Here is a 72,044-nt window from a genome sequence, read left to right on the forward strand (position 1 = left end):
CTGTAATAGAGGGTGTCAGGAGCAATCTGGAGACACTGCTCCCTGGGAGGCCTCCCTCAGATACAAGTCCAATATGTCCCACTCAGGAAATGCACTGCTGTACACAGCCGGGAAGGAACTTGCTCTGTCTATTGTCCTTGTTCCAACATTCATTCTTATTCCCTTCGTTCTCTTTTGCATTCACTCTTTCAATCTTGTAATTTTCAAATATTTTTCAAATCTAAATCCTACCTTAACCTTTGTTCAGGAAAAGAGGTTTCAGTTTGATGTCACTGTCCCTGAGTAGATGAGGAGGGGGATGGGCAGGGGGGGGGGGTTGATGGATGTGCAGATAATTCAGGTTCATCAGGTTCAAAGCCTGGACAAATCCTAAGGTTCAATTACTGTTATCTACACATATTTCGACTATTTTTTCCACACTTCTTCAACTCATATTAAGCACACATTCAGTGTTTGAAATGGAATTTAAATCCATTAGATATACAGAGTTGTATGAGTGAAGACCAGGAAGTTTCAGTTGGGTTTTAGGGCTTTTTACAGCACCGCAACTGTGCTACTTACTGTGAAGAATGTTTACTCGTAAAAGCGGATTTGGGGCATTCATCAGTTTTAGTTCACCTGCCCTTCATTAGTTACTCATGTCCACTGTCTCTGATTCAAATTGTGGGATGATCTTTGAATCACATCTGGGAGCAATTTTGTCTGATATATACAGTACACCTTTCTTCAACTTGTAAAAATGAACCCCTTTGTTATTGAAAAATACCGTATTGTCATTCGAATTCACTGTGTCACAGAAACTCGTCAATTCTGAATAGTACATTTGAATCTTTTCAGTTAACTTTTCAGGGTCGGTTGACAATGAAAAGTCTTTTCAATCCAGTTCTACACGATGCTTTACTAAAATTATGACTGAAAGTTTATGTTTTTAAGGTTCTGATTTGATCAAGTTAAACATGGTGAATGGAATCCGTCACCATTACAACCAGCATCTACTCACTGATCACAATAACAGTCGTGCAAATGTAAACAGTAGGAATCACACAAAGGCCCAGAGTGGTGTACTGTAGATCAGTCTCCTCCGCAGCTCAGAGCTCCCCTGCACAGCACATATGGTACACGTACACACACTGTCTACGGTCTAGGAAACATTTCATTGTGGTAAATCGACCTATGGCCCACTAAGAGGATGATGGCAGGTATTAGCGAGGAGTAGAGTAATAACCTGGGTCGCCCAGGTCACTGGAACAACAGCACTCATAATGGAAAAAATGATATTTCATCGACGTGAATTAGGATGGACTTTGTATCATCCCAGCAGTCTCCGTGTGAGCGGGCCACACTCTCAATGCATTTGTGCACAGAAACAATGAAGACGGAGCCACAAGCAACACAACTCGATCCCGCTTTTTTCCGTTTATAATGATAGCAGCAGATCTTTGCTCCTACCATCCTTTCTCTCTCTGTCTCTCTAGATTTGTCTTGACCGAGACTGGCACCTGGACCGCAGGTGTGCAGGCCCTCCAGTTAAACTTCTCTTTCTCACGCTCTCTCATTTGAACTCAATTCAAGTCAATGAATATCTACGGTCATGACATTTAGAGCAAAAGAAAGAACATGTTGCACATAAAAACAGCGTACATGATATACTGTGTTCATGGTATTGTAGCTGACCCGAGGATGGACTCACTCCCTGTGTCTGCCTGTGGTTGACATCAGATCTCACCTCACCACATGTCTTACAGTTGACGTAAATCCCTTTGATCACCATTGCCAAACTTGAAAGATTCCCGCCTCTGACTACTTTATTGCCAAGATTCCTCCTCGTGCTTTTCCCTATACCTGGAGCATGTCCTCTGGCCAGAAACAAATGGATCGGCTTTTTTCCCCAGCAGGAGTGTTCAGGAACTGTAATAAAAGTCAAAGGCAGACTATTCTCTTTCTATAAAAACAGAACAAGGGAGCATGGAGGGCATTCCCAGGGCCACAGGGGCACTCAGTGGAGACCGAGTGTTAAATGATGCCTGTCCTGTGTCTGTCGTCTGTACAAGGTTTTAAGGGATTCCCATTGATTTCTGACCGGCGTCAAATAACCTGTGTCTGTCCGAGTATGTGTGCTGGAGTCAGGGTGAGGACATACCCAAAAAGTGAAGCTGAACTGGTGTAGTACTACATGTGACAAACATAATTTGTTCCTCCTTTCAGTTACTGTAGAACATTTAATTTAACTATGCTTGTCAATTGTTTCAACAAAAGTCTCACCTTTGAGCTCCAGCTGGCAGACACATTATTATATTCATGATGTGTTGCCATATCTTAGGTATCATTGCAGTTCACATAATCATTTGAACAAAACCAGACAAGTATAGTTAAGTTTAGTTGATGTTTATTGGTTCAGTTTTACATAAGTGAATCTTTCTTTCCTGGTACTCACCTTTCACCACCATGTGCTCCAGTAGCAAAAGGAGGAGGAGCTCAAACACTTCCTGTATCTATACCCTTGATGACATCAGTAGTGATGTCACTGGGGGAAACCATGTGTGAGGGGAGGCACAGTGGCTTTGGTGAGTGTTCTTTGCTATCTTTTGTGGATAGTGTGGTAAGCAAAGCTGTTAACTGTATGCTTGGTGACGAGTAGTATCACACATCATTCTGAATTCAGTGAAGACAGGTAACTTCCACTTGCCTGATTCCAGAAGAGGCGTGGTTATCAGGGGTGGTACAGTCTGGGTTGGCTCCTGCTGATAGAAGGGACTATTTAAGTAGTTGCTGTTTAGCTTTTAGGAAAAAAGTACATGAGTTGCTTTGAGTTGCTTTGAGTTGCTTTGAGTTGCTTTGAGTTGCTTTGAGTTGCTTTGAGTTGCTTTGAGTTGATTTGCTTTATTGTGAATTCAATTTTGGAACGTATGACCTGTGTAAATAAAGGTTAATTAACCCTCCTGTTGTTTCTTTTATGTTAATTCATTTTGTGCAAAAATGATTGCCCCATTAAAGCTGATTATCATACAATAATGATACATATTATCACCTAATATTGTGTTAGATTGTTTAACCCACTCAGTTTTTCTTGTGAATATAAAGCCTTTAGGCCTCACTATTCTTAGCTCATAACTTGTTTTTGAGTTTAAAAAGGAGCTACTCAGACAAAACATGTTGCCCTGTTTATCACAGACAACCTTGTGTTGAGGTTGAACAAAAACATTTAATTTGAAACCATTTCATAGTTTTAAATAAGACCTGTTCTAGCAGAAGTCTTTATAAAATGCTGTAGATGATTATGTCCAGTGCTGGTAAGATATTAAATCAAATTTCCCAAAAGAAAACTACATAACTTGGACACAATGGACGTTAGCCTAGTCCTAATTTCCCACTCACTTAACCGCAGCAATACTACTCACTCTGAAACATGTGTATTTTCATATAGAAAGAAATCAGTCGTGCATACGATAAGTTTAATGTATTGTTTACAAAAAATGATTTCTATGGGTTATGCTAAAGCGTGTGATGAAAAATTGTCGGCGCTGAATGTTTTGATCCTAAAGTAAAGTATGGTGCAACCAAATTTAGAAAATCACTAGTTTATAATTAGATCTAAAAGGCAATATGTGCATACACACATATTGGCCGAGATACACACCCATGCTCTTTGCAAAAACTGAAATAAAAATGTGGAAAAACCACGGCAAAATAAATGCTCCCACATTTTCCACAGTCCACATCTCAGCGTTGTGTGGCACGGTGATGAATTAAAGACGGGAGCAGTGGGTCCGTTTCCCCCTTTCATTAATAACTGCCTCTGTTATTATCAAAGCCACACTCATCTTTAGCAGGGAGGAGAGAGCGGAAGTCCTCCCTCGCTACCTCATAAAAAAACAGAGATGGTGGCGAAAGAGAAGTTTGACGGCCGCATCAGAAGAGTAAAATACAGGACGTATGAACTGTAATAGCAGTCAGCCAACAACTTTTGCTACACATGTCACTTTTTCCGACGCTAATACATATGATGAGGGGGGACATGCATCTGTTTGCACTTCCTTTATGGCAAAAGTTGCACAGTATAGACACCTTTTTAACTATATGTCACATATTTCTAGCATGTTTCCACGTGTTGCCTTGGTCCACGTATACACTTGGACTGCACTTTGTGTGTATGTGTGCGTGCTGTGGGGGTAATCGGAACTCGGGGCTAATAACAACCTTGATACTGTTCTCACAGAGGCTTCTGAAGTTGCCTCCACTTCATCAAGTCAGTGTGTGGTTGCCCAGCAACCGAGGGTCTGGTGTTCCCGAGCGGCGCTGTTTGTTCCCTTCCAATGATCCGCCAGAGAGAGGAAGAGATGGGCGGAGGTGAGGATGAGAGAAGGAAAGACACAAATTGGTAAATGGAAGACTTAGCCTCGAGGGGCCCTGAATCAATGCCTGAGCAAACAAGCTCTGTCTGTCTCTCCCAGCCGCCATGCTTCTCTCTGCTGGATAGGTCTTCTGCTTCACTGTCTCGCCTCGCTCTCGCTGACCCCTCTCTATGTCAAATGGTCTCGTTTCATTTTCTTACTATTCCACGACTCCGTCAACTAATAAACTCCATTTTTTACTGAAAACTGTCTTTCTTAACACCCTCCTAATTATGTCTGCTTTCTGTTACCCCCCACAGGATATTGCTTTTTTCATCCCCTCTTCCATTCCCACTTTCCTGACCCTGTACCATTAATAAAGATTGTGTATCTCCTTCGTAATCGACTGATGAAAACAGGCAATAACTTTGTATCTTGATTTGAAGTAAGGCAGATGGCTAGTAATTACTATTCTCCTTAAGGAACCGTCTTTTCATTAGCTGCCGTTTGTCATGACTTGGACCCAACTAATTTATCATGGCAATAAATTATCCTGCCTAATTTATACATACAATTTGATGTCATCTGTTTGTGACAAGTTTTCTTCTGCCAGAAATATAATATCAATGGTATTGGTGGCTTTTGTGTCAGTTTTCTGAAAATGAACTGCACTAAAGAAGGAGGTGACAGTTAAATGATGGCGCTTTATTCTGTAGTTTCAGGCATCAGTTCAGATCCCAGAAAGAAGTAACGGGGGAATGGCAGAATGAACAGAACTGGGAGATGAGGAGAAGGCCCACAGAGGAGGACGCATCCGGGTGGTGGAGGAGCTGAGAAGAATGGGGCTTGGAAAGACGATAGAAGTTAAAGAACTCAGAAGCCAGTGACAGTCGATGGTCATGTGAGCAAAGTGGCACGAGCAACCCAAACAGAACTGGAGTCGTCCTGCCTGAGGTGGCAAGCGTCGGTATTAGTACTTGTGGGTCAGTAAGCTGAGCAGGAAGAGCATGAGTCTGAATTTGCGAGTGACTATGTGGAAAAGGGTGCTCACACGCAAGTTTACTCACTTCATTTTGAGCAGTGACTTTGAGTCTGGGTGTTTTACTGGCTTGTGGGGACGTTTGAGCTCATCAACCTTCTGGTGTCAGAGCAAGTGAGCGGGCCAGCAACATGGTGAAAACTAAATCTACTCGCAGTGTTCATGAACGCTGCAAAATCTTTGTTGAATGTGATGCACAGTTAATGTCAATTCCAGCATTTTCAGCACAAACAATCTGATGGATCCACTTTAGGACCTGGCCAGTACAAGAGTGATATTGAAAGCTTTTTATCTTGTTGTGGAATTTATCATACTGCTCCTGTTGCCAAGAAAAGAGTAAAAACATCTTTAACAGATTGTGTTTGGGGTGTTTTTGTGCTACTTGACACCTACCTGCAGTGGCTTTATTTTTTTTCCAAGGTGTTTATACAGTGTTTTTGGCAGTCCAGGATTGCATGTATAATACTGCTACACAGAGGACATTTAGCCTCCGCTCTGTATACTGTAGAACCATCTTACATCTCCCTGAGCTGCTCTTCAGATCACGATAAAAAACAGAACATGCAATGAAATGACTTTATATGAGCAATATCTCTCATAACATGTGCAATGTGAGATGTAAAGTGAGGCTCTGTTGACTTTCACAAGCCGAACCGAAATAACTCTGGCTTGACCAAGTCATTACAAAGGCCAGACTATGACCGCAAACATCCAAACAGATTCTTATATGGAAAATGTGCGAATTTAGTCTTTGCGCTCATTTCCCAGGTCTGCGGAAGCTGCATGATATCAGCGCATGTCTCCACGACTTTGTGACACACTGGATTCGCAAGCTGTCATTTGGTGTAAATGTTATGAAAGTATCTTATCAAACCAAGAACTCAGTAACTCACAGTAAGTTAATGGATCCTGACAGATTTTGTTACGTAAAGGCTCAAACAAAATCAATTTGTTAAAGTTGTTCCCTGTAGAGTCAGGTTCAAAGCAAACACTGAATGCACACTGAAGCATGAGAGTGTACCTGGCCTTTCTGCCAAGTTCGGCTTACATCAGTGGTGAGACCTAACCAGCTAGGGGCCAGAATACACATGAATGTACTGAGCTCCATAAAGGACACAATGTACCCAGCACCGTCGCTTGTTCTTTTTCTCCTTTCCGTCCTTTCCCCATTCCTTAACCTAATTATATCTGTCCTTATCCTTCCTTCTCCTCCCTCGCACTGCAGCACTGGCGTTCTCACCACCACTAATGACACGGTGTGATCTCCACAGAGTCCCCAGCCAGCGAGCTGGGGTCACATATGTTATATATCATCTTCTGAACACTTCCATATGGAAGCATGCCACCCATGCCAAGACCTGACACAAACACGGTGCCTCGGCGGGGACAGGGAGAGAGAAACAAAGACGGACAGGCCGACAGAAATTGGTTAAGAGTATGACAGAAGAATAAATCATAAGAAAAGAGAAACATAAGAGAGAGAGAGAGAGAGAGAGAGAGAGAGAGGGAGAGAGAGAGAGAGAGAGAGAGAGAGGAACAGCTTATTAAAACCAAAACAGGCAGCGCGTGAGTATGCTGGAAAAAGAATGCATACCAGGTCGACTTTTTCCCTGTCTGGCTGTTGACTTAGGCAGACAGAAGCAGTCATAAACAGGAAAGCACCAAATGATGAAGCACCACGCGGCTGCTGGATGTCGCTGTCTCTCCTCCCTTCTTTGAGGAATCTTTTTTGTTGTTGTTGTTTTTCACCCCCCCCCCCAATCCAGGCCTCAACGAAATACGATATCAAGTAATTGTCCAACCCTCATAGCATGAAACGATTGCTCTGTTCCATCATCTTGTTGAGCCTAAATGATGCTTAATAACAATAGTGGATTTGTCACTATAATTAAACTGTATAAAAGTGCATAGATTTTTAATTTGTTGAATCAGCTGAAGCATGTTGATAAGTTTCTTAAAATTAGAGCTATCAATCAAGTTGTGCTATTACTCCTCATGAACGACCATAGACTGTTTATAAAAATGGACGTGGTCACCAGGTCCGGGAATATGAAACTATTGTGGAAGTGCCTGAAGTCTGTATTCTCTCGAATGGTTGCAAATGCAGTCTTCTTCAATACAGCATTATGTTCATTTTGTAAATTGTGGTCTACTTTAGAGTAAAATAGATGATAAGGCCGCGTGGATACTGCGTGATTGACAGCTGGGCCGTCCAATGCATGGATGCAGGTGGGCGCACAGCGAACGAGCGCTCATTCAAACCCACCCCCTGCCCCTACGCCTGGTTGCAAAAAAAAAAACATGGTGTTGGTTAAAATGCGAAACTCCAGCTTTCAAAATGGCGGTTCACAAACCAACAGGTGACGTCACAGTGGCTTATTGCCACTTGAGAATGACTAAAAACAAAATATTCATACTATTTCAGTTTTGTTGTTTTAATGTTAATGGGACAAGTGAAGACAGTCTCCCTCTAACAGAGCCTTACAGTTATCATTTGCTATATCCCCGATTTGGAGACAGACGAGACAGACAGAAGGAGACAAACAAATGGGTTGCCATGCAGATGATTTAGGGGGTTGTGAGAACGCCGCTCCGCCGCTAATCAGCCCATCACCCAGTCAGACTCACACCAGTGACGGAGGGGCAATGAGACCTCTTGCTGGGAGAGAGCCAAGCAAGGAAAGAAAGTGAGATGCATGCCGCACTGTAACACAAATATATTAGCAAACTTCACAAGTCGTGTTTGTGTGTGTGTGTGTGGTTACAGAATTAGTAATGTACACCTATGTGTAAAACGTGCAAACACGTGAGCAGATGCAAAAAAAAAAATGATGTTCAGAGCATGATGCGGAGCATACACACTTTATATAGCAACAGCCTGAGTTAGCTTCTCCTCCAGGGGTGACATATGGTGTGGAGTGCTATAGGGGGCATAACAGCCTGTTCATATGTGTGTGTGTGTGTGTGTGTGTGTGTGTGTGCGTGTACAGAAGGATTATCCTTTAGTACAGCCTGTTTAATACAGGACATACATTATAGATACACATGCACAGTATAAACTCATGAAAATAAAAAAAGTTTAAGCAGCAAAATAAAGGCATATACTGATTTGTTTCTTGAAATAACAATTCATACCTACACTTTTTAATAGAATTTGTATGCATTAAAAAGCATGTTTATAATGAGTATTTTAAAGCTGTAATAATGATGTGCAGGCAATCCACATGGTGGCTTTGAGGAAACTCGAGAGACAATTTTGAAGACGCCAAAGATATGTAACACATTCATTGCCAGTGCTACACCCCAAATACGCTGATTTCTGTTTTAATGCAGTAGCTAACAACCTGTAATGGGATTTCAGAAGTAACCTAACAAAGTCTGACACCCACACGTTGGTGACGGTCGGTCGATGAGTGATCACAGAGCGATGTGATCCTCCCTGCGCTCTGCGAGATGAAAACATTTACCCGCTAATAAAGTGACGGAGACATACCGTGTGAAAAATTGAAAATATAGAAACTGTGTCCTTCCTATGCCCTTTTCAATTATTTTGCCGTTGATGTGAGATTTTTTCCACCAAACATCATGTGTTGAAAACACTGTTCACATCACGCGTGTTGTTTGGAGACGGTTGTTCACGCTTTGTGGTGAGAGTGAAGTCAGGACAGGCTGCTCTCCTCATCAGGGACCATATTGGAGTACGTCTGTGTTTGTTTCTGTTCTTGTATGTGAGCCACGAATTCAAACACACACACACACACACATACACACACACACACACACACACACACACACACACACACACACAACAAATGTGTCCTGCAGATGTACCAAACTCGCAGCAGGCAAACACACAAATAGCACCATGTGTCTTGTTTAGTCTGATAGACTTCAAATGTCTCCTTAATGAAATACAAGCGCTTACGTGGCAGCGCCCTGTCAGTGTCCGATAACAAGATTGTGTGCTGGAGGAGGACATGGGCTGATAATGATGCGTCTTAGTGGACAGATGATCTCTCATTTGCAAACATACCTGTCCTTGAATTCTCTGTTCCCTTCACCACAGGTTTCCATAGAAACCGGGGAAAGCAGGGAGGTTCTGAGTGTGTGTGTGTGTTTGTGTGTGTGTGTGTGTGTGTGTGTGTGTGAGGATGGGAGAGTTTGCAGTCAAGAAAGTGCTTGCACCTCACGGATCTCACTTCAGTTTTAACACCTGGTTGTTCCCGTTAGAAATTTGAGCGCAGAGTGATTTTCTACGATAATAAAGGACATTTGAGATGAACGGCTGGAACTATGATGATGTGAAATTCTCGTTACGATGCATTTGGAGACTGTTCAGCGGTGTTTGGAAAAGTTGCTGTTTGGAGAGGAGCTGGCGTGGACCAACTCTCCGACTTTGCCCTTGACACCAAAGTCAAAGATCAAGCACATAAGCACTGGGCTCATTCCGAGGCGGCCCTCATCAGCCACAGCAATACCAATGATGTATTTACAAGCGACAGACAGAGAGGTCCCAGTGAATTTTTAATGAAAGCTCTGTTTGAAATTTCGAACAAGCTTAAATTGATTCATGATTTTTTAATGTGGCATGTGGAAGCTTCCAGAATTGCTGATTGTTTCTCTCCCGATGAGCAAACATCCACAGCAGGGGGGAGGGTACAGAAAAAGGAGGGCAAGGACTCAGACAAATTTCTTCCACTTTCTCCCCCACACATTTTGAGAAGCCACATTCCTGGCTCATCAGTCTTGATGTTGTGACGTGTAAATTGATGACACTGAGAGTCGACCACTTTGTAGAAGGCTCATTCTGGAGAGCTCGGCTTAACACAAACGTGCCTGAACTTGACTCTGGCCCTGGAGGGCTGTGGGAAAAGACTCCAGGGGGAGATTTTTGGAGATCAAACAAATATTTGATCTCCAGAAATGTGAACATTATATTATAAACTCCAAACTAATAAAACAGAGGTTCAAATGCTGCTGGGGATCTCTTGCCTCCAGCACAGGGATAGGAATAGGTGTGAGCTCACACTGAGAGGGATAGATCAACATTTTGGGAAATATGATTATCCTCTTAGAAATATTGTGCTGGAGCCATGAAGCAAATAGCCTCGCTTTGCATAAAAACAAGTAACTGACTCTTATGGGGCACCAATTGTAAAGCGCTATGCACTGAAAATAACAGTAACATCTAGATTTTGATTTAACATTTAGGTGACAATCTAATATTTAGATTTAACAGTGACATTATCTTTTATAAACCTATTATATCTGGTTTAAAAACGTTTTGGAAAAAAATTTTGGGAAAAATTTTTTTTAAAACATATTTGCCAAACATCTTTAGTGTGCATCACTTTACAATCAGTGCCCAATAGTATCCTTTAATTACTTTAATGACTTTTAAATTGTTTAATCCCTACATTATCAGAAACGAAGAATGACAAATTTGTGTAACAATGTCTTGGCAAACAACAGCCAGGCACAGTGACCTCCTCGAGTGTTGTCAGGTTTGGTACCATGATGTCTGTAAAGACACCCCCACTAAAACCTTTGAGCTTATATGACAACCTGTTTTTTAGTTTGAGACACTGTCACGTTTATGATTGTGTACCTTTTCAAAGAAATGGGGTACAGCATGTTATTTGTGGCGCTATAGAGTATTTCTCAACTTCGCGGAGAGCCAGGATGGCTGCTTCACTGTTTCTCTGCTTCAATCTGTAAGGATCTGTTTGAATTAAAAAAATCTCCATATATGATCACCACTTCTTAAACTTCTTGGCCACACAAAATCCCCCAAAAAACGAGTGAGCCGTGGGGAACAGATGACACCAACGATGTATGAAGTTAAATCTGGAATTCGACACCATAGAAAGAAGAATCATGACTAAAGGTGAAGCTGTTTGGTGACTTAGTAAAATGCAACATTTATAACTTGAGCCTGTCACCACAGATGAAGGGAGCCACGCTAATTCCACAGCATATTCTGCAAACTGCATTGTATTTAGATTTATCAAAACTAAATATGATTGATATTCATTTGAAATAGATTTTCTTTTCAAATTGACAGCCACGGCCTACTTCAGAGAGATCCAGGTGAGTGGTATCACGTGAAGCTAAATGCCTTCTGGCCCTGCAGAACATGAGATCGGTGTGCTTCAGATTTTGAATATTACTGACACTGTTGAAACATGTTACTGCGACAGATGTCTGCATGTTCTTTATGCGTGTGTGTCTTGAAGCAGGGAGGGTGAACTTCTTGCCAGTGCGACAGTCTGCGTGTCCACGACGAACTTGCCTGTGAGCAGAAGGAAACTTTCACAACAAGCCCTTCTGGTTCGTGTCCCATAATAGAGAATTCCTGCTGTTCTCCCAAGTGCTCCGCTTATGTTGTTGAAAGATTCAGATTAAATCGATCTGGAAAGAAAAACAACGACAGCTAAGCATCAGAAGGACACAATTATCATCTCCAGCAAAACTTTGCGCCCACTCTCAGTTTCTGTCAACACGGGATGATAGAGACGTCTTTCGGTAGAAATTAAAATTTAAATATAATCTATAAAGGCATATCTTCCGGTAACCTCATCACCTTATTCAAATATTTGAGCTTCTCTGTAAATATTCCATCTCAAACAGTGATGTAAGATTATCTGCAGGCAAAATGAAGTTTGGATCCGCAGCAGCGGCAGAATTTTATGATCCTACTTTGCCTTGTAAACTGAAGCTTTGCTTGTTTGAAAATTGTCCGTAAGGTCACCAGAGGAGGACTTTAGGATTCAAAACTTAGCCTTGCTCCATCCAGCGGTAATAAATCATGAGCAAGGAACATCAGGCCGCAGCTATTGCTTTGTGGACGAGGTTCAGGTGTCCATCCCTTCCCTTCCCCTCCCCTGCCTGCACTTAATTTATATTACAGGTGTAAAGCAATCTCTGCTCAGCTAAAGGTCTCCTCGAAAACCCTCAGGGCCACGGCTCGCCCCGGCATGCAATAATTTATGAACAAAGTTGCCAGGCTTTTACGAGACAGGAGTGCCAAGTTTGTGATGCCTTTATCTATTCTGGACACGGTCGCTGACTGTCTAAAATATAGATCAAAGATTGTGGCCTGCGTATAGATTAAGACAATATAGCGTGGAAAATATGGAGTCAATTAGAGAAACCATTCTTCAGACTGTATTTCAACAAGAGTTCGAGCAGGTAGCAAACCTTTGCGCACTTATTTTTGTGCTCAAAACATATTTTAGTGACAGAACAGTGGTGTCATGATAATGTGTCATTCAGTAAAGAAGTCATCGACCTGTGGGGTTGATCACTAGACAAAGGAAAGAGCCATGGACCATCGCTCTACACTGTGTGAAGACGAGCAGCCTGACAGAGCTGAGATCTCTCTTCTCTACCTCTCAATGTCACTCTAACCCTCCTCCATCCCTGGTGCATTTCTTTTTCGCTTTTTGTCTCATCTCATTCTCCCGCTCCTCATACCTCTCCGTCATGCTCTCTATCTCTGTCTCTACAGTGTAACCGGAGGAAAGCCACATGAGAGAACCCGGCACACCGTGTGATGGGAGCAGAGGCCACACGCATCATTCAGCCCTGGCAGATATTTGTTCTCTTTCTGTAGAGGAGGGCAGCACTCTCAGACTGCTTGGAGCCATCCATCATCCTCCGCTCTGTCTCCGCACGCGGCAGCATCTCTCTTTCAACTTTTTGGAGGTCAAAGGAACAGAGTGAGCCATCTCAGCGCTGCCTGGCATTTCTGCCTCGCGCCGGTGGCGAGGTGCCGCGGGTCCGAGCGACGGCAGAAAGGAGGAGGCTGCCATTTCTGCGAGAACAGGCATGGGGTCAAACTAATAGACTGGTTTCTGACAACAAACGCTCAGGTGTCACCGGCTACGAGGTTAAAGAGATGGCGGGGCGGCGAGTATAGGTGCCCCCACCGGTTGTGCAACAGGAGGAGGTAGTTCAAAGGCTCCTTACACAACAGACATTTACCACCTCGCCGCTGCCTGTCACTGTGCAGCATCGGGAAGAAATGTGAATTTTCTTCTTGCTGGGCTGCTTTGCATGTGTGCTTTCTATACCATCTGTAATGGTTAAAAAACATTCCCCCGGGAGGAATGTTTGAGCTGTATTCAAAAGAGAGAAAAACACCTGCACTCCAAGTCGCTCTTTACCGGCTGAGGCGACATCTGACACGAGGTATTGCGGTGGCACAAGTTAATACAGCCATAAAGTGTCCATCTGTGAGTCTGCTGGGTTTCAAAAAAATTCCAAACATGTGAACGCACACGCACAGATGCTCACACACACACACACACAGCTGCGTATCACTTCCCATGAGTACCGTCAGCACGTGAAAGACAAACAGGTTGATGGATGGGCTGCAAGCTGATTCAAGACAATGTGGGATAATAAACAAAGGAGGGTGAAGTCAGAATCGCTCATCAATACAAGCACGTTTCCGCAGCTCAAGCCCTCTACCTGACTCTATGACAACAGAGCCGTCGTGTGAGCTCTGCCACAGGACACAAAGGCTCACATGCCGGCTGCATCATTATCTGCTCTCGCCTCAGCTCTTCCACTCCTTACGTCTCGAACAATAGTCCCCTCGCTCGGAAGATTCCCTGACAATCCCTTCTTTATAGAGTTGGTTGAACGCAGTGATAATGCCCTGTTTCTTCACCCTACGTGATGAAGAATACTAACCAACAACAAGTGGAGGGAGGCCAAACACCGCCCCTTTGACTGCACGACTCAAGCCACGACTGTATCTAGTGTATCAATCCCTTTGAGGCTGGACAATGACTCTGACTCTGTCATTTGTGAACTTTGAAAAAGCATGATGGGCAGCTGATTAAAGCAAATAGTTAAATAGTGGTCCCGTTTGTCTGTTTTTGAACAGAGGGCAGGTTTAAACTGCTTGTTGCAGGCTGCGTGACAACATGGGGAATACAAAAAATAAAACAAGCTTTTATCATACACACTCAGGAAAGCAGACGTGCACTCATTCACACACTTGTCTTGAGAACTGCGGAGGGACAGAATGAGCCAAGTGAGATAAGAAGTAGTATGTGATAAAGCCACACAGACTGCATAATAAAATGAAGACATGAAAGCAGTGGCCGGCCTCAGAGGCAGCTGTGGGCTCCTGTGCTCAGATGTTGCTCTGGTCAAAAGTGATCGATTTTTAGAGACAAATGTCTTACACACACACATGCACGCACGCACAGAATGCCAGCAGGAAACATTATTACATTCTAAAAGTTAGTATTGCCTGATTGGAGAATACGCAACGTGCGTGTGGTATGCATCGCTCCTCCAATGCTTTTCATTTTGAGCGTTTACACAACAGCGTTTGTATAACTAATAGTTGGGGCATCACAGAAATTACGACGTTCGCTTTTCTTGACAGTCGCCGTGATGTTTGTAAGTGATGATATGTGGCATCTGTCTCCTTCACCCTGACCGTGACCTGACCATAGACTATATATAAAATGGTATATAGACGGAAGGGACCACATGCCTGTCAGGTCACACCATATAGATTGTATATAAAAAGGGTCACCCTGATGGACATGTTAGTCTACTGTTTAACGTTTAAATATTTTGCTGGGTTGCTCTTGAATCATCTTCCCCGGTCTAAACCAAACAGAATCAGTCCATCTGTACCATCTCTCTCTCTCTCTCTCTCACTCACTCACTCACTCACTCACTCACTCACACACACACACACACACACACACACACACACACACACACACACACACACACACACACACACACACACACACACACACACACACACACACACACACACACACACACACACACACACACACACACACACACACACACGTTGAGTTTTACATTATTTCGGACAGACCACACAGTTATTTAGCTAAAACCTGTCAGAGCTAAAATGGGGTTATTACTTATCTACAGTGGCAACTTATTTCCGTTTTTTTTTCTGCAGTCCCTCCTGTTTGAAACCCAAGTGTTCTTGTATAAACATGACACGTCTTGAGGTTGCGCGTTTGTGGACAACAAGACCAGATGAGATGTGTGTCTTCGGCTCCCACAAGACCTGTCAAACCTCGCTGACCGATCCGGCACACTTTCAGCCCAGCATGCAGTGTTTTGAAAATGTGTCAGCCGTACTTCTAAACTATGCCGATAACATCCGCACTCCACATGTGTTTTTGACTGGATCTGGGCTGAATTATCTTTCAGCTTTCACTGAATGATCTCTCCAGATTCCTCTGTGTGGGACTGGATCAGAGCTCTTTGCTGTTTACATGCAAGCGTGAGGCCGACAGGTGCACAGCCCCGACAGCAGTCTCTCTTAGAGATGTAAATTCAGCACACCTACCTGTCACTGTCTGCATTTCTCCTGATGCAGCCGTCAACAAGGTACACTACAAAACCATTAAAACTAAATACCGCAAGTACTGAGAATGTTATTTTTCTTGAATTGTAACACTCAGACAAACAAAAACAGAGAGAGGGCACTTTACATTTCAGCATTGTCGGTCATTAACATCAGACTGTGCAACGTCGAGACGTGGGAGTGCAGACGGGGACGTTGTGATGAGTATAGGTTGCATCAGTGTTTAAGTTGGTTAGTATTTAGTAGGTGGTGTTAAGGGGGGCCCACTCTGTCTGAACAAACGACATTCTGAACTTTTGAACCAGGAGCCTGGATTAACAACTGACCTGGGAGCAGCACAGTCTGGGAAACTATAATTAAGGTTGATTAAAGAACATTCCTGGGGTCTGTTTCTGCATGTTAAGTGAGCTGCGGAGGTTGTGCGGGACCTGGGCCCCATCCAATGAGCAATTTCATAGCTGAGAAATGAATCAACGTGCCTTCCTCATGAATAATGCCACAATGCACGACCCCTTATGTGGTCACAAGCATGCATATTTGTGGGTATTTAGGTAAAAAAAAAAAAATACGCGTGCAGGCAAACGGGCATAACCTCAAACAAGAATTCTCTGATTGTGTATCATAGCGAAATGAACACGGTGGAAAACAGCCATGAATGCTTAGGTAGGCCAACCAGTCATTACTGCAAGGATTCCTATGGCGTCAGTATAATTAGCTGAAATGGGGAGGTTGTACCTATAAATAGCAGAGACTAAACAACAGTAAACAAAGGGATGACCACAGCCAGCAACCTCTCACATTAGACTCCAGATCCTCCCCACGAGCCCTGACAGCAGCAGCATCAAAACAACTGTAGCAGCATAACTCAGGGATCAGACGCTCCCAATTACTCCACCCTCAAGTTATTTATTACAAAAGCAGCTACAGACAAACGGTCACTCTTGAGGTCATCGTTCTTCTGCTTTCGTCACTTTTATGACTTGGACTCATGCGTACACGCATGCAACGCATGTGATCCAGTTATCGCCGCCCATAACCATCAGAAAGAATGAAATAGAACGGATCATTATCGCCCTGCAATCCGATGCGTCATAAGCCAAGAGAAATGTACAAAGCGGCAGAATTCAATGGGATGTAAACCAACCATGCCTCCAGAGTTCAAGGTACTCTTTTAATTGTGAAACAGTCATTATAGTTGGCTCTTGCCAACGGCTGAAGGAACAACAAGTTCCTGTACAGACTTCAGGAAAGAAAGTGATGTCACTAAACCAGATTCCTTTCCTCTTACTCGTGTAGAGGACTACATAAAGGGTTGGAGCTGCTCGTCTTGTCACAAAGTTAGACTTGCTCAAGGGCTACTGGCAAGTGCCCTTGACAGCCCATGCTTCCCAGAGCTCTGCATTTGCTACCCCAAACAACTTCCCCCAGTCCACAGTCATGGCATTTGGTATGTGAAATGTCCTTGTGCCATGTTTCAATGCCGAATGCAGAGAGGGTTTGTACACAGTGGCGAACTGTGAAGCATAACTCGATGATGTGGTAGTCTAGCTTGCTGATTGGCCATCTCGTGTGGAAACCCTGTCCACTGTATTAACAGGCTTCTCTCACCTTGAAGCTTCAACAAAATGTATGTTTGCTAAGGCTACCTCCACCTATCTTAGCAGACAGGTCTGTCAGGGCCAATGGCATCTAGTAGATGCGAAGGTTACTGCTATTGCTAACTTCCTTTGGGGGTTTCGCCATAACTTTGCTTCCATTGTGCGCCCTTTGATAGGCCTCTTTAGTCCCAATTACAGTTTTGTTTGGGATGGAAAGTGCGACCAAGCCCTTCAGATGTGCAGTAACATTCAAGTCTGTAACGGTGGTGCAAGATGGGGAGCTAAATGAAGAGTGCAATTTAAATAATTTTAATAAACTGAAAAGAAAACAAACTTACGGAGTCTCAGAGTAAAACAAAAATCAAAATTCAACAAAAGGTGTCCACGGGTATAGGAACGGAAACAGGTAATTTCTGACAGAACAGGTAGCAAACACAGGAACAAACAGGAATCCAGGTCAGGGCAAAAAAATCGCTGGAACAGACTGGGGGGGAAATCACAGACGGACTGACAAAGACAAAGGGAAGCACAGAGACTAAATAGACACAAGGTGGGCGGGGCTAACTGAACACAGGTGAGACACTTTAGGAACAGATGCAGACAATCACAGGGCAGGAGACAAGAGAAAGTAAAGACACCAGAAACAAGGCACAGGAAAAGGAAGTGAAGCAACACAAGGAAAGGGACTTCAGAGTAAAACAGGAAACCCCCCAAAAAAACACAAACACGGGGGATAACAAAGGTATCTTAACTAAGCCCAAGGCACAATATGAACACTACAGAATATAATCAAAAAACATTAAGTCACAAAATAGTCCATAACCAAAATACTCATAAAAGTTCATGATCCTCCAGGATCATGACAAAGTTAGAGGTTGATGCGAGTGGCACTGGAGCTGGTGCTGTATTGCTACAGGAAGATTCCTATGGCATTGATCACCAAGTCTGTGGCTGCTCTAAGAAGTTCTCTGCAGCCCAACGTAAGCAGAGCAAAAAAGAAGCCCTAGCACCGCTCTGGGCCCTCCAGCATTTTGAGGTTTGTGTTGACTTATGTTGAGTCTCATTCAGTTTGGTTTGGCGTCTCATCCCTATACTTCCGAGACCTCCGGTATGACGACTGGAAAATCAGGCCCAGAGGACAAACTGGGTCAGAGGAAGCTCGGGCTTCGTGTCATGAAGCATATAGGATGAAGATTAAAATAAAACAAGATATAATGTGTTAATAAGGGAACTTTAGAGCTTCTGGTAGGTGGATTTTGCTTCCTTTCTGTAATTGCAAATTACATTAAAGGAAAACTCAAAATGTATAACACACACACACACACACATGTAATTGTGTAGTTGGAAAAATTGTATTTTGATGCAAGCAACGTTGTTTTTAGAAAAAGGAATGAGAGAGGGAGAAGCTCACAGGAGAGGGACGAGTGGTTGGGACCCCATACTACGTGTTCTGTGTTCAGTCACCATAATGCTCCACGCTATGAGTGTTATTGACAAAGACTGAGACACACAGACAGAAACAGAGTCCAAATCACACTTATAATTTTCTAAACAGCACTCGCTGTGGATCATTAGAGCCACTTTGAGCCCTAACCCATGAATAATTGCAACGTTATCACAATACACAAAGCTTCAAAGCACTGACAAGCAAGCAGATTGTTTGACCTCTCACACCTTGATCACAAATAAACTGAGGAAACACGGCACATTGAACTGTTTTGAGAAAAAACCAGGCCATGTATAACGTTATGGGGGGTTTTTGCAAAATATGTGCTGTGAATTCCTGGCATGACTTCACGTGCACACCACCCTGTTTTCCTGTGCCCTTTGTGGATAACACCAGTTGTGGTGGTGGGGGTGCTGGCTGCTGGTGAAGGGATTGTTCATGTGTGTTTGCAAGCAGCTGTGTTCGTAGGCTGCTGCTTCCTCCATCTTAATTAGGTCTGTCTGGCTGTTCCACTTCTTGTCCCTTAGCATGTTCAATGCTCATCTTTTTTCTTTCTTTTTTTCCATTCATCATTTCTGCCAGAAATCCTCATTCATTTTAATGTCGTCATATCATTTAAGGTGAGTAGTTTTTTTGTTTTTTTGTTTTGCATAAAGGAATAAGTTCAAATCAGGTGGAGCCACAACAGCGCTTGAATTAGAGCATTCGGCAGAGCCGTATCATGTTGTTGAGCTGACTGCTAAAAACATTGATTTCACAAATACTGTGCAAGTCTGCAGGGAACATGCTTAGGTTTAGAGTCTGTCTGGCTTGCGCAGACATTTTATGATCTTCTTTTATGACCGATGACATAAACAGCACATGACATCTTAAAATATGTTGGAAGTGTTTGCCCAAAGTGAGCGATGGGAAACAGCCGTTGGAAGACTCAAAATAAAGGAAAATCGGCGCAGGGAAAGAGAACAGAAAAAGGTTTCATATGAAAGCTTGTGCACATATAAACTTAGCAAGAGATTACAACTGCTACTGTATAGAACTGTTAAACAAGGGGGCAGTGGGTAGAAAACAGCTCAAGCTACATTTGGTGGTTTCGCTTCTCTGGTTTGGTGTGTTACCTGACCGGACCCTTGCAACAGGTGACTCTAGTTAATATACTTCACATCTGGTCAGGATGCAACCTGACCACCCACACACACACACACACACACACACACACACACACACACACACACACTGTAAAACACAAGACAGGAATTTTAGCTAAATGAAATTAGGGGAATCAACTAATTAACTTGTTAACTTAAATGAATTAAAGAAGTAAATATATATTTTTTTATTAATTTCTAGTTAACTTAATATGTACAACCTCTTTATTAAATAGACTAAGTTCTGTTTTGTCACATTTCAGTTACATTAAGTCATGGTTGCTTCCTCTGACAATGATCAAAATAATGCTAACAATGCTGCCAAAAGTGAAGCCAAAACATCTTGATCGCCCCCTGGTGGCTGACTGCAGTATAGTTCATAAACCCTGCCCCCTCCATGTTAGCAGATGGGACTTGGACCAAATTAAAAAGTTAGAGTACATGCCAAATGTCATTTCAGCTAGTTTTAATTACACAGATGTGTCCAATTGTCCCTGTTTAATGTTCTCAGTGATTTGATGCTATAAAAACAAGGTGAAATGCCATGATTGACAGCTGACACTCGTGTGGTGATTGGTCAAGCATGTGTGTGGACGGGTCCCTGATACTGCTGCTCCACTCCACTAACGCTACTACGCAGACGCTGGCTCCAAATGATGTCATCAGCACAAGATGGCAGCTGTTATCTTGGATCATTTTGCTTGCTTTATGGAAGGAAGTGGAGTCTATTGTCTATTGACCAAACCTACGAACACTCACAATTTCTTTAAAGTGAATGGAAGCAGCTTGTTAATGCAACGCAAATGTATGTGTCAGTGTGACTGAGCAGTTGCTGATTGGACTTAATATCTGAAGCTACATCATTTGGTTTCATATTATGATATACTATGAGAAATGACCAAAAGTGATTAATTAGGATGAGTTCAGCTCAGGCAGCAGAGAAGCGTATCTAAGTTATCAAGCTTGAAATGTTTTACAGTGTACATCCTCTGTCCAAAGCTGCTGCTGCCTAATACACATAACTCCCAGGTTTCTCTAATAGGACAAAACCACACCCCTCCGTTTAACAAGAGTAATAAAACACACACACACACACACACATGCATCGACACAAGCATGTGCTTCTCTTTAGAGCAGCACATTCTCAGGTGTCTTTACCTCCACAGTCAAGCTTTTGTCAGCTAATCTTCATTCTGGCAAAATTTGTTTCAAATTGTCTGACTGTTTTCTGTGCCCGTCAGCATCAAGGTGATTGGCTCTCAAAGAAAATTCTCAGGAACCCTTCGGGTCCGAGTGTGGACTTGGCCCGCTGTGTTGGGTGTGTGATCCTGTCTGGCAGGTCCAGCCGCAGCTAGAAATACACACAGCGATATTTCATGTGTTCCTTTCTGGAGCTTTACAACTTAAATCCACAACCATGGAAGAAGAAGAAGTATGCTGCGAGCGTGTCAGGAGGAGTTGGCTGAACATCACACAGGAAACTGGCCTAGTAGTCTCACACACACACACACACACATACACACACACGCGCGCACACACACACGTGAGAATTTCAGAGGAAAATGTTTTTGAAGGAAGGGATGGATGAGTGAGGGAGGGAGGAGGAATCAAGGAGGATGTAGAGAATGACGAAAACAAGCAGGAACAAGAGAGGAGAGATAGAGCGTCTACATCTGCAAAGGACTTTACAGGCGTTGCCGTGTTGCTGCCACGTCAACGCGAGAATGACAGGCGGACAACATCGGAGGCGAAGAAAAGAGGACTCTGTCCTCTCTCCCCTCTATGTGAGCAACAAGCTCGCACCACACAAGCACACATTTGGACGACTGTACCTGCAAGAATATTCAATTTAACGCAGGAAATAGTTCACGACCTCAAGAGGGAAAATGGAAACTTGGACGGCCTTTGCGATTCTCTTCCATCGTCCTAGCTCTAATTTCAAACACATTAACTGGAATTGAGGCAGCGTGTTTTCAGAGCTCAGGGCCTCCAAACGAGAACAATCAGGTGAGAATTATTACTGTCACACTCCATTTCAGTGTAACAGTACAAAGCTCTGTGGCTCTTTGCACGCAGCTTCTGCTGCAGTAATACGTGTGGCTGACTTAATATACAGTGTAAAGGAGTTTGCGTGTGTGTTTGTGTGTGTGTGTGTGTGTGCGCGCGCGTGTGTGTGGGTGCGCGCTAAAAACTGATGATCATTATTTTGTTCTGCAGAACTTCACATCGTTTTCTCAGTATCTTTTTCTTTTTTTTGTATTGCCGTCTTTCCCGTGAACATCTGTTTGCGTCCACTTGTGGGTGAGTTTCTCAGGTTTCTTCTTCTGCAACCACTTCATCATGTGTCGCACCATCGTAAAGGAGAAATGGTGGCTCACCTCCCTGCAGGTCTGTTCACTGGTGCTAATTTCACGAACACAGCTGCTGCTTTCTGAAAAATGTAACTTTTCTGGTAGCGGCCCGACAGGCTGAAGAAAATAGTAATCACTTTGCACCACAAACAAACACAACAAATAGAATTCAGTGAATAGCACTTTGATTAATTGCTAGATGTTGCAGCATCCACACCGGCTCTGTGTGTGGCTTGGTGGCAGGCTGAGCATGATGAACAGAGACAAGTTAAACTGTTGGACTTGAGGACAAAGTCTGTGTATCGTCTCGGCTGTGGGGCTGCAAGTCATGATCATGGGTGTTCTCTTAACACATGACCCGTTCATGGATTTAACAGCTGAGAAAAAAATTATATTTTATGTTCTATAAGGTGTCGGGGAGTGATGTTTACAAACTGCACACACAGTGTTGTGAGGTGCGGTCCGCACCATTTTTTGGTTTTGTTTTCGATTTACCGAGCCAGGCCTGAGCCGCCACACACACACACAACCGACAGCGTTATGAGGAAATATTCTTCGGAATCGCTTACTGCCTGTTTAACCTAGCCCCAATCTGCATGTCTCTGGGCTGTGACAGGAAGCCGGAGAACCCGGAGAAAAGCCACGCAGACATAGAGAGAACATGCAAACGCCACACAGAAAGGCCCTGGATGGTTGGTTGGTCTGTACCGACAGGGATTACTGAAACCACATATTGTGTTTTGTAGTCAAAAGAAATCTGTGGTTCACATAAAGTGTGAAAACACAAGTCGTTCCCGTCCGTCACACTTTCCCAAAGCCCAACGTTAGGTTTTCAAAGTGCTTGTTTTGCCTGATTTGATCGATAAGAAAAACAACTGCAGCGTAACTTCCGGTTAGTGATTGATTAATGGACTAATCGTGACAGCACTTGTTTCGTAGAGGTGTCAACACTGCTCAGGGAAGAACTGACCGGAGTTTATTCAGCTGTTGTCACGTTCAGCTTGTGCACACATGCATGTATGTATTCATGCACTGACTCCCCTGCGGCCATCAGCATCTAACTGGTAAATCTAAATCAGAAATAGATGTGCCTTTACTGCTCAGAACATCAGCTGCATAGTGTTTTGTCCCATATAGTCTCATGGCGTTTACTAAAGCCTTGTAGTATCATCACTGTGCTCTAACTAATCTTCCCTGTTCCTGATCGCTCTTAATTCACCCGAGCGGACGTTACGAGCCCTGGGTGACTCGTTCAGACCTGACATCATAACTCCCTCAGCGGAAGTCGAGTGTGGATCAACTCTGTGTTTGTCCAGGAGATGATCTTTTGGCTCCACCATGTGCCCACAGACGATAATACACTTAACTGCCACCCCCAGGCTATTTAAGGCATTAAATGTTAATGTTAAATTTTATTGATCCCCAACGGGAAGTTCTCTTTTCATTTGCCATGCCGGAGGAAAATCAAAGGTCAGGCTCGGCCTACAGAAGAGCACCCGCGGTGCTGATAGTGGTTCATTGTCTTACTAAAGGACACTTGAGAGGGCGAGTGTATTTACTGACACGGAGGCTTCAACCAGGAGGGTTTCTCCAACTCGCCGGGTCGGACATATTTGTCACAGAGTGGTGAGCGTGCAGCTTTGAATTTCAAACAAACACCTGCGAATATTCACACGTTGCTGCAAGGTTTGCTTGGAGAGAACACCTGATAGTTTGAAAACTATGGCCTCTAATCCAGCCTCTACCAGCTGCTCGACACACGTCAACATCCACCAAATATTTAAGAAAGTATACATATATATATATTTTTAAGTCAACACTATTATTTAACACGAAGGCTTTGTAAGACAGTGATCATCTTGTTTCCGTCATTTAAAAGGGCTGCTAGTCCTTTGACCTTAGAGGAAAAATTAAAATGACTAAAGACACTGTCTAGTTACTCAGACTAAGAGTATGATGAACTAAAAGTGAGGAAAAACAAGGAAGCAAGAGGAGGCAAGACAAGGAGAACAGATATAGAATTTATTTTCAATATCAACTGCAAAGAATAAGAGGTGACACAGCTTGAAACAGATAATATAGAATTTATTTTCAACCAGAAGTAGGAAAATACATAGGTAGGTGTAAAGGAAACAAGCAGAACCTGTCGTGAAACGGGAAGAAAAAAAATAAGAGAAATTTAAAAAGAACAAAACTACTCCAAAGAGAATCGAGAGGACGGCTAAGGGGTACAACAGAAAGCATTGTTTACCATTCAGTTTCTATTTAAAACAGTATGTGTTGTTGAAAACAGCTGCCTTGATTTCTCATCTGGGTTAATGGACATTCTCCAACATTGTGCAAGTGTTTCGTCTTTTTTTTTTTTTGCTGGTATTTCATGAATGGTAAACAATAGTTGGTCCAGTGCATAAACACAGTGACACAGATCAATATATGTACTCGGCTGACTACAGATAGACAATCCTGATCATTGAACAACTACCACTAGATCAGCAGGGAAAAGGATGTGAGCAAATATACAAGATGGATGATTAAGGAGGGGGGGGGGGGGGGGGGGGGGAAACAAGCTTAAAATTGTTTTCAGATAATGAAATCTGTCTGGAAAGGTGAAAATGGGAAAGTTAAGAAGCCCCACCCCAAAAAAAAGAACAAAAAATTAGAGACCACAGCTTGAAAGAGGACATAGCTACATTTTCCAGATAAAATATTTAAAATCCCATTCTGAATGTGTCTGGATATTATTGCCAAGTTTTTCGCAGGAAAGATGCCTCTAATTTGAGTTGACGGGTTGAGAAGGTGAAAGCTCCACACAACAGTGACGAGAACGGACACGGATGTTTGTGTGATTCAAGGAAAAAGGACAAAAGTACCTTGCTTTCCTTACAGCCCTACATTTCATGAATACTACAATGATGGATTCAGGAGAAAAAACAGAAAAGGATGTGCCTGGTTGGTGAAAGGACTTGTTCTACCACAGAAAACTGAACTACAAGCAGCTTTGGTGTGCACCATTACAGAGATGCAGCCGGGGGGGGGGGGGGGGGGGGGGGGGGCGCAAAAATCACTACGCTTAACAAGCCAACTATGAAACAATGCAACAGTGAACAAGTACAAAGCAACAATGTGATCACTCACTGAAGCTCACAGGGTGACATAACTCAGCCCCGACTCTTTCAATCAGAAGCCAAAAGTCTGTGGCATTAAGAGGGTGATGAGGAGGAGGAGGTGCTGAGGGGAGTCAACAACCAAAAGGTTTTGAGAGTCAAATCGGCGACTATGGATAGTAGCTAGCTAGAGTAACAGATTCAACCGCTGGTGCACAAAGACAGAATGAGATGGACGAGCAGTCAAAAATCGCCACAGGACCAGTCAACGACCAGCGGCACAACACCAGCTCAGTCTTCCGAACACGTTCTACAGCAGTCAGAACAGCGACCCTGGTACTGAACTGCAGCCACTAGTAAGACAGCTCTGCTGCCCTGACCTACGGGCACTAGCACTCTCCAGCTAGTGCCATGCAACATCCAAAAATAAAGCTGAAAATTAAATTAGAGAAAAGAAAAGAAGAAAGTATCCCTGTACGCAGTCGGTCCTTCACTCTACGAGGCATCGTCGGGAACATTAAGCTGTTCCGAGACAACGTCTCGTCATGATTTCTACCCGTTTGGTTTGTGGCAGGATACGAGGAGATGGTGGGCGACTGGTCGTAAAAGTGAAAACAATGCAGCAAACATAACACCATCATAGAATTCATGATTTACACATCAACAAACACAATTCAATATCTTTTTAGAAAGGAAACATGAGATACATCTTTTATTCACACTTTACAAAAAAGCTATCCTTTAAATCTACTACAATACTAATGCCATTCAGGAAAAAAGAAAAAAGAAAAAGCAAACTGGACACATTGGTTTCCATTGGAAAACAAAAAGTTAAAAAACAAACCGGTCAGGGGGCAAACAAAGGGGACAAGAAACCTTGATCTGAGGACTAAATTTATACTTCCTATTTACTTGCTTCCCTCTTGCTTTAAAAATGTCATTTCAACATGTACATCGAAGTAATAAGATCTTTACTCACTAATGTGATGAGACAGGGAGTGAGGGGAGATGCATCCGTATCTACTAAGTGCTCATTGACCGTGTGACAACGTGGCCGTTGGAGTAATCGTCTAATCACCGACACATCTCTCTTGTCGATCTAATAATTGATTCACAGCGATGCTTTTGCCTGGCTGTCGGAGAAAAAACTACTGAGCTCGCTGCCCCTCGTCCCTCGCTCATCCAGAAGCAGCCTTCCACCTTTTTCCCCAATACAGAGGTAGGGGTCCGCAGATGGCACTATAGCTGCAGTGACACGGGTAAGAACTATACAAAGTGGTGTAAAAGACACAGCTTGAGTAATATAGTGGGTACGTTAAGTATGTGTTTGGGTGGTAATTAGGGTTTTGGGGGGTAATTAGGGTGATGGACAAGCTTATGGAGATTTAAAATTCATGGCCAGGGAAGGAGCGAAGGTATTTTGTGGGTCTGGGCACAGAGCCGTGCTAAGGTACAACGAGGGAGCCAAACAACCAGAGAGTTGATTTAGTAAAGGTAAGACTCTATTCATGTTCGCAATTAGTGGAGATGGGTCGGTGGAAAAAGCATACCTGATTACTAGAGCGCTCAATGAATAGGAAGGATATTATACACATCGTCATAACATTGTCACAGCTCATAAAAAAAAAAAAAGGAAATCAACATTAACAAAAACCCCCCAAAAAAGGACATAAAATCTTCACAAATGTCTTAACAGTATTTAAAAATAAAAGTAGAAAAGGTTGTTCAGGCGTTCGGCAAGTGTAAATAGTGCAAGACGACAACTGCTACAGTGAGGCACGATGTTTTGGATTTCTATAGGTTGTATCGGGGGCCACGCATCACCGGTGAGAGTGGGTGTGAGATACATAAATGAACAGATGTGGAGTCACAGGTGGGACATGACTCATGCTCGCGTGTCCTTAAGTCTGAACTGATGGCAGCAGTGTGGATCAATGGCTTTGTTAACGGGCAAAAAGCGACAGGCAGAGTTCAATCAGTGTCTATTTACAATCGCAGCAATGTGCCGGCAAATGAAATTCACGGCAGGGAAAGAGCTGGGGGGGGGCAAAAAAAATGAAACAATTGTGAAACATTTATTACAGTTCATCTCTGGGGAGTGCAAAAATAGTGACAGCGAACGCCTTGAACAACCTCTTCTTACGTCTTTTGTACAAGCTGGTAATATCAATTCATCTTACATTAACTGGATAAAAATTTAGCCATAGTTTACAATACAATCTTTTTTTTTCAAATCTGATCATAATTTACTCTTAGTACAAAAAACGCCAGAAAACAGGTCTTTTGTGGTTCATATACAATCATGTAAAGACTGAGTCTAGATTTTCTATTCTGTACAAACACTTGTGAAAAAACTGCTTTTGTGTATGGAATTTATGGCTGGGGAAAGTCACTACTGGCCTCAGAGATAGTGCTACAGATCCGCCTTCAAATTATCTGCATGTGTGTGTATGTAAGTGTTTGCGTGTAAGCTTGCATGTGAGGAGTTGGATGGAAACTCCAGACAGTGAGAGGAATGCTGGTTTTACTCCTGGGTATCAGCCATTACTCGCTCTCCCTGCCTAAAAGCAATCAAGATAAAAGAAGAGATTTGTAATAGCCCCTCCATCACTTTTTTCCCCATCAGCCTAAATCCCCTTGCCCCAAAAAATGATGGTATGTGGGCCAAACAAGCACAAGACGAGCCAAACAACTATACAAGCTGGCGTAAAAACAGTCTGCAAACAGCATGGTAGGTGCTCTCAGTTTCTCACAACATCCTTCCTCCACGAACAAACACAATCGATACTGCCCACGTGTGATCGGGTGAATGTAGTTCTCGGACATCTGGTTCTTGAGGCGCCTGTGGGTTTTGGTAGCTAATGCACCAGGGTCAGAGGTGTAGACTATCTTGTAGCACCACGGGAGGCCATGACCACACAAAAGGCCTCAGCACCACAGAATGACAGCAGGAAACCTCACCTCGTACGAGCTGCGCTACATCCACCTCCAGCGACGCACATCTACCAGCTAAACAAGGTCCTAAGCCAGCCACATCTGAATCAACAAATGTGCACATCCTAGGGAGACTTGTGGAGGTCCGAGCCCGACAAGTCTGCCGTCTTTGCTGGTTTTAGATTTATACAGGACAGACAGACAAGCAGACCATCAGCTATGGAGCTTTTTCCGGTAGATATGATCTCCGCAGTCACTTCTAAGTTTCCCACTTCTCTAAAACCTAACAGCGTCCCAATGTGACAAATCTGAAGGAGCTACCATCCCCTTTAGTTTGGATGACAGAAGCAGAAGTGGAAGGGTGGGTGGATTCTGAGGAGTCCAAAACATAAAATTTGATGCACGGACAGGACTGAATCGAGCGGTTAAAAAAAGAACAAAAAAAGAAAAATAGAGAAAGAAAAAAATAGAATATCTATAACATTATACGAAATCCCTGTCGGCCAGACCTCACTGTACGAATATTTTACAGGTTGTGTTTTTCTGTCTTCCTCCTCCGGTGTGGTGGAGTGAAGAGCTGGTAGTGGGAGGGGGAGGGGTGAGAGGGAGAGGCTGTGGTTGCAGTTCCCCCCCGTCGGCGTGGCAGGGACTCACTACCTGCGTGCAGGCATATGGAGCCCGTTGACCTGGGGGGGGATGTTGGGCAGGAGCAGCTCCAGCTGGGCGAAGAGGGAGAAGTGGTCGGAGGGGATGTGTGGATGTGGGCAGCCGCTGACATTGTTCTCTACAAGCCAGTGGGTGTCCAGGGGGCCCAAGATACCCAGCACGTTCAGGTGAGGCTTGGAGTGGAAAATATAGTCAATGACACCCTGTGGAGAGAAGAAGAAGAAGGGAGTCACCTCTCCAGCAAGAGATTGGAACATCCTCGATAGACTGCATATACAAACATTAAAACCACAAGTGTGTGTCTCAAGAGTAAAAACTACCTTGAAGTCAAAGGTGTAGTTGGTGTAAGGCATCAGGCCGTTCTCGTAAGCGCTCTTCAGCTTGAATCCGTGGGTGATCCTGCCGTTGGACGTGCTGTTCTTGCCGTTGCAGTTGAATTTGGTCAGACTGTCGCTGTAACGAAGCTCCTTGAAGTCCTTGTGGGTGCAGTCCACTCCGCCAGTACTCAGGTACTCCACAACGCCTGAACAGAGGGGAGGGAGGAGAAATGGTCTCCATCAGAAATCGAGAAGAGTCGAGTGGCACTTCAAGGTGCCAACATACCAAGTGAAGTGTGTTCCTCAACTTGTTAAATAACATTTTGTTAGCCAAAAAGCTTGGCTTCACTGGGTTACTGGCCGTAGTAGCGGTAACATGTAAGTTTTTCACCTCTACACTGCATACCAAGCCACTGTTTTTGTATAGAAACAATTTAATATCTGCTTTACCTTTCTGGCACACTAACAGGAACACACACCAAAAACAAAATCATTGCAATACCAACAAAATGCTGTCTTTTGTCATCTCATCAGCAGGTACATCTTAACATCCTTCCCCAGGCTGATCGAATACCACTTTTTATTTCAATTCAGGATCAAATGAAATGATTGTCTTATCATTGTCTCTGAAATGACAGTATTGTTCCACCTTCCAGGACTACAGCACAGCTCTGTTCATCTTGCTCACTTACCAGAGTCGGGCAAGGAGTTGAGGTCAGCGCACAGAACCAGTGGAATGGCATTAGTTTCACCAGAGACGGAGGACAACTTGAGGCTGCGCGTGGCCTTGTCCACTATGTTTTTCACCTCCGACAGGAACATCATGGTCTGGACCAGCTTCACGTCAGAGTACTCTGGGTCCCAGTGCATGTGGGCATTGGCTATCAGGAGCAGCTGCTTCTCCATGCCGTGGAGTGACTTTCCGGCTGAAAGGAGAGAAAAGAGATAGAGGGGATTAAGGAAAACATAAATACACTGCTTTAACAACAGTTATCTCTCAACACCAACTATATTCCTTTTTGCTGTTTCAAACAAGTCAATTCAGTATGAGCAGGACGATACCATCTCAAAAGAAACACGAGCGTGGATGCCTACTTACAGGAGATCTCCATCATCTCTTTGCGGACCTCAAGCAGAACGGCCACCCCGATGTTGTCCTTGGTCATCACCCTGTTCAGCATAGCCTCGGAGCCCTCGGAGTTAGCCATGGCCAGCTGATTGAACTCCACCGTGTGCTTCTGCACCGCGCTGAACCTGGAGACAAAAAAGGAGGAAAACATAAGAGAGGACTCGACAACTTCTGTCAGCAGTAGTGGGAATGGATGGCGATGAGCACAAAACATTGTGCAGCAGATAGATAAGGTCCCGGATTCCCCAGACTCTCTCACATTCAAATCTAGGACCTCGACGTTGCAAATCAAAACAGATGAACTAAACTCAAAAGTGGTACAAACTTCCAGCACAAAATTATTGTAGCAGTATCCCACAGCGGCCCATGCATGGCAATATTGTATTTGTCCCCCCCCCCCCACCCCCCCCCCCCACCTTACTTCTCCCTAGACTGAGTCACAGTTGGTGAAATTAAAATGCCTTAATATCAGAGCTACAGGGGAATTATGTGAAAATGTTTTAATGAAGTTAAACTGCTGTACAATAAAACCAGACAATTGTGAATTCATTTAGAATTTCTGATCCAATTATTTTGTAATATTGTTTTAAGCTGGGCACGGTACGATTTTAGAAATACTCTTGTTAAATTCCAACCCATACTGTCCGAATAAATCGTCTGCGATGTCAAAGCTCATGTGCTCCCACTGTACGGTCTGATCGTCAGCCTCGAGTCGACTGCTCACACTGCATGTGTGAAATGCCCATCAGCCGCTGCAAAAAGCTCCGGAGAAGTTTGTTTACCACAGAAGAAGAACGCTGACAAGACAGAAACGCAGCCTAAGAACCTGTTTCTCTCCCTCTGTTTCTTCCATGCTGTGCGGTTGCTACCAGCCATAAAATAAACGTCCTACGTTAGTACTACTTCAAAACGTTTTATTTATAGCCACATTTTGTAGCCAAGCAACGCACGCACTAAATGTCCAATAAACATAATTTATGGTATTACAAACCATTACCCTTCAGAAGGTACCATCACACCATGTATTATTCTTGCCAAATCCCGTGCCTATATTACTCGGGACAGCAACTATAGATTCTGGTGTGTTGAGCTAATAGCAGCTCATGCTAGCCTAGAACCGCTTTCATCCAGCAGAGATGAAGTGAGGGGCTACAGAATAGGTTTGCTAACTTCTCTTCTTTCTACATCCACAGATTATTTTTCTCCTTTTTCAAACTTCAGTCCTAACAGATGCCGACTCAATTGACAACCAAACAGGAAAGTGATTAGACTAGTGATTAGCATCAATAATGTGGTCTGATGTGTGCAGGATTTTTAAAGTAGATATTGCAGACAGAAGCATGAGACCCCATGACCAAATTCATATTCTACAACCATGTTTCCAGATCTCAAATTACAGATAAAGGTTTAGTAATCGTCCATCTATGTGCCATGGTGTTAACAAGAGAAAAATGCAACGGTTGCCATCAAAATCAGCCCTTTAGTATCCAGTTTAAAGTGTAGGTTTTGTATTTGGCTATAGATGTAGACAGTTTGTGGTTCTGCCGTTTCTGAAACTGTATTCAAGCATGAAAGCGCAGCAATCATAAGTTGAGGGAGGCTTGCCAAAAAATTCTTCACCAAGATGAGCACAATCAATGTTCTCACTCTCTGAAGGCTACAACAAAAACCTTTACAGGTATTATAATTTGCAGGGAATTAAACTGGTTAGGCAGGTCCGTGGTGCTACACCCCATCAACAAAAACAAGACAAGCAATAATAAAAGATTGCATGGGTTACAAATTCCCAGTATCACAGATTGGACCTGGAGTGAGAGGCTTATAATGTGATACATTACGGTTATTTTCATTCTGAGACTGTGGCTCTCAACTCAGACAAAGCTTGGAAAGACACATCCTCACAGCACCTAGGTTTACTTGTTTACTTCTACTCAATTTCTGGATGCCTCTGTGATCAGGATTTTGTTCTTTGAACCCATAGACGATCCAAAGTAAAGGAAATATGGTATAATAATGTTGTTTGACATAACTTCAGACTACACCAAATATATAAAAGCAGTCTGTCATAAGATTTTTATTGGTGTCAGACTCTGGGTAAGGGGAAAACCGATAAAATTCCCCAAAGCTTCTGTATCTCTGAACCATCTCTAACCAAATCAAAAGACATTTACACTACTCTACGTGATCTCCGTTAGATTACCAGAGCAATATTTTTTCACTTTTACATACTGAGTCTCCACTGAAACTGTTGGAGCCCTGCCAAGGTGGCTCACATCCCACTCTGTGAAAACCTCTGCGGTATATAAATTCTGTTACAGTATCGGTAGTATGCTGCACCTGTTTAATGGAGGTAAAATCTCAAGTTTAATCAACAGCTATGACTGCACAACAATAAAGCTGGATTCATCACTACAATATTGGTTGCTAAGTTTGTTGTGGCTGTAATTGTTAAAGCTACAAGCTACTGATTCAGGCACTGAGAATAAAAAAAGGGGAATATTAAGGCGAGCCAATGAAAGATAGAAGACAATAACTAAACACTGTATATACATACTTCTCTGTCCTGTAGAAAACTGCACATCCGTCTACATGTTTACGGTCCGACTCAGACATAGTCCTAGCTCGTGATTTTGGACTGAAGAACCCATCATATCCTTGCTCCTTCAGCTCAGGCAAGAAGAAATTGTAGTACTGCTCTGTCTCAACTTCCTGTAATCAACAAAAAAACAATACACGTCAGGTTAGACAACACGAAATGAAGGACAGACATACGAGTACAACAAACACTCATTCCCAAAAAAGAGCAAATAGAAAACAAGTAGATGGAAGGAAAATTTGTTAAATGCTATAACTGTGCAGGAAGGACGATCAGAGAAAAGGTATCTCATTCCTGCTCCATGTTAAATGCTAATTAAGCTTATTATTAGCAGTCTTTCACTTTGGTGACCATTAATAGAATTGTATTATCCAAGTAATTTTCTGAACTATTTGTTGTAAAGTGAAACGACAACTATCCAATACAGACAAATAGTACATTACACCACAGATCATCCGTGATGACACCACCCTCTCGTCAAAAACACCCACACTTGAGAAAGTTATTATCAAGTAGTATTGCGAATAGTATAATAGAATCAGTTCTTAATATAGGCATTGATAATAGATATTCATATATTAATAATATTTTAACAATCAAGGAAAAACAAGAAAATGACCACACACCAGTGTTAATACATTGTGAGCACAGAACATGGGGCTTCATAAAGGGAGCATTTATAGTAGGGTTATTGGATTGCATACAAATTTACAGGCATTTCTTTCATGGTGTGGACAAAAATGGAAAGCTACCAGTAGCCAACCCACATTTTTGTTTTTAACCCCGTTTGATCCGCCTTGATACACAAAAATAAACGTTCAGTTAATTTATGTGAAAGTCAAGCTCATGCTTTGACGTCCACCTCTCACCTGTAAACTGATGACGTCTGCGTTGCAGCCCATGATCTCCTGCATGATTGATTTCTTCCTGTATTCCCAGTTTAGAGCCCAGGAGGGACAGTAACCATATAGCTGTCGTGTGGCGTACTTATCACACAGCACATTGTAGCACATCACAGAGAACAGTGCTGGGAGGAGAAACGGACAAAGGGTCATATTATAGAAATGCTAAAGAAGCTGACGATTTTTGGTATATTGTTGTTGTTTTTTTTAAAGCTGCAGGGTGGACAGTTCCACACTTATATGACCAAAATACAATCTACCTACTTTTTCTTTTCTACATATGGAAAATTTCTATTATAGTCAACATTTTATTTTGTAAACAAGGCAAACATTATAACACTTATAATGAAATAAGAGAATTTGGGCAACTCATCTTCCATTATCCAAAATAATAATAAGAAAAAAATACATATTTCTGTCAAAATTCTGCATTGAAAGTGCAATTACATCTGCAGTTGTAAACAGCTCAGTGCACCGACTCAGTCAAAACAACAACTGTTACGAATTCCAAGGTCAAGCCAAACAAATTAATGCTCAACCCATGGGAAACGCTGATATACTGTACATATCTCCTGAGATTCTTTGCTTTGGCCATAATTTTGTTAGTTCATAACATATCATATTGATCATATTCAACTACAGAAACTATACATACTACAATTTTTTTTTTAATAATGTGTCTGTCCAATTCTTGAACTGTACAGAGATGGAAGCAGATGTGTTCAGCTTGGTCAACAACAACAACAGATAAATATGTCCGTCGTATCAATGTTTATGGATAGAACCTAGATCCATATCTATTGAACAGCCGTGATTACAAAAAAGATAATGTCTCATGCATGCTGCCCTTACCTGAACCCCGTGATCGGTCTGGTTCCTGGAGTGAGATCCATGACCGGGCTGGGGGCTGCTCTGTTGGTACTGTGCAGAGGGAAATGGTTTAATTTGGGTGACAAGATGAATACAAATTGTATATATCCAATTTGTGTGCCAGTCTATAAAATGTGATAAAGATAGGGGACTCACAGCGCTTGATAGCCCCTGCCAGATTGTCTAACAAGTAGTTGAGCAGTCTCCTCGTGCCATCGGGTTCTTGGTAGAGGCTCATAATTTCTTGTGCAAGTGGGTTTCCTGGTGAGGGAAAAGCAAACAGGACTGAATCATTGCTAAGAGAACAATGGGATTTCAAGGCTAGAATGGCTACAAAACATATTGATAAGCCACTCACCTTTCAACCCCAGTGTTTGTAACTGAAAGAGTTTCCCCAATTCAAATGGCAGAACCCGCAACTGGTTGTTATTTAAAAGCAGTTCCCTGTGGAGAACATGAGGGGGATTTGATTATCAGAAACCAGCCCTTAGAAAACAACCATCTTTGTTACCGTAATTAAAGAACTTTTACCACATTGTTATCATCAAAATGTTTATGGCATATATGCAGAATTTAGATTGAGAGTTGACGTTTAATTTAAAGGTCCCATATTGTAGAAAGTGAGATTTGGTACCATACAATGACTGTGAAACAGCAGGCATTTAAAAAATTGCCATACTTTGGAAGATTTGGTCTCGGTGTTTGCCTTTTCCTTCTTGGCGTCCAGACCGTAGTCAGTAAGCACGGGAGATGTGCGTTTCACTTTTTCCAGGGCCAAAGTGTTGTCTCGCTCCAAGACCAACTCCGCTAACTTCTTCAACAGCGTGGCATATGACATACAGGAACTTCTGTCTTGAGACGCTGTGGCATTTATGAACAGGTAAACTGCAACCTGCACTGCAAATCCACCGCTGCCGCCAGCTCTGTTTCTCCGGACCTCGCCATGCTCAGTCACTTACTCCACCGCGCTCTCTACCTCTGCCACACACACCTTATGCACTGATCCATTCCCGACAGGAGATCTGCCACTCATATAACAAGTTATTTCAGATGAAGTTTTATTTTCTCCCGAGAACGGGAGTGGCCATCACTGGGGATGAACGTAAACAGCGCGATGCGTCGACTCATTCTATGCAAATCGACATAATCAATTGCGTTGAAGCATCGTTGCAGCCAGAGAACGCACATGGCGTGTGTGGAAACTACTGGTGATATGTAGTTAAATGTATGGCTGTTTTGTCAGTTCACCAACGCACACGGTGGAATTTCTCCCAGCTGCTGCCAATGGCAAGACTGATTGTGACAGATGAGCCAGTGTGTCAACCACCTCCTTGATGACCTCAATGGTCTCTGCGGCCATGAATGCTTCCTTGGCAGGACTCGACGCGCAGTGGTACTGTGCTGTTCTGACCAGGAGCTCTGGCAACTGATGTCGGTGAGCCTGGGGCAGGGGCAGCTGGCTCTGCCACTCCTGCAATAGACCTGGACCAAGCAACACTGCTGACAGCCACCACCACACAACCACATGATACAGGGGGAGAGTGGCAAAACTAGACCCGAGCCTGTGGTGTTTAGCTCCATACCTAAGCAAATCAGAGCATTATAGTCCGAATTTGACAGTCTGTTCTGTACATTTCAAAGCTGATTGCATTTACTGGTGAGATTTACCAAGATACAGTAGGCGGCTACAATCGGGTTCCTGAAGTTGGCTTCTATTCGTCGCTCAGAAAACTGCCAAGATTGGCTCAGAGTCTCTCTACTGATCATATATCAAAAACTAAATAAATAATATAACACCACATAATAGTAAAATATGGGACCTTTAAATACTCCAACAGATAAAAGAATCTGAGATTAACTAAAAACTCACATTGCCATGAGACACCAGTGTGCAGCATGTGTGGTTGCGAAAATCATATTCTACAGCAGCCCTGTGATAACTGTTCTTTTTCACTGTGCCCAAAATTAGGGAGTAAATGTATTGCTTGAAATCACTCACCTGAGAGACACCATGTTGCCGAGCTCTGACGGCAGGCTCCTGATCTTATTGGATGAGAGATCCAGGTACACCAGGTTGTGTAATTTGGCAATGTCTGGTGGGATGCGTGACAAAGAGTTGTCACTTAGGTGCAGGGCAGTGAGGTGGGTGAGAGACCACAGGGCTGTGCTGAGACTCCTTACTCGGCCTAAAGTTGGAGTGGGAAAAGGATACACACAGGAAAATTAAGTCACAGTATCCAACTCTAGCACACCCTTCGCACCAAAGGGATAACCTGTTTCCCATGTGAATGGGTCGATGTGGGTTAAGTTATGAAGATGAAGCTTAAACATGGTTTCCCAAAATACCAAAGACCATATAGAACAAACAATTGAAGTTAATGATTGTCGATGCTGCTCAGGTATAATATAATTTTACATTTACCGATTTTACATTTAGCAACTGCAAGCTGAAATGATTTGTCGATTAATCAGTCCATCAACCGCCATGATGCCCAATGCATAAAAGGCCATTAAAGGAAAAATGCCCACTAATCACAGGTTACAGTTTGTGTTCAGGTTCAAATGTGGGTATATGCCATTTGCCTACTGTGAAACTAAATTTAATATGTTTGGGTTTTGGACAACAACACAAAAAATCTGAAGATGTCATCCTGAACTGGACTGGACCTGGATTAACATAAACACCATTTTCTTTCATTCGTTCATTGACCAAACAGGTCAATCGAGGATATAAGTGGCAGGTTACTTGAAAATAAAAATAATCCCCCAGCTGCATCTATGTATGGGTCAGATTTGTGAAGTGGCACACTAGTGGAACACGTCTTATTTAAGCAGTGAAGATCAAGTAATGACTTGTACCTTATAGTTTGAGAAAAGAAAGGTGACATTTTAACATTGGATCAATAGTTCTAATATGACTAATCTCTATGCCAGTGTCATATGATCTGAGTGAATACTGCAAATTCAATACAACTACTTTACATACATAAGTTGGAACTCCCTTATCAAACTCACCGCTGATTTCCAGCTCAGCCCAATATGACTTCTTCCCGTTGGCTGCTTCCTCGGTCGACATAATTGTGTACATCCGCCTCGGATCCGGCGGGTCATATTTTTCCTTGGGCATTCCTATAACACTAAAAAAAAGATCATTTTGACTTTAGATGCAATTCATGACCAGAGTTAGTTTCGTCATTATGAGGCATAAATTCTGCATCGATTTAGCAAAATGGGGCTTGAAACTCAAGCTGGCATTACTTCACAATAAATTAGGTTAAGTTGCTCATATTCACACATGATGCCAAAGCCACGTTAATATAATTCTTACCGATAGAAAAAATATTGAGCAAAATATGATTAAAGTTGTATGCAATCGTTCATTGAATCCAGTACAATTAGATACAATTTCTAATTGTTTCAAACAGTCGTTAGCAGCACACAGAGCTGTTAACAACTGTGCGAAAAGTTATGATGAGAAAGAGGTGACAACGAAATGTTTTGGTTCTTTTGAATTAGCAAATATAGCTAGCAACGATTCGACGATTTCCCTCATTGTTGCCAGATAAGAGATCAAAGCCAGTCACCGTTCCAACTACTGACCAATCAGATCGCTGAAAAAACAGTGTCATCATTCTACGGGACCCTGGCTGGGACAAAAGAGTTAAGAGTAACGAGTTAATGTATTTATATAATTGGTATCCATGCAATCAATCAATTTTGCTTCGAGATTCATGTATTTGTCGGTGGTGAAACGTGCAGCGCTTCCCCTCGCTTTCACCAGCAGAGGTCCTCATCGAGCTCTGATTTTAAAAGCTTAGCGTAATTAACCTTTTTTTTTATCGATACACTTGTGTTGAAAGCTTCGCTGGTTCGTATAGCTTCACTTCGCCACCACTAGCTGAAGCTAAGTAGGTAGCCCTCAAACGACATACATAACAAGCGCTAAATGGGTGAAGCTAGCCCACTTGCTAACTAGCCAGGTGGAAACAGGCGAGCGAAACAAGTGAAATTGATTAGTTAGCTGAACTAGACGGCCTGTCAACGCGAGTAGGAGCAAAAGATCCAAAGTGATATCAAAAAGATGCAGCGCAATTGTTGTTTACATAAGAGCAGAGCACTTGCGCATTAACACTAGGCCACGACACGGCGCATTACTTAGCCGCAGCTAGCTAGCTAGCCCCCGTGCGGCAACAATCACTGTCGTCGAGATAAACAGAGTGAACGAGCTCACACAGCTACATGCTGCTGGGTCTGCAAGCAGCAGCAGCGGCGGCGGCAACGAGCTATTTAGCTTAGCTCGAGTTAGCTTGCTGGCTAAAACCTAACAGATACCAATTATTCGATACCGACCGACTTCCTGCTGAAATAAGGCCCTGCTTTCGGCCAAGAGCCACGGCGATTTGAACCTCGCAATGAGGTTGTGGCGAAACGAGCGAAAGGAGAACAGGTATTGTAGGAAGGATTGCACTTTTACCTGCAAGAGCATACCAAATCGCGAGGACGACTGCGTGTTCCCTTTTGTTTTCTAGCTACTTCTCACCCGTTTCCGCTGCTGTATCATGGCGACTGTGGGGATTTTTTTTCCCTCTGCCGATAACAGCGCTTGATCCTATTGGTCGGCGAGTAGACGCTCAACGAGCGGTTGAAGCGGAGTAAATATAAAAACCTTGAGAAAACGACTGATGGACCTCGACATGGAGGATTAGGGTACCGCACTTTAATTTATTATCGATCATGAAAAAATTGTGCTACATTTAACAGAATGACCAGTTTAACAATAACAGCGGTGTGGCCTATAAAAGTAATGGTGTAATCTGTACAGACATCCAAGAAAGATTATACTTAATAAAAGACGGATACTGTTTCGTTGGCTAGAAGAGAAGTTCATTTAAAAAAAAAGCACGTGCCCCACAAAACCAAACAAGCCAGAGCATGTATTTAAAAAAAAATAGTTCTTCTGTACAATAACTCATAGAAAAATATAAATATCAAATGAATTCAGTGCTTTATAGGTCTTCCAAGAGAACAAGTTTCAATTCAACACTGACAGACATCTAGCAGGTGATCCTGCAGATAAGAAAGGGACTCTTCCACATGGAGAGGTAACGCCTGGCCGAGGTCAGCCTGGGATCTGGACAGGAAGGCGTCCACAGCTTCACGAATGGCTGACTTGGATACTTTATCATCTGGCTTGTGGATCATCGTGCCAACTCCGCCTCTTTGCTCACTGACTGAGCTGCACAGATCACCTGGGGTGAACAAATGAAACAAGTTAAGAGTTAAGTAAAATAATTTGACTTATTGTTAAAACAATTGAATATTCAGAGATTATTAGAAAGGTTTATCTTATCTTATCGCCGAAAACTAAATACATTTTCACTTTCATGACAGCGTAAAAATCTTGATTATGACTTTAAGGATCAAGCCCAGAAATGGGAAAAAAGAGTCTACCGCTGTCTTATTTTGCATAATTCAAATTTTGCTAATTTTATAAGGAAATAAAGTTACAAGTGGGAAAATTATGAGACTAAGAGACAGGAAATGATGGTAAGTAGGGGAAAGAGAAAGAAATTTGACCAAGTGATAAGGATCAGTCTTGCTGTTGTTTGATCATTTTAACCTAAGTACAATATTCAGCTCCATCCTCTGTCCTTTCTCAGCTGTAAAAAAAATAATCCAGATAAAACAGTAAAGTTAAATCCTATATTGTAATCACACCATAGGTTGCACAATGACTGGAGTCTGAGGTTTCCCAAAGGCTCACTGCGCCATGTCTGCTTCCTGGCAGCAGGACACTGGCATGTTGGTTTCAATTCTGATAAGCTACCACAACTCAGCATAGTTTTAAACAAGGAGCCAGATCAAATGCAATTGCCACGTTATGTCACCCAAATTATGTTATTTTTGATTCCATGACATATACAAGAGACCCAGTCCATAGCTGCAAATGCCGTTAAGCAGTGTGCTGGTCAACCAGGTTTCCCCCAATTCTCACCTTTCATCTCTGTGTTGTAGCTGAGCAGCAACATCCAGAGAAGATGGACCAGCTCTTCCCACCGCTGCCACCTTTCAGTACCATCCTGGAGAATACAGTCATGGTTCTGTTGCATTAAATGGTTGCTTGTTGGGGCTAATATCTCATTTTTTGATTTCACACAAAAAAATCATAGAAGGAAATTAATTCTTAAGTGGAAAATGTAAACAAAAGAGATTGGCTGATAAGGTGTCAAAAGAAGAAATGGAAAATCGTCTACACCAAGTCCAATATTCACCGTTGGGTCTGGCGCTAGAGTGCAGTTCTTCAGAAAGTGAAGCAGCAGACTGAGCGACATGGGCAGAGAGATTTTCAGTGGACATGCATAGTCCAACAGATGTTCCAACAGCTTACATCTCAGCAGCTTGCTCTGCAGGCTCTCCAGCAACAACATCCTGGGAGTCACAAAGAGATCAGTCATTGATAGCTTGAAAAACAAGAAAGAGGAATATTGGAATCTCTTTGGAATAGTTTTATAGTTTTTCAGTGGTGTATGCATTGCAAAATGCATCTGCATTTAAACAATGCAATTGAAAATAACAGGTGCAGCATATTATTATTATTTTTATAAAATGAATGAAAAATAAATGTATTGTAAAAATACAACCAAGGAATTTTTTCATGTAGTTTTCTTCATCTGTTAATGTGTCTTTGCCATAATATACCATCTCACGATTGATTTCTCTCCTACTTTAGTGTCCAGTTTGTTTCATTCATACTTGAATCAACAAAAGCTTCTCTTGAATTTAAAAGCACTTTGAATGAAAGGAAGCCACAAGGCACTCACATGAGTTCTCACTAGCAAGCTATTACTTTCAGTGTTTTGAGCAACAACAAGAAAATCCTTTCTCTTCAGCTGGCTAATGAGAACTCCTGTAACTCCTCTGTGGGCTGAACCCACCTTAAGTTTACATTTGCACATTGGTTGCATAACTTAAAATTAAATGGGCGTCTCTGGAGCCTTTACATGCATGTTTTTTTAAAGTAAAATAGTTTGTGAGATAGATATGATTAAAAGGGACACAAGCAAATGGCATTTAAAAAGAAAATGAAAATGATTTTGTGAATCCACTCAATACCTATACATTACCGAAAGATTATTACAGTATATGTGATCATTTTTTTGTGATATTTTATATCTTGGCCCATTATGAAGGCTACAATAAAGAGTGATATTGATTAACTGTCAGGAACCCGTATTATATTATATTGTATTACCTGTTAAGTGCATTGAGCAATTACAAAAGAAAATATTTTCTCCCCCTCGTACTCCACTTTTCACTTGAAAGGCGAGGACGAAAACCTGAACAACTTGCTTTCTCGTCTCTCTTCCTCACCTGTGTGCTCGCAGAGGCACATTGCTGATGAGCATGTGGAAGAGCTCCTGGGACAGCTTGACAGAGTTGAGAGCTGGAGAGCGGTCCACCTCCAGAGCCAGAGACAGCATCCTCTGGAAGACGGACACCATTCTGCAGGAGAGAACGGGCCCAAAACACGTTTTTTTCCACTTGGATGTAAAGAGTAAAGGCAGGTAACAACCTGATCCCATGAAATTAATAGAAAAGTGAGTGAGTCTACACACACACACACACACATTAGCTTGGAAACCAGACCAATCGGCAAACTCGTGTATTCGCTCTTGCAGGTGGCAAATAGATCAGTAAATCACCTGATTTGTTCATCTCTCTCTCTGACTGTTTCCCTACTCTCTCCGTACTCTGTCGATTTCATTATGGCAGAAAAAAGCCACTTGATGACATCCCTGAAAACAAAGAAACAAACAAAAACATCAGCAGTAGTGATAAAAGTTAAATATCTAGATACAAACCAATTGTTAGCCGTGTACCAAAATGTGATCATGCAGGCATAGGGTGATTTGTGATGTATTTGTCATGCTGTGGCTTATATCATGAAGCACGTTACAACTTTGTCTGTCTGTTCAGGTCACATGTAGGACGTCTAATACTATGCTAAAGGCCATGTTCACTCTTGATTTCTCTATGCAGGAGTTTCATTTAAATTAATTAGGGTAGAAAAGTTATAAACAAACGTAATTGTAACAAAGTACAATTCACATAACTGAGACTGTTTAAAAAAATAAAAAAAACGACTTACTACTACTATTACTATAAGATTTGTGAAGGCAGTTTTAGCCAGCTGTACCGAAGTGTATTTGACACTTGTATTTTCAATGAATCAAAAAAAAAAATCTTAGGGGAAGTCCAACGTTGTCCCTGGTTACCACACTCACCTCACCCGAGGGAACTGCTGATCACATGACAACGTGGCTTTGGTGATCGAGTGATTGAGGGCAGAAACGGAGCGTTTGGCCTGGAAGTCGTCCTTCAACGTCTCCACTACGTACTCCAGGAACATGCGCACAACCTCACACTGATGTCTCTTTGTGCAGTCCTAATGAAGTGACAGGGTCATGCAGGGACATGTTCGTTCATTGAAATCACAACAAAGATATTCAGCTGTAAATATGTCTGTATATTAGGGCAGCGTCATAGTGACGAAAAACAAATCCAAGCATTTTCAGCATTTCCATATTTTGGGATGACTTTTGATTTCAAAGGGGTGGATATTTGAAATCAAAAGTAGGTATGTTTGCAATTAATCTATAATTCAGCTTCTGGGACCAGAAGAGTAGACATTTGTATGGTCTTATTCAACAATACTGACTGTGCAATGTACTGATAAATCACCCAGCTTTACAGTATATTATCATATTTTGCTCCCTGGTGAGGTACCTGATTGGCCAAAACTGAGGTCAACAACTCCCAGTCCCATGGAACTGTGGTTTTATCAGCCATGTGGTGTCTGCAATCAGAAAGCAGCTTTAATTTCTAAATTCAAAGATGTAGTGTGAAGAGAGAGGATGGAAGAAAAGATATAAAGTGCAGATTAAATATCTTTAAAAAAAAGATAGATTCTGATGGTTCCCTCACTTCTGTGCCCTCATCAGCAGACTAAACGCCTGCACACACAGGTGATGGGGACACTTTTGGTTGAGCAGAATGTTGCAGAGTAGATGGATCATGATATCTCTGGGGGGGTAGTAACCAGGCATTACTAGGTCAGACAAGAGCTGCAAAGTGCCCTCTGGGTAGTCCTCGTCGATGGTACTGTAAACTAGACTCAGGCTCTGACGGCACAGCACCTCCGGAGTTCCATACTCTTCATCTACCACCTCAATCTGAGAATAAACATAAAAGCAGAAGGGAGAAGCTGCACATACTGCCAATAATATAACGTGATGTGTAATGAGAGCTACAGAAAGTAACAAATATAAAGACATGGAGAACTATCTCTCACCAGGGCTTGACATGGTCCAGACATTATTTTCCTGAGTGTAACTGGACACACAGAATGCCTGTCCTCTTCACTGGCCGCCCTGAAGTCTACATCAAATCTGCTCTCTTCGTTAGCTTCATCACTCCCCTCATGCCATGGGAAAGACAGTGGGCTGTCATTGTCTAGATCGCCTCTATATACCTCGTATCCGGATCCTCCATCCGTATCCTCAGTTTTAGACACATACAAAAGAGGTTCACTGGGGACGCGACTGCACAAGAGGTCAGGGTTCTCTGAGGTCCTTTCAGCCTTAGCCTTGTCCAATTGACATTCATATGCATTTTCAGCTGGTGTATGTTCAGACATCGCTGGTGGTTCGACTTGGCTCTGATGGTCTGAAGATGCAGGACTTCTGTGGGGCAGGGAGTCAATGTCAAAAGGCTCCGAAGGGCTCAGTCTGGTGATGGGAGAGTGATAAGAGATGTGGCGTAAATGTGTACTTGTAAATTCATTACTGTTCTCCTGTTGTTCCTGCTCAATAAGATATTTAGCCACTGCAGGAGAACACTCATCCAGTGAAGGCTCCATGCAAGGAACAGAAGATGCTATAGTCGTCCCCACATTACTAATGCGTTCAGGTGCATTACTTTTAATGTCCAGTTGCTTAAAGCTCGGTAACATTTGTGTACAGTCTACAGTTAAATAGGCAAAACACCCTGATGTTTCCAGTTCTCTGCAATGCGTTTCGAGAAAAGGCAGTCGTCTCAATTTCACAGTTGGTGTTTGATCAGAGGGACGTACTTCATCATCCTGCTTTTGGTTTTGTGTTTGCGAATCCAAATAACTCATATTTGGCTTTCGGTCACCACAGTCCAGCTGTGGAGCGAGAACAGTCAAGTCTCCAAAAGAGGTTTTCTGTAAGTTAAAATCTTCTCTGCTTGAGGTTTGATTTTTGGTTGAACTTGGTAACAAGGTCTCCTGTTCTGTCCCATTTGCTGCGTCACATTCAGTCAAGTCTACCACTTCTAAGGAAGTGGAATTTTGTCTTTTGCACTTTTTCTGTTCTGGAGAAATCCAACTTGGATCTGTGAGGTCAATGAAATGCTAGAAAAGGGAAAAAACATGAACAGGAAAAAAGTCAGTAAACACTACAGTAATTTACACGAATGAGTAATAAGTAATAAGTGGGAAAACTCCTATATGTCAATAAAAAACCCATTCCTCTGAAAAAATAGAATTATTCATGGATAAAAAAAACGGTTTAAAATAGTCTTTAAATGTTTCATGGCACACATGGAAGTGATGTTTTCATTATGATTCTTATAGTTTTAATATGAAGCCACAAAAGGAAAGTCTATTTACCTTTTTTGTCTTATTCTAGAGGTAAAATAGAAGCCCTGAAACACATCGTTATTTTTGTTTTATTTTCATCTTGGAAAACTGTTTTTTCGTGGTTGTTTCTGTAATAGCCACAACAGGATAGTCTGTTCAGAATGAAATGCAGTCATGCTTCTTCCAGTTGACTTTTTAATTTCTCCATGCACTCTAAACACACCTTACATTTTGTGTGTTAGCAAGATGTCACATTACTGTCATGTCTTTCTTTTGGCAAGAAGTGCAATTAAAATACGAACGATTTCTGCCAGAGAGTCTTAAGGAAGATAGGTTGAAAAAGTCCATATACAAGTTCTGATGGATGAATGAGTCAAGCACAATTTTTTTACCATTAGGAAACCGGGGTTTGAATCCCAATTTATTCATGGACTTTGGATTCATGAACTATGGATTTTCCCTTTTGTTTGCCTTCATCTTTATTTTACATCTTTCTGATGGACAACCTTGAAAACAAACTTGATTTTCACAGTGAACCATCCCACTGGGATCTGTCACTTTATGCCCGGAGGCCAATCCTACTCTGTCTTGTTGTTGCCTGGCTGTTCAATGCATTTAAGTGACTCTCCTGCCCTGCTCTTTTCTAGTCACACATGAACTGATCTTTACAGTAACCTCATGCATTTTAAATGTGACGCTGTGTATATGTCGCTGGTACAGTGGGGCAATGACTCATTCTGCAACAATGAAATGAGAAGGACTTTGGCCTTGTGTGATGATCAGCTGGGAGGGTTTGTGTGTGTGTGTGTGTGTGTGTGTGTGTGTGAGGGTGAGGGTGTCTGCTCGTCTATCTATCTCTCTGTTTATTCTCAAGCCTTATTTACTTATGCTGTAATGCTGTCCTGGGCCACCTCGGGCCACCTTTGCCCCTCGGCTGCAGTCAACAGACAGAAGAAGAAGCGACAGGGAAATGGAGAGAGGGTCAATAGGATAATTAAATGAAAGAAAAAAATTCTCACTTGCCTGTTCAAGGCTTCCATAAAAGTATATGAAGTAGAGAAACTGTGGTTTTGTTAATATATTTCCCAGAAAAAAAAATATGACTGTCACAGCGTATGTGCTTTATGAATCAGTATATAACAACACTTGAAGACAGATGAATGAAGCCTATCTGACGTTATAAGGTAACAATGCTAACTGATGTAAACAATGAATACAGAATGGAAAACAAATGACAGTTAGCTCAACAAGTAGACCTAGCTAGCATTCAGACCACAGATGCTAAGGCTGCACAACTTGGGACGAAAATGTCAAATATACTGCATGTCATTGAAATAGTTATTAAAACAGTTTCAATAACACTTGAAGCTCAACTGTCCGAGGGGCGCTGCTGAGCAAACTGTGTCCGACTGTCGCGGTGTCAGTTAACGGCAGCGGCAGCGGCGTTAGCTACCGGGTGAGCCGTCCACTCTCGTTGCTATGGTAACAAGCGCGGAGCGGTTTGCTAGCTTACCGGCGGGATGTTGACGTTCACGGCGTCTACGTCAACCCGCACAGAAGAGAGAGGAGGAGGAGGCGGCGGCGGCGGAGGCTCGACCTTGGTCGAGAAGGAGTCGACGATCTCCACATCAGAGTCGTCCGAGCTGAGAGTGATCACATCGTCCATGTCTCCCTCATCTAGCTCAACCTCGGACGACACAGACACTCCCAGCGGGGTGTTGACCGTGACAGTAGCCCGCCTACTACCGGAGGATCACCTGAAGAAGACATGCGGTGGTCGCCGAAGTCCTGTTGTGTACAAAACACAAGGGGAACGCTCCGGTGAGACTCGGAGCCTCTGGACTTGGGCCATTTCCTCGTCGATGTCGTCTGCTACATGCGCCCGATGCTGCCGGCGGTTGTATCCTACTCGTTCAAGGGACTGAACACCCAGCTACATCCGAAATTTGAAATCCGATGACAGCGATGAATGTATAACAGGCTCATTTCACGTTTAACGCTTCCTGCTTGTCTTGTCGTATTTTTTTTCTTCTTCTGCAGTCTGGCACTTCACAGCGAGCTGTGCCACAATCACAAGGATCGCCACCTGCTGGACCGGAGTGTAAAGTGTTGTTTTACTAATATAATCTGTCTTCATAAAAAAAAAAAGTAAAAGATAAATACCAACGAAAAAAAAACCGCACGAACTCATGCTCAGTATAGGATATAATTGCATGCACATTACTGAATATAATGAAACCAATTATTTCCGGTCAGTATCCATCCAAAACACAAGTCTGTTTTTCGAGTATTTCATCTGAAGGCATTTACAGTATATATCTCTCAACAGTCGCCTACATTAGAATATATATATATATTTTTTTTAAACACAGTTGGGCTTGGTTTCAATAGATATTCACTAAATTCCTAACTCCTTCGACATGTTGTTTATCTTTTCCCCCTGCCAAATAAGCAATACTACAAATCTTGATTCATCAATATGTTGAGACTTAGATGTTGACATCCCAGGTTGACATTCCTGATACAAAACTTAGCATGCTCCCTAAAATCTACGCTTTTCCTATTGTGACACATAAAAAAGGCTGCTAGGAAAAACGACCCAGATTCATGAACATATGAATCAAGATTATAAAGTTCTGTCAGAAATTCTGACAAAATTATGAATTGACCGAAATATATTCAAACAGTTAACATAGTAATTATTTACGATTGATAATCATGATCTGTTTGGTTTCACTGTGCATCACTGGAGTTATTGAACAAGTGATTGGCATGCAGAACAGGAGATATGTCAACTGTATACCAGATGCTTTCAATACTGAATATGCTATTGGCCTGATTGTCTACCCATCCATGTAAAAATGTAAACATCAAACCAATGAGTTTTTGTGTCAATGTGTAATCTCAAACATCACCACTGGAGGGCACTCATGTTGCGCAACAGATTTAGAAATTTGTCGGAGCAGTCTCCATTCACAGGGCAGCTTGCAGCAATCACACATCCCTGTGTTTCTCTTAGGGATGTCTCTGAAAGTGAACTGTGAACAGAACTACTTACAGGTCAGAGTAAGACACATCACTCAAACAGACACCGTATCCCTGATGATTAATCTGTCTTCCAACAACTTCTCTGAGCCCTGGGGGGATGCTTTTCTGATACTCCGTGAGGCCGGGACATCAGTGTCACAGAAACACTTGTGTTTTGGTGATATAAACCCACTTGTGTCCGGGCCGAGTATGCTGCAGGAAATAGATGCAATGTATTTCTGTATTTATAAGCCATCCACCGATGACGTATTGAACGCAGTGTTACGTGCTTATTTACAGCTTATACTTTTCTGGTATTAGCCAGGACCAGAGCTTTGAGGTTTTTTTGTGCTGCACGCCATGACTAAAAGCTGCTTCCTTTTGATAGAGAGCTGTGACACATACACACATACTGGTGTGTTGGGGTTGATAAGACCACTGTAACTGTGATAAGCACATTGCTTAATCTGTAGAAATAGTGCACAATGAACGGTTGTCAGCTTGGAGCCTTGTTTATAATGTAATGTCATTTTGTAAAACGCAATATCTCGGCAAAAAAGCATTGTTGTTTTTTTTGCTGCTTTTTTTTTAAATGCATGTATTGTCTGCAGGGAATATTCCAGGAAAAGAGGGAAATATTATTCAGTAACTTGTGCTTGTTTTTCAAAGAAATGTAAATTGGATGAAAGTAGCTATTAACCTCGGACGGCTCCAGCCATTACACCCTGTGATGAATACCAGGCAGGATGAGTCATCGCCGTAGTCAGACACTCACAACCTCCTGACACCCATCCAATGATGTGAAAACTTTGAGAGAAACAAATACCATGTGCATGTATACTGCTGTGTATGTTTATAAGTATGCACACACCAGTGTCTTTTCCGTCTGAATTTTTGAAAACATCCATATCTTTTCTTCTCATGTCTACTCATGATGCTATGCATGTTGGAGCACATGTTTTGCTTTAGTTTGAAAGCATCTTTGCAACACATTTCTGCTAAGTATAGGGTTAATACCGTCCAACATACAACAGCGGTTGGTGCCAGATCCTTATTGTCGGTCCATGTTACTGTGTGCAGGTCTTTAGTTCTGAGAACATAAACGATAGTAACTCAGCAGGAGAAGGTGATCCAAGTTCAATTAGACATAGAGGGAGAACTGTGGAGATGTTTTAAATCCCACACAAACCTCCGAACAGTCCACTGCCCATACATGGACACAGATGGATGAAGGATGAAATGGAGCATGCAATGTCCTCCTTTTTTTAAGGTGAACAAAAGCATGTCTGTACTCATTAGTAGTTACTTGCATTGGGAACCAGGGATGTCTAATATAAAGCCAACTGGCTTTTGATAGAAATGTTTGCAGAGATTTGTGAATAGCATTGGACTTAAATAGCAACAACAGAAGTACCTAGTTTTCAGGTCAGACTGAGAAATGAAAGTTGAAACTGCCTTACTGTTTCTTCCTCGAGCATTTGACTAGTGCTGAAGTCCAAATGCATTATACTGTACATGTACAGCTATACCTTTCATGAAACGACTTGATGGTAAATAGAAATAACAATTTGTGGTTTGAGGTTATCGGACAATTTGTTGGACGGTCACAGTGACTTTCTGGTTGCCCGGCAACCTCAATGTGTCGACAAGAAGCACAGCCAAGAAATAGTTCTGCACATATGGGTGTCGTTTTAACACTTATTCAAACAAAGGAGATACAGTATATTGTGACAAGTAGTGAGCTATAGAGGTGAAGAGTGGGGGATTTGGTTTTCTTTGTGATAAGATAAGTATTTGCCGGTTGTCACCTCTCCTTTAACAGACAGGCAAAAAGAATGGTATGGAGCTTTCATCTGACATTCAGCAGGAGAGCAAATTTCCCAAATTTTTGCATTATTCCTTTAAATGTTTCACACTTTCTCATACATTTTTTTTTTAAGAGACAACTTCTCAAGGGGTCACTGAATGAGCTTTTGATTTAACTCCTACTTTACACCACCTTTGCACCTCACGTACATTGGCAATCAACAGAAGCTTTGTGACAACAACACAATCCTCCTCATTTTAAATCCACTTGGTCTGAAAATAATAGTATTCCTCACACCACAATAGAAAACAATCCTTTGGGCTGTTTCAGAATATTACTCTCAGAGGAGATCGAGACTAACAAGGACCCTCACCTGAGACAGGCAGCAGAGAATGCTGGGTGCACTTGTGCATCCTGAGTGTGACAACAGCACAAAATTAATTTTCTTTCTGAGCTTTGAAAAGACGTCATAAAGTTCCAGGTATTTCATTGAACATCATCAGTAAATGAATTGATTCCATGCCTATAGGCAGAAAAATCACTCGGCATGCTTTTCAGTAATAGATATGGCTGAACAGAATAGGACAGAATCATCAGTCAGTGTAGCTGTTTTTATCAGAGTGGAGGACCGAGTTACTACTGTCACTGAGTGAGGGGCTGACACTGTGTTCATCCTGTCCTGTCCGAGCCAGACCGTCACTTCTCTGTGACACTGACAGAGGAGTTAGCCAACACATTCGGTTACAGGCAGTTAGAGGTCGCATCTGCGGCCTTATCACATTTTGCAGAAAATTAATAATATTCAAATAAAGAACCAGCGAACAAATATCTTCGGGGGAAAATACACTGCGTCCAAAAATTGTTGTCTTTATTGTTTCGAGTGTGCAATCAGCGTCATTAATACTCAGAGACAGGCTGCGTTAATCTGCAAAGAGCTATAAATAAATTTAAACATCTTTGTGTTGGTGTTAAATCATGGGTAATCTGTGCATTACATGGTTAGTCTCATGAAACCATATGATCTTATTTGGTGGAACAGCTATCAACTCAGACATCAGAATCAGTGTCCCTACTATCTACTAATCTTTAACAGGGTTGTGTTATACAGTATGAACTTAATATAACAGCTTCAATTTGACATATTAGCTTGAAACAAAATTGGTAACTGTATCTGTCAAATTAAAGGCAGTGGAGTGTAATGCAGCAGAATTATAAAATGGATGAAAATCCCAATTTAGAAATTTGGTCATAGTCACTGTTACTCATGGATAAGTCAGTTTCAGTCACAGCTACTATCTGGTAGTCTTACTGTCAAGCAGACTTGTTACAATGGTTACCTGCAGTCTAGTATACTGTACACTGTGCACTGAATTACAGCTGTGGTTTGAACTGGATCAATTTGACACTTTCCAGCCATTTAGAAATCATAAGCAACTTGTTTAATCTTCTCGTTAACCTTGGATCTGACTTTCACAATATCCCTTATTTTGAAATAAAAACAGTCCTTTTGTGGTCCATCGAGATTGTAGCTCTACAAATATAATTCCCCTCAACAAGCACAAATCAACCCAAGATGCAAACCTTCATTTAGATGTGATGATGATGATGATGATGATGATGATGATGATCAAACTGAACATACTCTGCCTTGAATGTTTACTTTTCCAGGATGAAAGCATGTTTTGGACATTGATTCTCATTATTGGGGCTTTCCTTTATGGTCTTTTTTGTGTTCATGGAGAATGGGACTCAAGCGCCGGAGCAACAAGTTCGTTGCAAAAGAGCAGCCTGGCAAAGGACGGAGCTGAACTTCCCAAAAAGCTGTACCAGATGGTCAGGTCGGAGAGCGTCCCGTCTCATGGAAATGCATCGTGACAGCAGGAGGGAGAGAGCGACAGGTAGAGGAAGAAAAACAGGTGAAATGAAACGACAGCTTGCAGGAGCAAGAGGTGTCAGTTGTCGCCACAGGAACCTGAAAGAGACAAGAAAATGGGGTCTGACGAAACTAGACGGGTTGGTGAAGTGTCCGACAGCCACCTCCTCACTTTCCTGTGTTGCTGTCCACTTCCATGTCATGCTCTTAAGCTGTTTAGAGCATGCCTGCCACATGTGCTGCTTCACATCGCCGTCACATTCAGGACTATTTGTGTCACCTGCTTTTTTTTTTGCTTTTTTAATGTAGCTGTAAGGAAACATAATATCCCCAACAAGGATCATTTGAATGGCAGAGCGTGCCACGTCCAGAGACAGGGGAAGCTGATGGTGGACCAGAGCCCAGTGACTCACTCTGCCATCTGTGACCCCGGGATCCTCTAATGGACAGCTATATCGCTACGAACCACTGGACGCCATGTCAGAGGGCAGAACTGGCAGACGCCCAAACACTGCAAAATACATTCATGTTGTGTATAATTTTGAAGATGCCTTTTTCTGTCAGGTGGAAGCGGTGGTTATGGTACAAATCTGATCTTTAGGATAGTTTACATAGCGTCAGTGACTCAATCATAATCCTAAGAACTGCCAACAGAAATGCCCAGGGGTAATAAATAGAGATTTTATCTATGAAAATAAAAGGCCAAAAACTAAGAGGGAACAAGGTCAAAGTAAAATTCAAAATGAATGCTCTAATGAGCACTTGGCCTGGTGGCTGGAAGCGGAGGGACAACCTGAATACTAACAGCGCACAGAGCGAAGGTTTGGAGCACAGTGAGAAAAGTGGCAAATTGCGCAGATTAAGTGCTAACGAGGAATTGTCTTGAGGTACTCAATTTCCACAGCTGATGCTCGAGGACATGTAGCATGAGTAATCTTATTCAGTGTCACCCTACTGCAGAGTTTGCAGGGGAAATCTGTCTCATAATGTGAAATATAAAACATCTGCCTCCTGTCAATTTTATTCCAAATATCAACTCAGAGGCATACAGAGACCAGCGGTCTCCACATCAAAGAGCAAAAAGAAAAACCAGTCTGTGTGTGTGAGCTCGTAATGAAGGGGCTGTCGGAAATAACGGCTAAGAATTTATCTTTTGCTGGATCCAGTTCCTGGGAGCAATCCTCCCTGTTCCTGGGAGCTGCCTATAGCCTTGACCACACAGACTCCAGAGAAACAAAACAAGGGAGATTGAGTCAGCTCGCCCCTTCCACTAACTGACACCTTTTATCATTTTAGCAACAAAGAGAAGAACAAAGATCAAGCAGTTTGAAAAAGACTTATTTCTGTGCATTGCATATGAAATACCTTTTTTCTCCCATTACAAGTGCAATTTACAATGAGACCGACATGAACTCCTTTAGGGTCCGGACATTTTCCAGAGTTTGTCGTTCACATATGGAGACGGCAGCAGGAGATTGCCGGAGTCTATATGCGTTCACAACAACAGGAACATTTTTCGGAGGATTCAGGCGAGGGGAAGGCCCCTGGGTAGAGTACCCACTCGCTGTTTTTCATTCATCAGACAATTTTACCTTCTCATCCTTCATCACATCCTTTGGATCTCAGTGTAAATATACACACCCTCTGAAAATGAATAATAGTTTGCAACAATGACCTGATTATAAAGTGATCCGAGCCATTGGGTATGAGTCATTTCTTCACTTGTTCAGTGTCTCCAACATGAAGCCAATAAGTGGATTCTGAAGTTTTGTGAGCAATATATATTATATGGGAGGACAGAATGAGATGATTTGCTTCTGGCCCTCATACTCACTTGTTGCCTCTTAATCCTCATCCATTCTCCTTAGTAGTAGCCAAAGGCCCATTATGAATTTAACCAGATCACAACAAACACCCTGAACATGAGCCTTTTTTTAACCTGATTCAAAAGCCTTATTCCCTTTGCAATTAGACGAAGGAACTAATTCGTTGAAGTGTTTTTGCAGGAAGGAAATAGGGGGGCATATTCTCTCGGCTCCTGGAAGTGAATTCTTAAAGCGCCTTCCTCTGCTGGATGTTTAAGCAACCATTACTGCTGTTTATCACGGATGAAGCCCTTTTAACCACATTGAAATTCAAAAAGCAGTCGATGAAACAAGTTCATCAGTTCCTAGTTTAAATGTATTTAAAAAAAAAACATCCTTAATAAACAAGCTGTGTATTTGAAATGAGTAAAAAGAAACAACTATTTTTGAAATGTCCAATTTATTTAATTTGGAATTTGTTTATTCAACTCCGAGCCCTAAAAACGTCTCTGATGAAAAAAACCATCACCCGAAAACTTCTGCTGAGACCTTGTGCTTCTATCGAGGAATGTGCTGACATGTCTGACCTTCAGGCTTCATTAGCCCGGGCAGTGACGCACTCGAGTTCCAGTGTGATTTTATCCAAAGCTGCTGTAAAAAAATCGGAGGAAAATACTTTTTTGTGGTACACAACAAAGGTCAGCAGCGATGCATTCATATCTCCACCTGCCAAGCCCACTGACAGCAGCGGTAACAGCAGCAGAAGTCAGGTTGGGGTTGTGGAAAAAATCAGTGCAACTCTGAAAAAAGAACATGTGAATCACAGTGTGGCTGTGACACACACACTGAACCGAGTCCCCTCCCACTCTCCTGTACACCATCCCCACACAAGAATACACAACAACAAGAGCCAAGGATCCTGTTATACACACACACACACACACACACACACACATAAACACACACACACACAGGCATACACATATGCAAATCGTTCTATATTATTTTATGGTATTTCAGTGTTCATACAGGGCCATGGCTGAATTTCTGCGGGCTGAATTCCCTGAAGACAACGTTTGCTATAACAAATCACCTGCAATCTGAGATGTGGTTTTCACACAGCACCTCCAGTCATTTATTCCTGGAGTGTTGCATAATGCAGCAGTGGGTTCTGCTCACATCCAGCCTAAACATTCTTCCTCGGAAGAAAACAGGAAGGTAAGAGGATTGAGGCCGCTCGGGACACAAAGCCATCGGTCGCCTGAGTGTATGGCTGCCCTCTCAAGGATCGTTTTTCTTTTTATCTACACAGTCTTGTGTGGTCAATAAACAGTGTTATCAGCGTCATCATACTGTCAGCATACCGGATTTCTGACAATGCCTTTACCTGCCAGGGCAAATCACAAGAGTCAGCCTCTCTTAGTGCCCCTGTGAACACGTCGCCAGCAATTGCTCTGTTTTAGTTGCAGCTAAGGAGCATCTACAAGTACATCAGCCGTCGCCTTAGAAAGTGAGAAAAAAAAGGTGTGTGCGAGGCTTTCACTGAGTGCAGTTATTGGCAGTGAAATAGTGTTCAGCGAGCATATTAATAATCACTGCCACTGAATAATTTCTAGGAGCAGTAATTATCACTAAAACCTCATCAATCAAAACATTACCTGTTGGCAGTGGGACAAGCTGTTAAATCACAGTGCATATCTAATGATTGATAAGTTGATGAGACTAAAGCCATGTGGAAATGTTTGTGTAGCTCCCAACGCGTCTGTGGCGTCAGAGAGCTGCTAATATGTTTTTTTTTAAAGTGACAGTATATGATTCTGGCATCTGCGTAACAGGGGGGTCATGTGTGTCACAAAGATATCAAACATGTAACATGTTATTAGATTGATGGCTTAAGCATGTTCAGCCTGAACATGAAATCATTGTAATGATTGGTTGGGGAGACATTTGATTTGTGTAATTTCCTAATTTGGGGGGAAAACCATCAGCCACACACCCACCCCTCCTCCGCAGCGATGACTGCATCAAAACAGGAAGCTGGATCCAAAGCAACCGGATTCTGGTCATTGTGGTATTATTATAGAGAGTAGGCAGAAGGCTGGAAGGATCTTGTGTGTGATTATTTTTCATATTTATTTGAGATCACAAAATATTTTTTGTGATATCAGATAGATTTCAATAACTTGTCATGTCAAGATAAACAGTATATAATAAAGAGAAAGTGTGTGTATAAATATACCAAGTATGTTTTTTTGCATGCGTATGTAGGGTTTGTCTGTGTGTGCACATTGTATTCTGATTTAATTTTTTTTGGAACATGTGCAACACATATATAAAGTATGCATATTTCTGAGATATGGAGGAAATGGAGGAAAGTGAGGGGGATAGTGTGTCAGTGCGAGCGAGTTGTGTATTGCCTCATACACAGAGCACATTGAAACGTTTCAGGAGATATTTTACATTATGTAACCGACAAAAATTCTGTACTTATCAAGTTTTGGATTAGAGGAGACAAGAGTATTGTTGAGAGAGCTTTGTTCTCGCTCTGTTGATCTGTCTGCAGCACTCAGAGTAGAAAGTACAGTTAATGCAATAACAAGACAAAAACATTTTGTCAACACCTGCAACGGAATTGTTGCATAATTTCTGTTCGTTCCAGGGTTAAAGTCACAGTTGCAGACTGTATTGGAAGATTTGCAGTCGCACAGTGCACAATGACTTTCACTATGTATGACACGAATGTACGTGAATCAATGATTTCATCCTAATTTAAACAGCTGCCAACACCTATACGTTTTTTTGGTTCTGTCTGGTCCGACCTTTTGCTGTGAAACAAATCCAAACATTTTTTTTTTCTGTCCTTGATAATGTCTCTTTACTGTTCAGAAGGGATCACAGACGCAAAGGTGCGTAAGTGCAACTTCCATCAGACGATTGCACAGCGAGGCTATAGCTCTTTTGCAGTGATTACGACTGTGTGTGATTTCCTGGATCGCCCCAGGTTGTACAGTCAGACACAACAAAACCCTGTTTTCCGGCATACAAAGAGCGTGTTTGTGTTGGAGGACGCTGGTTCCAGAGGTCAGTTTTTCCCTCTCTCTCTGTTGTTATGCAGCAGGTAGACCCCTTCAGGGGATGTCGGCAGACCACTGATATGTGGTGACAGTCCCCCTCTAGATGATCTTCACTGGTTTCCATTTTTCATCCTGGGGAGTGAGATTAGAGCGAGGGAGGAGAGGGGGAATATGCACATTCAGTCTGCTTTTAGTTTTAGTTTTTACTTGCATGTTTTCCTGCTTTGGTTTTTTTGCGCCTGTGTGTGGTTTCCACATTTCTGGTCTCCCGCCAATATAATGAGCCCTTCCAACACGACTCGTTTATCGTATTGTAGAAACGCTTCAGCCCACCTCTCTGCTTGTTTGAAAGGGTTTTTATAACCTTGCCTGTCAGCCGAAATGTAAACATTGTCGTTTGCCTAAACCTATAGGATAATCTACCTGCCTGGCCACAAGCTGCCACGTGCTCACGTTAAGACTCCTGCTTCTCAGAGACTCTGAGGACAATCCCAGTATTTTATTAATTCATTATGTTAATCAATGTACATTAAACCTTTTAGACCCTACTCTTGCCTTCGCTCATGTTTTTTCCGCACTTGGATTCAAGCCATTACCTCAAATCCTAACAGACAGGCATGCAGTCTGAGTACTCCTCCAAATCTACAGTAACGGTTTCTGTGTTTCATCTACCTGCAGTGTCACTAGCATGTTCTGATGGAGCCTCCGGACAAGCACAGATGCGCACACTTACACCAACATTAATGCTGGCATCCATCAAACAGCTCCAACTGGACTGCAAATCCCATACTGACAGGATTCCAGCAGATGCTATTTACTTTATAAATAGACTTTTTTTTTTTTAATCCAAAGTTAGTGACGTGTGTCGGTCGGGCCCAGTCTGCTCATCTGCTCATCAGCTTTTTTTCATTTCATCATTCACAGTTTTATTTCACTATGACCCTTGACCCTGGCCATGTGTGCGACTTTTTTCTATCATTCCTGACTGTTAAACATCCCCTGGCTGTAGGACTGTCTGCCCAGCACCGCTGCTTTATATATTACTGAACCTCCAGAGCAAACAGAGCTATTCAGCTACAGGTGTCATGGTCACCTCCATTCTGTGCCACCAGAGACCAATTCCACATTAGAGTGCGTGAGGGTGCACACAGACAAGTCTATGCCTCCGTCGAAGAAAAAGGTACCTCTAAATTTAAGATGTGAAATTATAAGTGTGGATCAGTCAATCGTGTTGTTGCATTAAAGCCCTTTCACTTTTGAAACCGTGGCCTTCTAATTGGTCGGCCTGCAGGGCTGATGAAGTTCAGCGAAACCTCCAGCTGTGATGCTGCACCTCCACATCTCTGGGTGACTCTTGACAGCCCTGTCACCCTAAATGTCCCCGTCATATCACCTCAGCATGCCAAAGTGCTTTTTTTTTGTTTTATCCCTTTAAGTGATTTGACATTTTGCTCTGAAATAAACTCCCTGCATGTTGTACAAGTAATGTTGAGAAAGGTGAGTTGAGAAAATAAAGAAAACAACAACGTGTGAGTTTATAATATCAAGCAGAAGCAGCTCCAGGGGCTCCTCTTAAATCCAACAGTCTGAACAATGTTCTGTCCCTCTCTCTCTCTCTCTCTCTCTCTGTCTCTCTCTCTGTCTCTCTCTCTCCTTTAAGTTTAGCGATGGGCTGGTCCTCCGAGTGATGTCACCTCACTCCTCTATGAGCATTCATTCCACCAGCGGTGTGCGATGCTGTTCACCAAAAACCAAAACGCGTACTACTGCTTTACGCACGGCGACGTGACATGTGAGGAGTGATTGCTCGTGCACACCTGGATCGTGGACACCGTTCTGCTCACATTTTGCAATATTTTAGGAACTTGCTGTGCACGTCGGGACTGTCTGGACCCGTGTTGGCGATTCGAGGAGAAACACTGTGTATTTCTTGGAGTACACCGTTCGTGCAGGAGCATTACGCGCAACGCACAGCACACGGCAGTGGACGGAGGCTCGAAGCACCCGGTCTTGGCGGTTTTGGAAAGATCGGGGGCGCGAGGAAAACAACAACCAAACATGATACGAAAGGACAAGTTGGAGCCAGCATGGATATAACCCGGGTAAATCTGTTCGTGGAAAACGTTTCCAACGATGAGAACGCCACGGACGCACCGCTCGCCTTGCCACACACGCAGACAGCCACTGCACTCATCATCCTGGTGGTCAGTGTGATCATTTCGGTGACCATAGTCGGTAATGTGTTGGTGATAGTCGCGGTGCTGACCAGCCGGGCTCTCCGTGCGCCTCAGAACCTTTTCCTGGTCTCTCTGGCATCAGCGGACATCCTGGTGGCCGCGCTGGTCATCCCCTTCTCCCTCGCCAATGAGGTTATGGGCTTCTGGTACTTCGGCAGTACTTGGTGCGCCTTCTATTTGGCCCTGGACGTGTTATTCTGCACCTCGTCGATCGTGCACCTGTGCGCCATCAGCCTGGACCGCTACTGGTCAGTCACCAAGGCGGTGAGCTACAACCTGAAGCGGACACCCAAGCACATCAAGTCCATGATTGCTGTCGTGTGGATCATATCTGCCATCATCTCCTTCCCCCCTCTGCTCATGACCAAGCACGACGAACGCGAGTGTCTGCTGAACGACGAGACCTGGTACATCCTCTCGTCCTGCCTCGTGTCCTTCTTCGCCCCGGGTCTCATCATGATTCTGGTGTATTGCAAAATTTACAAAGTGGCCAAGCAGCGCTCCTCCACCGTGTTCGTGGCCAAAAACGGCCTGGAGAGGCAGCCCTCGCAGTCAGAGACCTGCTTCGTCCGCAAGGGCCGGGTTGAGATGGAGAGCCCCAGTAGCCAAGGCTCGGGCAGCCCCCAGCAGGGGCAGGGGCAGGGGCAGGGCGAGCTGGACGACATCGACCTGGAGGAGAGCTGCTGCGCGTCGGATACCAAGCCCCGCAATCATCGCTTCGCCAAGCGGAGGAAGGTGGAGGGGTCGGACTGCTGCCCGCCTCGGAGCTGCCGCCTCTCCTGGGCGTCTGCCCGGGCGTTACAGCTCTACCCGGAGCAGAAGAGCCCAGCGGAGCAACCACAGCTGTCCGCGGTCAACAAGACCAAAGTGGCCCAGATGCGGGAGAAGCGGTTCACCTTCGTGCTGGCGGTGGTGATGGGGGTGTTTGTGCTCTGCTGGTTCCCCTTCTTCTTCACCTACAGCCTCCATGCCATCTGCAGAGACAGCTGCTACATCCCTGGCGCACTTTTCAACCTCTTCTTCTGGATTGGCTACTGCAACAGTTCTGTGAACCCCATAATATACACTATTTTCAACAGGGATTTCAGAAAAGCCTTCAAGAAAATCGTATGCAGAACTCCCAAACGCACATAACACTGAAAGGGACACATGTATTTCCGCCTCCCGTTCTTCTTGGTTGACTATTAGTCCCCCTCCCCAAATCATTTTAATGTAACTGTTATCATATTGCGGGGTAAAGTTGCAGTCTCGTGTACACATTTTAAATGTTCATGAATAAAATGTCAAGTGGAGAAACACAAAAGAAAAGGAAGATCTTTAGTCGGACAGTGTTCTTGAAAATGTTAGCATCAAACACGGTCAATTATTTAATCATCAGATATATTCAGCCCACTTGAGATATGCAAAGTTTTAATATAGGTCACTGTATAACAAGTCCGCGTGAGAAAAGGAACTGCTCGTATTGGATCAGTCTTTTATGCTGCATCAAGCGGGCGGAGAGAGCTACTTCAGAGTGAAAAGGAAGTCTGGGTCCCTGTGCTGGTGGCTGGATCACAGTGGGTGTTTTATGTCGAGATAAATAGATGATCAAGCTCCACCATCCATAAAATATACGCATGGGGACGAGCAAATCAGTTTCACGGAGACACAGTATGTTGCATGGCTGATGTGTTTGGCATCACTACAGGTAATGCAGATACACCTTTGCTGTCGTCCGATGCTCATCAGTGAACCCCCAAACTTACATAAGAGTCTAATCTCACACCCCCACCACACGTCACATCACCTCACACCAGAACAATTGCCAAGCTGAGGCCTGCGTGTGTGTGTGTGTGTGTGTGTGTGTGTGTGTGTGTGTGTGTGTGTGTGTGAAACTCTATTTGATAAATCTGCATATTCCATTTCAACCCTAGCTCAATATTTTGTCAGTAAATATTCAAACCGTGCGGGAGCACAATTCTGCTACACAACCTGATCTCAGTATCACGGGACAGGAGTTTAAATCTGGGTTATGTTGTCCCACCCAAATTCGTTTTCTATGCTTTGACAAGTAAAAAAGTTTCTGGCAAGATGATAAAAATAACTATATTTGACTGACTGTGATATTGAATGTTACTAGGAAGGCTTTTCTAAAAAAAAGAAAAGAAAAGAAATGATAATAATAAAAAGTAGCATCTCTGGACACAGTTATTACAGGACTTCCATCCAGCACCAAATCTGCTTGGTTCAGTAAGAGAGCTTAACATGTTCAAGCCATGCCTCAGGCTGTAATCCTTTGTACAGCGTCACTGGTTGTTTCCATACAGCCAAAGTGTATATATGTGAAATGTTGGATACATGATGAAGCTTGTGTGAAAAGGCCAGTGCTTCTCTGGGGAAAACTCGTCTTAATGAGAAGAAGGCTGACCCGCTCCATGTCAGCGTATTGTCTTCGTGGGGGGTGCTGGGGGTAAATACACTATTTATATCCTCTTCGGAATGTCTTCAAAGCACTCCTGCGGCTCACTGGTGCCCTGCCAAAGATAACTACCCAGTTTGAGGCGTGTCGTGCTTAAAAAGAATCAAAAAAAAAATAAGTTTAATGAAGAGCTTTTAGTGAAGAGAGGTCTTATTCATGAGGGGGTTTCTAAAAAAATTGTAACGAGAGAGACAGAGAGGAAACAAGAGAGAAGGTGATTGCACGTTTTCCTGTCCTTTTGACCTGCGACACCAGTTTACTCATGAACAGAATTCGACACTCGGAGGGAAGCGGAGCTGCTGAGAGGAAGGAGACTTTATCTCAAAGGGATTCACAGACTCTTCAAACAAATGAAATGTCGGGCGCAAGGTCAATTTAGCTCCTTCATCTTTTGCAGCATCCAAGTGATGTTAATTGGGATATGTGCAACTTAATAGGATGCTGTTGTCCATGTTACATGTAACTTAATTTCTCCAGAGACCACATGCGTGGTTGGAAATGTTTACATGAACGTTCACATGTCATTTTCTTCCTGATAGTATACTGATTACTGTCTGACAAGACATGCAACTCCCTTGTTAAATCTCACTTCCCCATTCAATTATCTTTTCGATCAACTGCTGAGTGGAGCAGAGTGTTTTTAATTAGCTGTAGTGTTTTTTCTCCTACTTTCCGGAATGTCTACTCACACATTTCACCTGTGTTACCTCTTTTGTCTCAGAGTCCAAATTGAGAGACAGGAAAAATAAAAGAAATAGAGACAGAAAAGAAACCTTCACACAGGACGAAAAACATCCTTCGCTTCGCCTTTCGTCAGATGAATGCTCTGCTAATTGCATTTTTATTCAAGACAAAATGTAGATTGTTTACACTCTGTTGATTTGCCGGCCTCTCAAGTCTGCACTTCCATCTATCGAGCCTTTCATTTGTCCCAGACTGTAAACAAAGTTCAGGAAGGGAAGCGGAGCAGTGGCGACCCTCAACCTCCCAAATCCTCTTCTAAAGGCCTAATGAGAGAAACAGACGAACCGGACAGAGCCAAAACATTTCCTGGTGTGGGATGCTTTATTCAGGCCCCTTTCAAGGGGAGAGAGAGTCGACAGTCGGGGTCGGCTGCCGGCCCTGTGTAGGGTCAGCTGTGAGGGGAAGGCTATTTGCAGTCACAATAGTAGATGTGGTTAGAAATGATTCAAGACGGGTGCAGCGCAGAAAAAAAACTAAAACAGGAGCCTCTTAGGATGAGAGAGAGAACAATGAATAGAGCCGTTGCTTGCTGTCCTCTGCTACATTACCTTGTTTGTCAGACGCAATGCAGCATCTGCAGGTAATTGCCTTTTTTCAATTGTTTCTAACAAGATAAGGGTTGGAGGCGAGCAAGGCCAAAACTCGCGTCAATCCCTGGAAGCTGCGTATCTGGAAAAGAAGTGCCAGTTTGTCATTAGTTTAATTCAGCCGATGTCACGTCGAAGCAGGGGTGGGACTGAGATCACTCTCTCCAGGCCATTCTAATATATTGCCCTGTTGAAAACAAACAGCCGACGTATGACTGGGAGTGTCAGAGGAAATCCGCGACTGCAGTGGTAACTTAAAGCCGACAGTCAGATTACTGGTTGTTTTTTTTCTCTGCATCTAAACATACGCATACCCATTGCTCTTGATAGAACAATCAAGTGGAGATTCTACTCACTGACAGAGTTGTCATTAAAAAACATGGCGTGGATGCTCTGCTGTAGGGGTTGCTACAGAGTATATGAGCTTTACTGCAAACGGCAAATGTGCAGCTACAAAGGAAAGGCAAGGAGATATAGACATTTTCTTAATTAATCAATCACACTTCTAAGTATTGTCTGTGGTCAGAGATATACTGTAGCTTATTCTGTAGTTGATTCATTTGAATTTTTTATACTGTGTATCTCTCACAATCACACTCTAGCGACTACCGTGTTCTTGTGCTGAGGCAAATCACTGGGATGATACTGTGCCACCATCATCTGTTATATAAAACACACACACACACACACACACACACACACACACACACACACACACACACACACATACACACACACACACCATGCACTTTGCCATTTGTTTATAGCAGCTGCAGCATTAAAAGGACACCTATGACCCTTGACATATTGGAACGCTGACATCTAAAAACAGGAAATGGACTGGTCATACCATTATGCAAAGTTAGGTCACCGCTTCACAAAAAGAGGAGCATATCGGACCAACAACTAACCTGGTAAGATTAAAATGACAAAATAAAATATCAAGAAATAATGCTCTCAAAATGATATTTTGTTCTTAATAATCAATAGTGATGAAGGTGTTCAAGTGCTGCCCCCTGCAGCAGCAATACATGTATGCCAGCCAATATTCATCGACAATGTAGAAGGAACATTAGAAATAATGACAATAAGGGAAACTTATGAGTTTCATAAAGTGCGTGTGTTTTCCGTTAGGCTGGAGAGATCAGCGCTTGTGTTCTTCACAACCTGCAGCAACCCTGTAATGCACATTGTGCTCTGCCTCAGTTTCAATGAGTGGAGAGGAGGGGTGTTAACGCTGAGGGTGTAATTAGAGGGTCCCCATGTGTCTTTGCCTCAGGCCTCCAACATCCATTGGCGCATCAACGGGTGGGACACAGACAGAGACTGTAACACTCCACAGCAGGAGGTCTTTTAATCATGCAGACTCGGAGTTGTATTCATGAAATGTCGGATGAGTCCAAGAATTCACAGTGAATAGGACCTGCAATGAGAGGCAAACAAGCTTTCCATCTGCACTCCACTGAGTGTAGACATCACCTTTGAAAGAGACTCATTACGGTTTTACAACAAAACCCCAACTCTGACACTCCTGTCACACTCCGTCAATCATTCTCACAGTGTAATCAACACAATGTAAATTGCCGAGTGACAGCGGCATCTGCAGCCGCAGAGAGTATTTATATAGTAATTGTAATCAGTTTTGTTGGGCTGAAATTGTGTAGTCATTGTTGTGTTAACATAATGTTGTGCTGTCCCCTTGGAGCCAAAAAATGTATGATGTAAACAATCGGAATATTCCGTTTGTTCTTGTTCATGTGGAAACTGTGACAGTTGCAGAATACATTTATAAGTAGAATGATTTAAATCGAGGATAATCATATCTGTATATGAATAATAATGGAATAACGAAGAATGCATACTAGGAAATAAATGAATTAAATGTTGGTTAATAGTAACATAAACCATCAAGTTTAGTTATTCTGAATGACACGAAGAACATGTTTTTTTTTTAATGAACCACCAAAACATTTGCGGTTGATAAATTTTCTTAATATAAACTTTCCATCTAATTTGAAAACTGTGAAATGATAAATTATCTCCTTTCTAAAGGAAAAAACGGCGAGAGAGCTGGTGGGACAGGAAATGGAGGAAGATGTGGGAACGGTGGAAGAGGGTTCCCTCAGCTCTGATCTCCGCCTCAGTGACCCTGAGCTGAATGTGACACTAATCAGGCCTGACACTCCGCACAAGACAATCAGCCAGCAAAGATCCACTCATTTGTCACTGTGTGTCGACAGAAGAGGCTGACCACGAGATTAGGGGCTATTTTAACAATGCTAGCCCAGATTGTGGGACAATTACTCAAGTGTTGCCCCCTGCCCACCCCTCCCTTAGGGGCCAGAAGTCACTCGGGTCACCCACCAACAACCTTCATCTTGAGATGATTGGTTCTCACAGGACTGCAACCTGCACACAACCAGCCGAGTTTAGGGAGAAAAGTCATTTAGTTTTCCATCCCACCGCCTCTTTTTTTCTCATCCCTTGACTCCAAACTATTTTGGACCTCACAGCTAGGCCTTGGGGTCAGCGCTCCCAAGCCCCAGTGTAGCAAGAGATTCAAACTGTAGCTGCAAAGACAGTGTGTCATGAAATTCAGTAATCCCAAGGAAAACAGGAAGTAAAAATCCATGCGAGGGGCAGATTGAGGGTGACCGCTGAGGAGAGAACAGCTGTGCAAGAAAGTGGCCCTTCACATCAAAACAAAACAAGAGCGATAACACAGAAGTCATGAAACATTAGCTGAAGAGACCCCAGGGAAATAGACCCATGTCCCGCAGACAGAAAACACAAAAAGTCCCCAAAATGTTTAGAATATGTTTATTTCCCTGACCTCTATCTACAGTATCGCATCTATTTGCCTCCATCGCTCTTTGCTCATCCCTTTGTTACGCTATCCTCTTTACAAGATAAAGTTTAAGTTGGTTATTTGTTGCCCAATTTCAATTCCAGGAGCATTTTGTTTAAATGTGTTTTCAGATTCACGTGTGGAACTGATTGTAAAGAATCAATTATTCAATTGTTTGACATTATGATGAAAACACAATAAATTATTTCTGCACTCCACTCTACATGCTCCACTCTATTTTAGGAAGGTATCCGAAAAAAAGATAGATGTAGAAAGTGAGATCTCCATGTCTTTTCTCATTATAAATCAGTTTTGCCATATACAGTCAATATTACCAAGTGGCGGAAATATGAGAGACCAGTGGCGGAGTCTCAATATTCAAAGAATGCGTTCTGAAACAGCTTTCATCATCAAAGGATAAACTCTCTTCATATTGTTGTAAAAAAAAAAAACAGTGCATACCAAGGTGATACGATATAGAAGTAACAAAAATAATACTTTTATTCTGAATAACTAGTGGTTAATGGAATTTAAACTCTGACCCGGACTGCACACGTATCAGGGTGTAGATTATAGGAGTTATCACCTTGCACATAGCAACCTCTCTGAGAGGAGGATTAATCTTCATCTGAAACAGCCGCTGCGCTGGTCCAAGCAGTAAACTTTTAGCTGTTTGGAAATTATTGGCATTTGCATGTTGTGCAGGAAATTCACAGATGCACAGCAGCCAATTAAAGGAACTATTTCTTTACATGTTTTCTGCTCTTGGCATGTTTTTTTAGCCAGGAGTGGGTGGTGGTGGTGGGGACGCCACAGTATCTCACCAATGAAAGACACTTTTTTTTCTTTTTCAAACAGAGATGTCTATCACCAAGGTTTGTTAAATAGTTGTTGAGATTGAAAATCAAAAAAATGTCAACCTTGTGGTGGCTCAAGAGGAAAAGTTATGATCATCAATGTCAATAAGCTTCATCTTTTGGGGACCATGGCTGTTCTGTGCAAGTTATGTGAATATTTCAATCTGGAATTAGACCAAAGTAGACAGAATTATAGACTGTCATCGCCATGCCTGAACTGTAGAAAGCTTTTTCTGAGTGAAATAATCAGTACACAATATATCTACTCATCAGGAACATATACAGCGCAGTCCAATCTTCAGTGGCATAGCCTCCTGTTCTGTGCCAGTATTGAGGTGAGGATTCATGTCAAACTGGCTTTTTAAATTGATGGGTCCCTGTGGTCCACCTATGAATTATGCAACACTCAGGTGGCTCAGACTGCAATGCCTAACAATGACAGCAGTGTAGAAATACGTAGTATTTTATCACTGGCACCTGGATTCAAATCGAAATGCTCTGATGGCGGTGCTGTTACAGCTTGAGGAGCCCCAGCAGAGTGAATTTGGTTTTCCTGCAGATGATGAAAACTGTTTAATAAACAAAGCAGGGGGAGCAGATACACGGGCCACCTCATTGTTTGACATAAATCCATTGAGGAGCAATTCTCATCAATTGACAGTCTAAAAAGACCCTGTTGTGGGCTTCATATACAGTGCTGTGATGCACACAGAGAGGATAAGGGTTAGTCAGACACATAGACAAAGAGTGGAGCACAGGCTGACGTCACTGTTGGAATTATTCAGGATCATCAGGCAAGAGGGACTGTCCAAACTTGAAGACAAAAAGAAGAAGAAAAAAACTCATACTGAACTCAAAGTAGCAGTGAGCAGTGATTAAGTAGCACGGACCAGAGGTCTTCATATAACTTCTATGTCTATTAAACGCAACAATTGCTGATGCTGATGATCTTGGCAAGTGACCCCTCACCACCCGCTCCCAGCAAGAAAATTACATTTAACTCCCATAACATGTGATTCTGGGATATATGCTTGACTTGATTCTGGATTTAACCACAGTCATTAGATACAATTTTACTTTAGAGGCAAGTCATGGTGACAGGCCTTACCTTTTACAAATTAAATCACGGGATAGGACAGATAGAAAACAGATCGCGCAAATTCAAGTGGTGATAAGAGAGGATTAACCTGTACTGATTTTAATACATACTACAATATAGTGGTGGTGGTATAAAATGTGTGAATATGCTGCATTGTTTACAAAAATCATGTCTGCACTGGGATATACACCAATAACCAATCAGACACACAGATAGACCCATACTCACTCAGTAGCACACACTAAGATACAACGAAGTCTCTTTGCATCCCAGCCGAGAAGTGTGCATCAGCTCTCACTCTTTTTCGTTGGTGACAGGGGGGAAGTTAGTGGAAACACAAAGCAGCTGCTGGAGCAGAGCAGAGGGAGGACAGACGGGCTTAGATCAGGGCACAGGCCTCCTCCTCATCCTGACAGAACTCCCAAATGGACATGCTAATGCTGCTACCGCCTCTAGATTACTGTCCAATGTCTGGTGTATGTGGTCCATACAGATCAGAGGGAATACATGGGTATCTCTGCACATTGATGAACTGAAAAAAATAAATAATAATCAATCGACATCAGTCCAGCTTTTAATATATAGCAGAAAATAGAATATGAATAAAATATTATTCACCAATCAGTCACAGTAGTAAAACCAGTAACTGTTTTTGATGTTGTGGCAGATCAGAGCATCTGAGCTCAAGTAGCATTTTCAAAATTAAAGACATGCAATTTTTTTTTTACAATATTTGCTAGTGTTGTTGAGTTTTTTTTTTCTTTTACCATTTCTTTTCTTCAACTCCATTAAAAGAAGAGAGAGAACCAAAAATTCAATTCAGTTTTAAGCCAGTTATATGAAATAGCGATATCTGTCTTTCTGTCCCCTGGAGTTCTGGGTACCGGAGCTTAAAAATGATAAAAAGATGAAAGATAATAACAAAGTTTTTTAAATAAAGTATGTAAGTATTATCATGATTTGACTTAATCTAAACTTGACTCCAATCCTGCAAAGAACTTGGTACAACTATAATTAAGCAATTGACTTGGCAGCAATTGAGCTCCTACAAAAATCTGTGGACCTATTGAATGGAAACACACAGAGCAGTGCACTTTAGACTCTGTTTTCATCACTTCCGTGTATCTCTCATGTCTCTATCAGCAGCCCACAGCGAGCTCAAAGCACAAAGCAAATGAACCTCAGCTTATTTCACAAAAACGCCGTTCATGATGAGAATCACAGTCTCCGTCGTTGCATTGTTAGCCTGTGGAGCAACTGGTGGCATAGACGACACACTGGTACAACCACTCTGGTGCTGAGTGTCATCATTGAGCTTATACAGGCAGGTGAAGAGCTGTGAGGCTGAGCACCGTCCCTGCTTGATCAACAGTGACTCGTGAAAGCTGAAGTCTGCTTATCCACCAAATCTGCCTGCCGATTGCCTTCTGCCCATCAGCCTTTTTCATCTCATGAATCGTTTATTCTTTTGGTTTATGCAAATCCTGCTTGTTATCGCTGCCTTAACTCTGGTGATAAGATAAAGCACTAAGGCAAAACACAGCAGTGCAACGCGTTGTAGAGATCTAATCCTGCAACAATGGTACTCACCCAATTTCTGTTACCTACATCGCTTTTAATACTTTGAATAGTCTAATTGTGTCCTTTCTACTTCTCCTTGTTATCTTAATATCAGGCAAAAAAAGGACTTCATTGTGATTCACTTTGCTATTTGACATGAGATGAAAGACTTACAGCACCTTGTTTTCCGTTGATTACGCATGATTTGCAAACTGACCGTTTCCACAAACAAGCAGCATGTTTCCGTATGCAGTCGTTCACGACTCCTGCCCACTGGAGTGCACAATTAAAGCCAAATGAGTCCATCAACAGACACTGACACGCAAGCTGTCATGCGATGAACTGGCCCTGACAGTGCACAAACACACACACGCACGTAACACCCATAGGGGCCAACACTCATTCAGTTAGTGCATGACAGTGTCATTCCTCATTGCAAACCAAACCATAGGTCTCTCATGCATTACCCATAGCACAAAGCCAGGCCACAGTGCAACCGGAACCTGTCAATTAAAATGGATTAATTCTAGCGCCAACCTCAACCCAGTAAAGAGGCTAAAGGGGGGGTGAGGAGAAGAGGGTGAGGGTAAGAACAGCACAGGAGGAGAAGAGAAGAGTGGAGATTGATTTCATAGGATGTTCTCACGCGTGCGTGTGAAAACGAGTTATTCACCAAGACACCGAGCCACAGAGTGTCTGCATGTACCAGCGATGCTGCTCTTGGGAGTGTCACACATATTCACAGTGACTGTTTAATGCGAGCTGGAAATGACTCCCAGTGGGATTGTCATGGCAAACTCTGACCCCCCATCCACCATTCCATCACCTCCCGTCTCTCCATAATGTATAATGAGCACAGAGAGGGCAGCCCATTAATGCCAATGGAACATGCGCCAACACTTTCAGGCTTTTTTTTTAATGCGTGCCCGCACGGCATGAGCTTCAGAATTTTTCTCCGGCTCACTGCCTGCCCACATGAATGAAAGAGGAATAAAATCACCACAAGGCATCATGGAGGCTTTTAATTACAATTGGACATCATGGTGTTAATTGTGAAAATTCCTGGTGTACGGACACACACTGACACAAAAGAAATACACAATGGAGGGTGTAGTGTGTATATATATGGAAACTAACTGACACATATCAGTACTGGGACAATACAGTATTGCATCTTTTTTCCACCTGCACTGCAATGCTGGTGACAGGATCCAAAGGGGATGAAAAAAGGCCAGAACACTAATTTTTGCCCTTGTGAGTCAATATTGTTTTGTCAAAATGACATTTGATACAGGTTTTCCACATTCATATGAGAACAGGACGCCGCTGTGGGTCTCCACACTACGGCACCAAGCTGCGCTATAGTTGGATGTGGCAAAGCCCCACTGACACAAGCATTCACATGGCTTACAAATCCACGAATAGGAGACAAAATATGATTATGATCATGGTACAGAGGGGGAAGAGTGGTTAGGTTCACTGCAAGACAGGATGTTCTTCACGTAAAAAAATATAATTTGGTCTGAGTACAGCAAGTGTTCTACTCCCCTCAAATCAGCAAATAGCTTGAGTGGATTGACAGCACTAATCATTTGTGTTGGTTCCGTAAAAGAAAGGTACGTATATCAAAACTCAATGAAGGGTCATGATCTTCAATTATATTTAGTGACATAAAATACATCTAATGCCAAAGTTTGCATGTTTATTTTATGATTTGAAAAATGTTCATAATCTATTCACAGAAATACAATGTAATGCTTAATTGCTCATTATAATCCTCCAGGCTAAAAGTTCAGAAATTTTAAATCTAAGTTGGACAAGATTTTTTGTATAAAAAGTATTTTTCCTTCAGCAGACAATATAATTAAATTTAGGAATACAACAGGTCCAAGTGGAAAACGTCCACGTGTGACATATGGGTTGCCCTTTTTTGGCAAAATGAATTCAATTCTCTGTGTAACCAGCAGCGCCAACAAACTGTCAACAACAGGGAGAGAGAGATACCCAGTGCATCGTGCAAGCAACATGTTTGGACTGAAGAGAAATCACATCTCTCTCCCTCCATCTGTCTGTTTGCATATCTGTCTGCAGTCTGTACATTTGTTATTAAATGGAGGAAGCATCACAAACTGAATGAGATCGATAAGGATGTTTTCAGTGATTATTGTTTTAAGATAAACAAAATGAATTGTGTCTGAAAATTATTAAATAGTCTGTGTCATAATAATGCATTCTGTGTTTGATTATTTTATCTCACCTGTACCCACAGTATGGGACTTAACATTTACTTTCTGCCTTTGCACTATTTGAGAAACTTGTTTTTCTTTCAATCCAGATGAATTGAGGGAGATAAATGGACAGAGATACTTGAATTTCAAAGATCAGAAACATGTGATCTAACCTCTGATCTGTCTGAATGAAGAGCAAAGGACAGTGCTCTTCATTCAGACAGATCAGAGGTTAGATCACATGTTAAGGTGCTGGCAGGCGCAGGATGATATACCAGCACATTAAACGCTGTTGCAAAAAAACACTTAAGCCAGTATGAGCCAGTTTACACCAATGAAAACCGCAGTTGTCAATAATAATTCCATT

The 72,044-nt window shown here is 42.6% G+C and overlaps 3 protein-coding genes across 9 annotated transcripts; 1 reads left to right on the forward strand and 2 right to left on the reverse strand.

Annotated features, from left to right (window-relative positions):
- Positions 1-24,356: 24,356 nt before the first annotated feature.
- Positions 24,357-39,422, reverse strand: cnot6a (CCR4-NOT transcription complex, subunit 6a). Of its 4 annotated transcripts, none has more exons than XM_035649126.2 (12): positions 39,351-39,422; positions 37,826-37,947; positions 36,810-36,996; positions 35,169-35,254; positions 34,967-35,071; positions 34,793-34,861; positions 33,908-34,065; positions 32,997-33,151; positions 30,413-30,567; positions 30,006-30,239; positions 29,317-29,519; positions 24,357-29,199 (listed from the first exon to the last, which is right to left on the reverse strand). In XM_035649126.2, exons 2-12 carry the CDS (start codon positions 37,935-37,937, stop codon positions 28,984-28,986), a joined length of 1,680 nt encoding a protein of 559 aa, XP_035505019.1. In that variant the 5' UTR covers positions 37,938-37,947; positions 39,351-39,422; the 3' UTR covers positions 24,357-28,983. The 4 variants fall into 4 exon arrangements, with proteins under 4 accessions (XP_035505019.1, XP_035505016.1, XP_035505018.1 ...); XM_035649123.2 differs by having other exon boundaries at positions 39,285-39,422; XM_035649125.2 differs by lacking the exon at positions 39,351-39,422 and adding an exon at positions 39,161-39,264.
- Positions 39,423-39,512: 90 nt separating this feature from the next.
- Positions 39,513-47,517, reverse strand: simc1 (SUMO interacting motifs containing 1). 4 transcript variants are annotated; one of them, XM_035649120.2, is made up of 10 exons: positions 46,987-47,517; positions 44,163-44,598; positions 43,796-44,043; positions 43,598-43,667; positions 43,096-43,256; positions 42,514-42,606; positions 42,182-42,313; positions 41,083-41,239; positions 40,806-40,890; positions 39,513-40,059 (listed from the first exon to the last, which is right to left on the reverse strand). In XM_035649120.2, exons 2-10 carry the CDS (start codon positions 44,505-44,507, stop codon positions 39,848-39,850), a joined length of 1,503 nt encoding a protein of 500 aa, XP_035505013.1. In that variant the 5' UTR covers positions 44,508-44,598; positions 46,987-47,517; the 3' UTR covers positions 39,513-39,847. The 4 variants fall into 4 exon arrangements, with proteins under 4 accessions (XP_035505013.1, XP_035505012.1, XP_047190192.1 ...); XM_035649119.2 differs by having other exon boundaries at positions 44,163-45,245; XM_047334236.1 differs by lacking the exon at positions 46,987-47,517 and adding an exon at positions 46,358-46,382 and having other exon boundaries at positions 44,163-45,245.
- Positions 47,518-58,750: 11,233 nt separating this feature from the next.
- Positions 58,751-61,478, forward strand: adra2db (adrenergic, alpha-2D-, receptor b). Its single transcript, XM_035650580.2, has one exon. It carries the CDS (start codon positions 59,147-59,149, stop codon positions 60,428-60,430), a length of 1,284 nt encoding a protein of 427 aa, XP_035506473.2. The 5' UTR covers positions 58,751-59,146; the 3' UTR covers positions 60,431-61,478.
- Positions 61,479-72,044: the final 10,566 nt, after the last annotated feature.

The sequence above is a fragment of the Scophthalmus maximus genome, chromosome 9 (genome assembly GCF_022379125.1).
Source record: "Scophthalmus maximus strain ysfricsl-2021 chromosome 9, ASM2237912v1, whole genome shotgun sequence".
Lineage (NCBI taxonomy): Eukaryota > Metazoa > Chordata > Actinopteri > Pleuronectiformes > Scophthalmidae > Scophthalmus > Scophthalmus maximus.

Excerpts from the sequence above, each read along its gene's own strand:
- cnot6a (XM_035649126.2), bottom strand. The coding sequence starts at position 37,937 with ATGCCCAAGGAAAAATATGACCCGCCGGATCCGAGGCGGATGTACACA. Across the intron at positions 35,255-36,809 it reads GGCAACATGGTGTCTCTCAG|GGAACTGCTTTTAAATAACA; the intron begins GTGAGTGATTTC and ends TGTTCTCCACAG. Across the intron at positions 33,152-33,907 it reads CAGACGTCATCAGTTTACAG|GAAGTTGAGACAGAGCAGTA; the intron begins GTGAGAGGTGGA and ends TGTTGATTACAG.
- simc1 (XM_035649119.2), bottom strand. The coding sequence starts at position 47,139 with ATGGACGATGTGATCACTCTCAGCTCGGACGACTCTGATGTGGAGATC. Across the intron at positions 45,246-46,986 it reads TGAACGTCAACATCCCGCCG|CATTTCATTGACCTCACAGA; the intron begins GTAAGCTAGCAA and ends TCCCTTTTCTAG. Across the intron at positions 41,240-42,181 it reads GTGCCTCTGCGAGCACACAG|GATGTTGTTGCTGGAGAGCC; the intron begins GTGAGGAAGAGA and ends TGTGACTCCCAG.
- adra2db (XM_035650580.2), top strand. The coding sequence starts at position 59,147 with ATGGATATAACCCGGGTAAATCTGTTCGTGGAAAACGTTTCCAACGAT.